Genomic DNA, 72,089 nt, shown 5'->3' with positions numbered 1-72,089 from the left:
CGGTGAAGTCGAGGTCGAAGGTACTACTGCCACAGCCGTTGGTGCTTCCGTGGTTGTTGTAGTTTCCGGTTCTGGTGTGGTCATTGGTGGCCTTGATGGAGGTGACAGTGTGTCCTTGCGTCGATGCGAATCCTTCTTTTCTTTTTTATTAAATTTGAAAGGGAATCTTGCTTGACCAGGTTTCGGATAAGCCTTGCGATATCGATTGTCGTCTTCGTCGCTGATCTCGTTCTCCATACTATCAATACTGTCGAAGATATCCGCTAGACTCTGGCCTACAAAAAGGCACACGAATGCCACACCGACTGCCCACCCACAGCAAGGGCTTTTCATATCGCACAGAATACGTCAAGCACCTCTGCAAAACAGCGCCCAAAGAGCACACGATGATGCCAAGCTCTTAGATCCGGTAGCAACAGCAATACCACTCCTTAAAGCGCGTGAGGGGTATATCTATTCAATCTGACAGGCTCGGGAAACAAGGAGTGGCGTTTCAAGACAAGACAACACCGTTAGCAACTAAAGACGTCGTTTCTCCCGCTCATCCTTTCTACTAAAAAGTAATGAAAATGTTTTTAACAGCAGCAGCTTCCACGCTTTCTCGAAGACCACTCCTCTGCATTCCATGAGGTTATTAGAGCCCAACAGAGTTGAATACTATTTGGAAAATACCGAAAAATATACTGCGCATGCTTGAATGAAGCTTGAAGACTACTTCTCAAGGTTGCGTACTCCGAAGACTCTGAAGTGAAATCGCAAAACACGAGCCATCTTCATTTCGTTCTATGCTCAACATATGACCATAACCGATGTTCATTGTAATAGTAATGTTCGGAACTTTTATGCCTGATATGAAACTTCAATTCTTGGAAAACTTACTGTTTTTCTGGCAACAATACTCGTGTAATTAATTAAGAGTTATACGGACCGTTTGGAACACAAGGCTTAGACTAAATTTAATATGAGGGAAGGAATGACATTTTATTTATTTGGATGGTTGTCTTGTGACAAACAACCACAGAAAAGCTTCTTACTTCAAATCCTATGTCGAATTTGCACTTACAAATTTTGTTCCTCGCAACGCATGCTCACTCTATCGTCTCCTTTGCATACATTAAAAAGTATAAATAATAAATTGCTTAGTCCGCATGAAATCCACCGTCTCATAAATAAGGACATTAAGGCCACGGGACCTGATAAAATTGCCAATCGCGTGCTGAGTGTTCTGACATTTTGTCATACTTTCTTTGTGCGTGAAACTGTGTTCGATATTTGTTATTGTGCGGGAAACTCTCCAGTGAGTGAACAACTGAGAACGTTATACCAGTATATAGATAAGGCGAGTTTAAAAAGGAACTCTCAGAATTACAGACCAGACGCTCGTTCAAAAATCTTGGGGGGAAATATTATTCACAGAAGTTTAGTGACCCATCTAGATTTCCATAATAAATTCTCCTTTTACCAGCATTGTTTTGTAAATATCTTCTTTTTAATTCCCAACTCAGACTTTTATCATAATGATGTCTCCGGAGAAGCTATTCAAGTTGATGGTGTTTTCTTAGATTTTTGGAACGCTCTTGAAATTCTCCCGCACAGATTTATTTTAATCAAAGTATCACATTCCTGAGAATATATTTCACTGATTATAGACTACTTCGCCAATCAAAAACAACGTGTTTTCGTTAATAAGAAGAAAGCAGAAACGGTAGATGATATTTCAGGTTTTCCCCAGGGTTCTCTTTTGGGACCTCTGTTGTTGTTATTATTTTTATTTTTTCCGGACCCCTGCATCACCCGAAATAACAAATGACCAAACAAAAAGAACTCGTCGATTTACACGGAACGTAATACACGAGAGTATATCATTAGCACTTTTAAAGCATTATATTTTATAACGATTTCTTAGAAATAGTCAAGTTACGTAGCCGCAACATCTAAACAACATAAAAAAGCTTTTTTGTAGGGAAACTTGGTTTCAAGAAAACACATGCGCAACAACAAAACTTAATTATATGCATGAACTCGACAATACATAAACAGAACTGTGATTAGGGCGCCATTAGAGAGGTGATCAGTAGTTAGCATTGAACCATTATATTGAATGAACAAAACTATAAATTAACTGTTTTGACGGATGTCTGTAAAAATATTGCTACAATCGAGGGCTCCAAAATATTTCAATGTAAAAAAACGCATGGATATTCTTAAAATTACATAATTGATACATAATACACATCGACTTGTTTGGCTTGAAAACCCGAGAACTGAAGATTTTATCTACAGAATAATTCTGGATTATTTAGTTGACACGTAACCAGAAAAGCTGTTGACAATATTTCCTTGTTGAATCAATGACCTTCAGGATAACTATATTTTGACAGTCTGTCTTTTGATTTAGGTTTCACTGGGTTTCTTCGATGAGTAATAGTGCCCTGTCTTAATTCTCCATGTTGGCGACACTCTTTTACCGGGGACGGCGCCGACGCGACGAACTTATGACTCCATGTCCAGCGAAAAAAAAAAAGAAACCTCCAAATACATACCAAATTTCCTCAAATGCCTTGAATACAATAGTTAATATGTATTTCTCCTTAGATTAGCCTGCTTTGACTTTCTCGCTCAACGTCACCCCAGCACATTAAGCTTTACGGAAATGAAGGGACGGAAGGTTGGACTCGACATGGCAACTGACGTAGTAGACGATTCAAGAGGCTCTACCCTGAGCGGAGGCCACGTCAGCATGGAGGCACTCTAGTTTCGTTGAGACGTGAAAGCCCCGCGGCCGCGGCAGTTTCCGAAAGACATGATAAAATAAGCCATCCTACAGCACGCTTTCCGAAAGAGACTTAAAAAAAACCATAATACGTATACACCTTCACATGCACATGGGGATGAATATATTTCGCATAACTGATATTCTGAGAATACCTTGAATATTTTTATGTGGAGTCGGTGGTAGGTTCTAATACATCACCTGTCTTGGCAATTCTCTTCAAAGTAGCTACAATTATATTGGTAACTATAAGAAACAACTAGGAACTATTAAGAACTACCACCTTTGCGTGCTACGTAGTCACCAGAAATGTATAAATCATAAAGCGGCCATTCTTATTTAGATACGCGATCGTTCCTTCTCAATAGGGTTATAAAGATTCGGCAGGGTTACGGAAGCATATGGCTTACACGACGTCAGCTCTGCAGGAGCGTCAGCCTTTCTAACGACGACGACGTCTTCGGCGTTCCTCTGCACAGGGTTCGGGCTCTTGATCAGTGCCTTCGCCGCCGATCTTCTGACACGTCAAACTCATGAAGCTGGTCTGCGACTCTTCTTGGATGTAGCTGCTTACTTCTCCATTGACCGCAATCAGCGGAACCCTGGTGACGTTCTTCTGCAGCTTCCACGTCTCCTGGGCAACCTGGAGCACGTAGTGATTTCCGTTCTTTGTGACGCATTCGTGTACCATGGTCCAGCTTACACCGCTTGCCTTCACGCATTTTTTGGCAGCACTGTTGGGGACTTTGTAGTTGGACATGCAGGCTACGACCTCGATGGCTTGCAGGGTCTCCTTGGCCACCTGTGCCACGCACGTCTGGATTTTGTTGCCTTCGCATTCGGCGTCCCCATGCTCGCAGATAACTCCGTTTGTGGTGGCCCCGTTGGTGGTAGTTCCGTTCTGGTTCAGCCTGGCCTTTCCGAATGGCAACAAGGTGACGTGAAGACGGTCTTGGAGCTTCTTGTACGTCGGAAGCAGCTGGCTTTTGATGAATTCTTGACTGTGAGGGCAGAGGCACTCGTAGATGACTGTGACAAACACTTTCTTCACGTTGACGCTGAGCGAATCGGAACTGCTGCTCTGGACCATAGCGGAGTTATGGATTTCGACGTTTTTGATAAAGTTAGATGAGAAAGCCGGGGTAGTTGGAACCACTGCCACAGTTGTCGGTGCTTCTGTCGTTGTTGTTGTAGTCGGCGGCTCCGTGGTTGTTGTAGTCGTCGTTGGCTCTGTGGTTGTTGTAGTCGTCGTAGGCTCTGCTTTAATCATCTTTGCAGGGGATTTGCTGCCTTGCTTGCGGTAGTAACCTCTCTTGGAATTGCCAGATTTGTAAGGGGGTTCTTTGTACCCATATTTCGTACCCCTATTCTTGGTGTTTCGTACTTTGCTTTCATCAGGACCACTAATATCGTTGTTCATAACGTTGAAATCGATGTAAATATCTGCAAGAGTCTGACCTACAAGCAGCCAAGTGAATGCCACCCCGACTACCCACTCAAAGCACGGAGTTTTCATAGCGCACAGAAATCACGTCAGGCGGGCACGGCAAACAACATCCGAATAACACGCGATGGAAACACTCATGAAGATTCGATAGCAACAGTAGCACCACTCCCTAAAGCACGTTTGTGGTAGGTCTACCTAATCCGATGGGCTTAAACAACAAGGAGCGGTGTTGCAAAGCAAGTGAACGCCGTTAACAACCAGAGGTGTCTCTCCCATCATTCTGGCTGCTGCGAGTAACTCGATCAAAAACAAATGTTTGAACAGCAGCAGTAACAGCGCAAGCCACAGCACCACTCCTATAAATTCCCTTCCATTTGCCTTTGAAACCTTACAGAGTTCAATGTCTTTTCTTAACTGTCGACGAGTGCGCTGTACATTGCTAAACGAAACTTGATTGAAAATACACTGCGTTTCAAGCCACAAAGAACTTCAGGACTTGGAAGAAACTCTTCGAAACGCGAGACATTTTCATATTGGTTTCAGTTCGGCGTTTTACCATAACTAACAAGTTTACTGTGATATTAGGAAATTAAGTTTTACGCCTAATCTAAACCTTTATTCCTTTTAAAACTCGCTGCTTTCGTGGCGACAACATTCGCGTAATCAATTAAGAATTCTTCCGACCGTTGGAAACACAAGGTTTAAGCTACACTGAATATAGACCAAAGGAAGTCAGTATCTTTTGCCTCTATAACCTCCAGGCCTCCACTAAGTAGCTTCTGACCGAGTACGTAATGTTTCTATTACGCATGGACCTATATCTTAAATCGCATGCTGGCCCCATAGCTTGTGTTTCCTTTGTCACTAATCGGGAAATATTGGTCTGCTGCTTTCTCCGGAGAGACAAGGGAGATTCTTGTTACAAACCTGCTTATACAAGTGTATCCCGCAAAGAATACTTCGCCGCAGTAAATTTGTATCTTTCTCGCAGTCATGCCTGTAAACAGTAATAGTCAGTTCCTGAACATTGCATCGCTCAACGGTTTGTCATGCAGACTTTGGTTATAGAAAGGTCAACGTACGCCGCAATTTTGTTCATCTTCTGCCACAACTAAATTTGATAAGGATGTGCATAATAAACCCGTTAAGTTTTGACTCTAAAGCATGTTCATGCGGTTATTTAAATTAAAAATAAAACATTCTGAAGCATTTGCAAGTTTGAGTGGTACTCTCTTTTGAAGAACAGAAGATGGAAAAAGACACCCATAATTTTATTAGAAAATAGACGCAGATATGAAACCGCGATGGCAACGCCTGATGTGTCGAGTACCACGGTATAAACGGAAATGCATTGAAAATCGTTCCCGCTTTTAAGGTTATTGGGTTTTTTCGTTGTTTGTTGTATTGATTATTGTAAACACAAACAGATCTTGGCCTTAGTAGTGAGCACATTATGAAAAAAAACTAAAGCGAAAAGAGACGCAATACCTTATAATTTAAAAAGTTAACCTAAAGCAGTTTATACCAAAGAAAGGTCATTAATGTGCCAACGAGCCTCTTTTAAGTGTTACAGGGGCGCAAAATAAATCTAAGTCACTCTTTTCACGGTTATAAAAAAGCTGTAAACGTTCTCGGACGCAGACGTCCTGGATCGGGGACGCGATACGCATTGAAAAGGCGCATAAATACGCATTGACTATACTTTGTACAAAAAGAAACATATCTTGAATTAGCCTCATTTCATGCAAAGGTAGAAGACCATCCAGGTTAAGAAGCTTTTGGTAGTTAGTTATACGTAAAATGTAGTTTGCGAGTATATGTTTAATATATTCGTATTACAAGCGAGCAGAAGCGTTACATACAAGGGTGTGATATCGTATGCATAAAAGATGCTTCATACCCCCGACCACACGTGCCAAAACAATTCACTTTACATTGCCACGCGCCCGCCCAGTACCTGAAGCACTGCACATAAGCGATGTGACGGAATAACATATCAGTAAAATGTATAATTTAACATACATTTCATGATATATTGAAAGAGCGTGATTCAAGAAAACGATAATCTAATTATATATTGTCGCTATATTTTAATGCTAAGCCTGCTCGAAAAAAAAGAAAAGAAAAACACGGTTGTCGCAAAAGCTTATTTTTAAGAAGAAAAGTTGTAATTAATTAATCAAGCGACACTATCAGTCACATAATGACACGTCTTTTCTACTAAAAATTTTTAATGTTATTTATTAGAACGCAAGGTATTTTTATCAAGCTGCAATTTTAGATTTTTCGTTATCTCGCTCACTTTACTCCCTCTAGCAGCACGAGACTTCGTCCTAAGACGTTCACAAAGTGTTAGGGAACAATCGATTGAAAAAGTGGAAAGTATTTTAATGTTAAAATAAACAAAATTAAAAATGAACTCCTCAAATTCATCGAGATTCAATGAAGATGGTCGAATCCGTAATAAATGAAAAATGATCTCAATTACAGGCCAGGAACGGCATATAAATGCCTTCTTACCAAACGGACAGCAGTGAAAATTATATTAATTCCCCTCGTTCTCTACTATCCATACTATCCGCTGTCGAATCATTACGAACTGGCTAAAAGCTGTCTCGTAAAGCGCGAAATTAAAAAAACCAATCATGAAAGTTTTTTTTTTTTCTGCAATAAGTATAATATTACTAACATTGATAATCCGGAAACATGGGATTTCTACAGCCTCATTGTTTCTTTTGGAGAAAACAATTGGCAGAGACCTTTAAAGTTCTATATTGTATGAAAATGCAGTTGTAGCTGCGATTGTTTTAATTATTTGGAAGTAATTGAACAGTCGTTCCGGGATTCCGGGAGTGAAGACCCTATATTTCCATCAATTTTGGGGAGACATAGTTGGTGTGTCACGTTACCTAGGAGGGAGAGGGGGAAAGGAGGTAAATGGGGAGGGGGAAGAGGGTTGCTAAAGGAGGGAGGTGGGGAGAGGAAGTGTGAGGGAAAGAGGAAGGAGGGAGGGAGAGGGAAGGAATGACATAGAAATGGGGAGAGAAAATCGGTGTGTCGGCGTCATGTATACACCAACTCATGTTTACAAACAAACCGGAGCGCCCCTAGCGGACGCCACCGGTGCCGCGCATGCGCGATGGGGGTGTGGGCAAAAAGCTCGCCGTCGCCCATAAACAAACCATTGAAATGCGATGTTGTCGGCGTCGGTGTGAGTCCCCCTGCCCTTTTTCGCGTTCGCATTGTTGATTCTACGTCTTCCTGGCAAGGTCTGACTACTTCAGCGGCGTCAGCGAAATTACCGAGGCTCGTTACACCGCAAAACTTCGCGTGAATAATGTGACATGCGACGATTCATTCCGCGTGGACGCCGCAGAATGTACGCTAAAGCCTGAGTCGCATGATGAGATTTCGCTCGCAATTTTCAGTCCGGACGTCGGTCGGGCTGCAAAAGCTTGAACCGTAGCTGAGATGGTCGACGCCGATACCGAAAATCGCAAGCAGAATCTAACCAAGTGAATCAGGCATAAGAAGTCGGTGATGGCCACTGGTAACAATTATCAATGCATCCTTGTATCCACTGTTTACATTGAGCCTGGTTACCAACCTTCAAATTTGAGTCTTTTGAGGCCTGCACTTACTTCTTATCGCAAGTACCGGGCCCACGTTTGGTCTATGGGCAGGTGTCGTCTAAAAGAGCAGACGACAAGCAGAAGCGTTTGAAAGAGCAGACGGCAGTTTAAACAGTCAAGCGGCCGTTTGAACTTGAAGACGCACTGAACGTAGTCCGCAGGTGGTCCGTACAACCTCGCGGTTTTCCGCCGTTCGTGTTAGAACAAAACAAACACATTTGATGACCAGAAGTATCCGTGAATTGAACCCAAAGTGCTTCCCGCCCAAGCAATCGTGGTCGACGGCGTCTGGTTTTCCCTTTTCACAGCACATATCCACCTTCTCGGACGAACCGAGCACATGAAAACTGGCCTTCAAACCTTTCTCGACTCTTTTAGTACAGCCCCAGTCGCGGCGTTTTGACGAGAAGGCAGGTTTTTGTCAGGTTCCTTTTAAAACAACGCAGGAATACACGTCTCGCATGGGGACTTCTGCCCACAGCCCCAGACCGGAAGTGCGACCGACGCGCCACCACCGCGCCGTGACGTAACAGAGATGAGTTCGTGTATTTGTAAACCAATCGCACACAGTGAGTGCGGCGTAATCTTCCGTTTATTTTTTGTTCGCGGGATTGGTTTAGGCGGTGATATATCGAACGCACAAAGGCGAAGAGCGCCATGACGATGCACTTTTGACGCTGATTGGTTGGCTTTATCCAATCGTAGGATTAGCTTAAGTCGGACTTCGTGTGAAACGTAATATACATAGTCCGAGTCCTTCGTCATCCACAACTTGATTCAGTTTAGTTCGCCTAGCGACGGAGCAGAAAGGGTGTGTCACGAACCCTAAAAAGCGTCGTTATTTTTTTTTTTTTTTTTGTTGCTGTTGTTGTTGTTGTTTTTTTTGTTGTTTGCGCTGATGATTTGTTTGCCTTTCAAGTTGAAATGTAGCAGCTGTGCTTAGGGACATTACGGAATCACTTACCCGTACCGGTCTTCTTTTCAAAGACACGGAGAAAAAGCGCTGGAAGCGGGCGGCTGACGTATGCTCTAGTAATTACCACTCTTGTTTCCGATGTCCATATCGAAGTTGTTTTGTTGCCAAACCCCTCTGAAAGCAGTATTCACGTAAAAAAGGGATACGCGACTTAACTCGAAACCTTATATCTAATTATGAGGCAATATCGTTGCATCATCAGTTGATGCAGCACCGCAGGACCTCATGGTGCGGGCGACTTACCTTTCTGCAGCGCTGGATCTGAAACAAATGTCACCATCACAATCGCTAACTGTTTTGAGATCTGTGCCTCAAAACATACCCTGAACGGCATTCTTCTTTATACGTCAAGCACGACGCAGGGAGTCATAATATCCTGGTTCCAGTTTTTCTGTGCGGAAACACAGAAACACCGAGCTCCTTTAACTCCGCTTAGTCGGAATCATTCAACATTTGAAGCTTTGTTAGTTCGCTTTTAGGTGAAGCAGAAAGAGTGAGCCTCGAATCGACCGGCCAGTACAGTGCCATTTCGCTGTATCTACAGTTTTTTTTCTTTTTGTTTTTTAACCCCAGATATAGATGTGATACTTAAGGTATTAGGAAATTAGGTGACTACACCTATTTTAATGCAAAAGGTTCAACGGGAACGTATTGGGAGCTATAGCAGTTGATGTACTACTCCCATTATTAACCACAACACTGTTATTCCCCACGTCGAACTTCCAAGGCTTATCCTCCCAAGCCAAACTGAAGGTAGCTGTCCTGTAAGAGTAGAGACACACCTTGTTCATCCCGGATTGTTTTAAAATATGCGCCAATCAGATTTCAGTATACGACAGATTGGGATTCTGAAGCATTTCCTCCGACTTGGTATAAAAGGATTATTTGGGTATTTGTGTGTGTTCCGGCCAACATAAAAATTTGGCTCCTCACCAAAAACATCAAGAGATAGCTTCCGACAAAAAGCTTTAGCCTTACAACACTGACTGTACGTGTAAATCATAACAATCGCACATATGTCGCAGTGGTAACACGCTTTTAAACTTCTTTTCCTGATATACTTAAGGACAGCCAAACTGTTGCTGATTCTGCACCGGGACTCACGCCGGTATGGGTGGCATTTAAAAGCTGTGAACTAGAAATCAACATAGATGTGATAATCAAACTATGCAAGACACGGTGTGTATGCGCAAATGTACACACTAAAATACGCTACACCGCATTTGTTGTAGTTTATACTCGATTTCCTAAGGTTTTGATCTGCGACAAATTCGTCCTCAAAATATTTTATTTTAGCAGCCGGCTAAACCCCCCCCCCTCTTTCTCTTTCTCGCTTTCCTTCGGTTTCTCTCACTTCCTTTTTCTTTATCTTTCTCGCTCTCTTTCTTTAAAAAAACTACGTGGCAGAGTTGCTTTTCTTCTTTTGCTGCCATACAGCTCTTACTTAATTTCAGCTTAACAAAAAAACACCCGCAAACAAAAACAGTTGTCTCGTCTTACATATTTTCCCACCAGATGACACTCTATCCCTGCACATATGATAGAGCACAGCTCTGCTGTAAAAGGGACGTAAAATCTATTGTTGCAATACGTCTTGTCCAAATCAAAATTGTTTTCCAAGAGAAGCTAACATTTTCGTCTCGTAGATTGAAAAATAACACATCAGAAACACCTGAACATAAACAGGCATAAAACAGATGTTGGAAGGGAGCCATGACACTTCACATGATCGGAACCACACAATGAACACGGCTTCAGGCTCACAGCTGTAAAAGGCCAAAAAGCAACGAAAAGCAGAAAACATGGAAGTAGGATTTCCGAGCTTTGTATTTTCCTAACGTCGACAGCATCTTGCAGTGCAGGCCTCTGGCTCCGCGTAAGTTATCCATGTCAATGCGATGGCACACCAAAGCAAATAAATCCTTCGGGGCCGTCACCTCGACTGCGTTGCTTGTTTCTCCATCAACCAGAGCAAGAGGAGCACGCATAATGTCTGCCGGCTCGATTTTCCAGGTATTCTCACTCATCTCAAGTAGGTACTCGTGCCCATGTTTAGCAACATACGACTCTATGTTATACCATTCCACGCCTATGGCCGTGACGCATTGTTCACCAGCAGTGTGCGGTACAGAGTCTTCAGACATGGAGGCGATGATATTGATGGCTTTTAGCGTGTCGCGGACGACTTTGATGACGCAGGTTTCAATTGTATTTCCTTGGCATTCTTTGACTCCGTGTTGACAGTAGACATTGGTGGCGGTGTGCCCGTCGTCGTCTGCATCATTGGAGATCTGAGCCTTGCCGAAAGGACACAAAGTAACATTAAGGTACTCCTTCCGCTGGTGGTACACAGGCCATAAATGTGAGTACATGAACCGCCTGCTGTAGGGGCAGTAGAATTCGTAGATGACTGTGATTTGAACCATGGCTTTACTCACGTGAACTGAACTGCTTCCTGCTTTCTTGTCACTGGCAAACAGAATCTTGGACGAAGTTTCATCATCCAAATCTTTAAGCGTACCAGCTAGTGTACGGTGGTGCCTATGAGTGTCTTGTCGAATCGAATCGCTTGTCGATGATGATTGTTCTCTAAATCCAGTGTCCTCCACTTTGTCATCAAATTGGCCAATTCCTCGTTTTTCTTCAAAAGGATCACTGAATTCATTAGAACTCTCGTCAGCATCGCCTGAACGCTTTTTCTGTCTGTGTCCTTTTCCAGTGGCCATTATTGCTCTTGTATTGCTATTGATAATGTCCGGATGAGAAAAACTTGCCCCAAAACGTGCACCTCTTTCGATTGTTCCAGCTAATGCTGTAATCGAAGATGCCAACACAACATTAAAAAGAACAAAGTACTCTGGGCACGAAATAATATCATAACTATATGGCAATCTACCGTATTGCCCAATATTGAAAGCGGAAGTCTTCTTGAACAACGCTATTGTATGAAGGCCTGAAAAAGCTACTGTGACAGTGAATATGCGACGTAACAAAGAAACTGACCAATGAGTGCCCAACAAAAAAGTTGAAAATGACTAACACTTATGTGTTTGATTCGTATGGGCAAGGTGTGCAAAATGTTTGCGAAAGTGCATTCTTACACAACACCCGGAAGTACAAGACATGTAATATTATGATTCACGCATGCTCTGGCTAAGCAAACATGCGTTAATAAAAATATCACAATAAAGTTAGATTTTCACCTGATGCTATGCGACAGGTGATGATCACTGTTTCAGGTCGACAAAGCACGATGTCTTTTGTTTGATTTTGGCATTTGCGTAAACTTTCATGTCATCCGACTTCAGCACAAATGTGTTCGGGCGATTAATAAAAAAATTATTGACTATTTTGGTGCAAAATATTTCGTCAAAAAGCATAACGGAAAATATGAAAATAAAATTAAGTGAAGTGCTGAAGTTTAATGTTTTATTTGCTCAGGAGAGCGCGGCACCGCAGAAAGGCAAAAGCCCGTACCAAGGAGGCCCGCGGTGCCGTGTCTAGGGATGATGATTATGTGATGATGTAATGTACAGATGAAAGTGATGGTGATTATGATATGGTGTGTTAGGCCTAGCAGCAATCTTCGCGGTGATGGTCTTCGCGGTGCTGCCATGGGCTGCTTACTTCTGGCAGGCCGGTCTCAAGCGCCTGGAGAGGGTTCTTCGCGTGCCATACTTGCATACGAGCCGGCCGAATTACCGGCGGCGCAGGGAGTCCAGCACCCCCGCAGGGGTTGGCGCCGGTGTTGGCCAGGCGGCGGTCTTTACGAAAGCGGGCCTTGGAGTCTCCCAGCTTGCGGTCCAGCTTGTAACTGGGCAGCGTGAGAACCCTCTGTCGATCGAAGACATGGTCTGTGGCACTGGTTCGGCTGGTTCTCTGACGATCGAAAAGACACGTCTTACGCCCAGGTGGCTTCTTCTTCCTCTTTGCTTTTTTAGCTTAGATTTTAGGTTCATTCCTTTTCTGTTCCGGAAGTATTTGCTAAGTATAACACACCGCTAAACAACACGCAAATAGAAACTGTTAATAGAACTCCAGATGCGTCCAGTACTGTACATTGAGCTTCTCGTATGTTTCTACCTTGAAACGGTAGAAATTAAATATTTAATCACACATGGTAGATCGTGTGCGCCAACTAAATTTTTTATAAAAATCGGTTCAAACTGGAAACATGGGCTCGATGGCGCGAGCCACCACCCAGCCTGAAAGGTTCAGCCGAATTATGTCATCGCCTCATCAACCTAGGCCATGTGTTTTAATCAAGCTTGAAAAAAATAAAATTTAAAATCATCTTTGATTTTGTTCCTCCATTCGTCTATTAGTCGGTTTTACTAATGTAGGATACCAGAAGAGTAATAATCTCCTGTTAGCCGATATTTTTCAGAGACTGGTTTGTGCGTGACGTCACCGTTATATTCTGGCGGTTACGGAAGTCGCATTCGTCAAGGTTCAAGTTCAACCAAAGTCCGACTTTTTCGAACTGGTAACGCAAAGTTCGACAAAAGATCGACTAATTTTTGACTTTCATGCGCCTTCGCCAAAACTCAAAACGAGCCAACGCCCCCTGGCAGAGGGAAAGCACAATATTTATTACGGATGTTGTTTTATAGTTTCCATTTAATAAACTAGTTAAAGCTCTAAAAGTGTATGTGTTCGCTTTTATATTCCGCAAATATTGCTAATAGATTTCATAAAATATTAAATGAACTAGTTTATCAATTATCTATTCCCCAAAATTAGACATTTTGTGTATGACTAGGGTAACATTGTTCACAAGCCGAACTTCAAAATTTGTCAAAAGATAGAAGCTTCGCTAGACCTTGACACAGAAATTTATTATTTTTCTTTAGGAAAAGTCATTTAGTAGGCACTGCTAAACATATCCGCCGTTTGTATTTATACGGGTCAGCGTCAAACACCGAACTTTAACGCCCAACTCGATGAGACACGTAAATTGATTCGCTATATACATTAATAGTTTGATAGCTTTAATGGCCGATCTATACCAGAAAAATTGAAAAGCACGAATTCAGATCATTTTAATCTACACTAAGGAAAAGAGCAATAAATATTTTAAAAGGAACATGGCCTAAACTTGTGTCGTGATGCATGTTGTTTTATTTCTCCTTCGTTTTGGGGTTATGTCTTAATCAGCTCGCATGCATCTTTCGCGTCTTTCAATAAAATCGTAAACTGCGCTGCACGCGTAAAAGAAAACTGAAATTTGGTTGTCTACTGTTCTTTTCTAAGCTATAGCTTATATTGACACTAGCAATCCCAACTGGGAAATTGTAAACGTATATATAATACCTGGGCAAATTATTTCTTAACTTTATTACTTCTCCACCTGAAGTACTCGATCAGCGAGCTCATTTACTTAAAAAATTAACAAGATTCTGCCTCCTATCCATCATTTGAGGATTTCTTCAACAAATTACATGCCCTAGAACACAAAACAGTCATCAGGTTCAAGGGGTTCCTCTTTGTTTTGTTTTGGTTTTTCATATAATTCACCTGCACAGCCTGTACCGGTGTAGGAAGTAGTAGCACGTGGTGCCAAAAGTGCAGGAAAATGTATTTCCGGTTGTGTTTTCAGATAGGCTGCACTCGTAAATTTAATACGGTGTTGTGCACCGAGCGCAGCTGGTGCAGGAAGTGCAGGTAAATCGAACGAGCCCAGTGTTTAGGCTTATGAATTTGAGCCAAGTACTGCATTACTCTACTCAGCAAAAGTAATATTGTAAACAAAGCTAGAAACACTATTTGAAGGATCACTCATGTCGCTTGTATCAGCACTGGTGTCAGGTAAAACAACGTTTGGTTCACTGCAAAGTACCATATTATTATCTTCCATGAGAGCAATACTCTGACCATCACTAGCAGCACTTATTAGAGTGCTACTGGCATAGCTCGTGTTAACAGCTGCGGAAGGTGAAACAACGCCCGATATACTTCCAGGTATCGTTTAACTATCTTCTATCAGAGCAATACTTTCACCATTGCTAGTAGTCGTACCTGTTCTGTTACTATCATCGCCTGTATTAACACTTCTGTCAGGGAAAGCAAAGTCCGAATCACTGACAAGTATCCTATTATCTTTCACGAGTATATTGCCCTGAAAATCATTACTACCACTATCTAGAGAACTATTGGAGTCGCTTGTATAAACACCAGTGAAAGCTAACATGGTCTCCGAAACGTCTTGAACGGTTGTCGTCGCTTTCGCGGCATTCCATAGTTCATGTGTTTTGTTGAATCTCGCATTCGTGTCGTCATATAGAGAAGATTGTTCCGTATCACTTGTGAGCTCGACAGTAGATGCAGTATCAGTAAGCGAAGACGCCGTGGTACTGGCTGTGTTGCTCGCTGCATGTGCAGTTGTCCGGCTTGCAGAGACGTCTGCAACGGCCTTGCTGTCGTCACTTTTACGCCCAGACGTCGTGGTCCCCTCACCATTGTCGACTTCGGACACGACCGATTCCGCCTTGATTCCAACCTCTGGAGGCACCCGCGCTCCTTGTGAGCCGTCGGTTAAGGTCACCATGACGGATGCAGTATTAGTAAGCGAAGATGCCGAGGTACTGGCTGCCTTGCTTGCTGCCTGTGCAGTAGTCCGGCTTGCAGAGACGTCTATAACGGCCTTGATCTCGTCGCTTTTACGCCCAGAGGTTGTGGTCTCCGCACCATTCTCCACTTCGGACACAACCGATGTCGCCTCGATCCCAACCTCTGGAGGCACCCGCGCTCCTTGTGAGCCATCGGTTAAGGTCACCATGACGGATGCAGTATTAGTAAGCGAAGACGCCGAGGTACTGGCTGTGTTGCTCGCTGCCTGTGCAGTAGTCCGGCTTGCAGAGGCGTCTGTAACGTCCTTGATGTTGCCACTTTTAGGCCCAGATGTCGTGGTCCCCGCACCCTTGTCGACTTCGGGCCCTGCCGATTCCGCCTCGATCCCAAACTTTGGAGGCGCCCGCGCTCCTTGTGAGTCGTCGGTTAAGGCCACCATGACTGCGATCAGGCCGACCAGGAGAGCCGCGCAAAGTATAAGCAAAAGAGTCATCTTCTTTGGCGCTGCATAAAGAAAGAGTGGCACAATCGTTGGCAAATTGACAGAGGCATCGAGGTTGAATGCGTTAATGCTCGTACGACCCACGGTCGCTCGATTGCTTCCACTTCACTGTATGCAAATGAGCCCACGCCTGCTCACACCAGGCGTGCACTCTTAGAAAAAAGGGTACGGATAGTCCTCCCTTACGGGAGGAACGGTCTTGTAACCTATGTTCCTTTAGAAAGGGAGAAACCTTCGTCCCTGAAGCAGGTGAGCAAAGTTCCTCCGTCGCTTGCATCTCAATATGTCGGCCCCGAATCGAGCAAATCGAGCCCAATAAGGCTTAACGAGGACGCTACGTCTCTTGTACGGGACGAGAGCAGCAGCAAATGAAAGCGTAACACGATCTTTCCGAAAACTGTGTTTATTTCCGAAGCCAGATTCCCCCCACAGGTACAGAAACCTGCGTTTCGAAAGCAGTTACTCAGTCTTCTCGTCGACAGCACTGCGATGTTAAACGGAGACAACCGATACCGAGTTACTTCGTGCACTTTGCGTCTTACCTTTGGTGTTCCTCGAGTCACAATTCCTTCGTCAACCGCACATCACGGAGAAGGGCAAACTCACTCCGCGAAACCAAAAGCCGTTCTCGAAAGAACAAACTCGAAGCCGCTGTTTCTCGCGTAGTATGAAAGAAGGTTAAATCGCTAGCCACCAGATGGCGGGGTCAAGCAGAGTAATTGCAAGTAGCTAGGCTAGGTGGCGCTAGATACCGCCCAATTCATGTTCTACAAAAAATAATTTGCTTCTCTCAGGCCACTACTGCGCTTGAGGATCCTCTGCTATACACACATGACACCCATTACACTTATTACAAGCATCAGGTGAACATACATTAAGCACATGCACTGCACACACAAATATCAATACAACAGAACACCACACTAACCCGAACACTACACCCGTGTTCTACGTTTCCGTCTTTTATACTGGTCGTTTTGAACGTGCGGAACTTTTCGGTGACTCCCTAAGCAATAAAAAACATTCCCAGCATGTTGATTTTTTCCCAGCAATGTCATACCTCTGAGAGTATTTTGAATGGCTCAGGCGATGAATCTCTTATTAAAAAGTAAACGCTCGATCACGCCGTAATTATTTGAAAGCAATAAATCAAACCGCTCCAATGCGGTTCGAAGCCATGAGTTTGTTTCCCCGCACGGCGCGTCGTAGCCTGTATTTCTATTGTAGTGTTTGTTCTTCTATTTCTGCTGTTCGCGCAAAGCTGCAATTGCCGTCTTGAATTAATCTCTGTAGAGCGGATATTCACTCAGCTGGAAGTGATGCTTCACGGGCTGAGAAATCGCTTTTCGATCAACTTGAATGCAGTCAAAGCCGCGACTTGTGGCAGGTGTTAAGTGTACGGAGCTACGCCGTGGAGAGCCCGAAAACTTCTAGCGCTCATCCTAGTGTGCCACTTGGAGGGCAGTTTCTCCAGGAACCGTAGTATATATTTAAACAGCAAAATAAATGGTAGCTTTTTTTTTTTCGATTTTACCTACTATTGTTTTTTAATGCTAAAATTCCACACTGTAAATATACGTACTTTCCGTCACAATTTCGTACTGTTGTCCTTGCCCCAGAGCGCAATCGCTCTCGGGGACAATACAACCAACAGTCACATTGGCCACTGTACGATAGGAGCTTATACTGCTCAGACCAGCGTTCCAACATGACTATCCGCACGTTGATCGATTGCACGTAATCCCTCAAGCGGTATTAAACTTTTTAATGTAAAGCAGAATGTCAAACTGCGACAACCCGCCCCCTCCGATCACGGCCCGACCAGCGGCATCAATGCCCGACCGTTTACGATCTCCTCTTGTTGTTACACCACTGATACGCGAACACACGGTCACATCGGCGATAATTCCAGTCTTCCGTTCACAACCCACAACACTGCCATCACGATGTTGCAGCTATGTTGCTGACACGCACAAACACAGAACCACGTTGAACGCCGGTTGCACTCGGCATCGGAAAACAGAACCGAACTCAGGGGGGAAGGCACCCAGGCAGCCGGCAGCAAAACCTGCCTTTCTTGGACACAGCGGACACAGTGCCTGCGGTTTCCATAACGTCGAAAACGTCGACACAGTTCCGCGTGCTTTCGCTACTGTAGTCTGTAGTGCTGCAGTGGCTGTAGCGGCTGTAGTTCCGTGCCGCGCGAGTCAAACAATCCGGAGACGGCCATCGCCCAGTGTACGTGGCACTGCTGGCACTGTTTCGGAACTTCGCTGTTTCTAGCGGCTTCGTTTGCTCGTTTGATAAAATTAGTGATAAAAACGTCAATGCAACCGAAATGTTCTGCACGTTTAGACTAGAAGACGGAATTACAGGCGGCCTTCGCTGCTGCTGAAGCTCAATCAACTCAACAGCTATTTATTAAACAACGTGCGCGACCTGCTCGAAAAACGAAACCGAAAGACGATGAGTCGGGAGGGCGAAAGCTTTCACCCGTCTGCCTGGAGAAGGAGAAAAAAGTTTCGTTCCTCCCATTTTCTCGTGTCCGCTTGGGGGCGCGTCGGTAGAGGGAGGAAGGCGCGCCGTTGCTACTTTTTTCCTCCATTTTTTCTTAGAGTGTGGGCATTGCGCGTGCGCAGAAATCAGATTCGCGTTGGGCAAAGCATCTGCGCTTGTTCATATCCGACGGTAACGCCACCACACCGCGTTTTGCTGTAGGTCCCTTAAGAAAACAATGGGTCTGACGAGTATGGAACATCTTATTATCAATCTCTTATAAATGAGATTTCATCATGAGCCGATCAGAACGCCGTAGACCGAATGACGAAGCAAAAAGCATGAACGCAATGCGGAAAGCAAGTCGCCTGCTTCTTGCGCAGGAGTTGCAGTGACGTCAGAACGACGACGAGCTCTGATTGGCTTTGATTGAAAGGATAGTGGATAGACCTCAATGTTAGAGGCCTTGAGGTGTACCCACTATTAGTTTTCAATGAGCCAATAAGAGCTCGGCGTTCTGACGTTATTGCAACCCCTGCGCAAGAAGCAGAACTTGCGTTCCGGATGGGCCACGCCCGGCGTTTCTTAAATTGTCGGTGACCATAGCAGCGTTAGCACGCCATCATCGACATAACGTTGGATTATCAATAAGCGCTTATTAAGAAGATGGGTCTTGATAAGCGCTGTAAATCCCAAAGAATACCAGATATAACTCGCGAAAACAAATCTCCGTAAGCTCGCTGTCAGCCCGCCGAAAGCGAGATTATTGGTGCGCATATGAAATCAGTTTGGTCCTAGTGATGTTGCTCATTTGGGTACACCGTATCGTATCATAAGCCGACCGGGATAAGTCTGATATCATGAACCTAAGCCCTCAAAAGCTCACAATCTGCGCGCATGCACTCATCGGAGTGGCATAACACTCGACATGTGCACACGTGTCTCTTCTATTGTATCCTTCGGCAAGCCATGATGTCACCATGTTCTGCCAATGCGTGTAGCATTCAGTTTCACATTGCTGTTTTTTTAACCTCATGCGCCCATGCCTGCGTGCACGTGAGTCCATAAAATGAAGCCGTATGCCAATACAACACTCGCATAATCGCGTACCGTATATTAAACGAGCGTTAAACCGAATGGTTCGCCTTGTTGCGTGAGTCCTCTTCGAACGATTTGGGCAAGGCACAAGGATGTACATATTATAAACTAAATTATATCTGACACAGCTTCTTTATAGTTGATTTCTCCAGGTCCTTAATTCAACACCCAGTAATACCCGTGCCACACGGGCAACTCGAATGCCATTTACAACGAAGACAATTCGTGTGATCAACGAATCGGCTCGCGATCTGTCGCGCGTGGAACGCCCCACTCTCGGAGTGTCGCGCGCTGATTGGCCGTTGTAAATGGCATTCGAGTTGCCCGTGTGGCACGGCTATAAGGTAGTCACGCAAGGCAAACAACTTTCCTACCGTTTTTAATAATAAATCTTTGGTCCAAACTGTTTGATGAAACACGAAGCTTAAGACTAGTTCTTTGAACCTTACGACAAAACAAGAGATAACCAAAAGTGGTGGATATTAAAAGACGCAGTAAGAGACCAAATTGGGTTTTGCAGTTCATCGCCCGCGGAAGAACCTCGTAACGTACCTCGAGCTCTGCATTTTACTAAATTGTTTTCAAGTCAAATATCTATAAGGACAAAAGAAAACCTACCCTTCATGACTAAGAACTAGGCTGAGCCAATTTCCGCCCGTTCCGTCGAGGAAAAAACACCACCTAGCGTGCGGGCGTACACACAATGGTTCAGCGACGGGTATACGGGCCTCATTAGCGGCCACGCGGAAGTTTCGGTGTAAAGGGAGATTGCGCGCTTCAAAGCAAACTTTCTACCGTAAACAGCAATCAATGTCGATTCAACTCGTGCGCGTGCAAAAAAAAAATATTAAAAATTAAAAAAACCTTGACGCTTTTTGCAGAATGGAAGTGGAGACGGTACCGCGTTCGTGGCTTTCTTACCGCGGCTGTATGACACGCTTTCTTTAACGTGAAACGTTCATAGGCTAGGTTTTTAGATGAAGTGAATCTTCAAAAAGCGCAACCGAGGTTTTTCCCGCTAAATTTATCGGGGAACGTGACGTCACATGGACTTCATGTCCCGTGACCTATACGTAACTTCAGTTTCCTCGCTAAATTTAGCAGGACAGTCGACGTCACGTGACATGTCCTACTGAAAAAAATTATATGAATTTATTTCTGATATGTATGTTGGACAAAATTTCATGTCAGAACTGATATGAAATATATCAGCTTCATATGTCGTATATCAGTTTCAGCTAGGCTAGGTGGCGCTAGATAAGTCATGTGCTACAAAAAAAAAATATTTTTATTTGCTCACGCTACCATTACACTTCGGGCCCTTCGGGCACCGTTATTATACACACATGTGGATACATTGCCCATACGCAGAAACAAAACAACGAACATGAATATCCGATAACTACTTCTGAGCTCTGCGTTTCCGCCTTTTGTACTGGTCGTTTTGAAGGTATAGATTTTCTCGGTGACCATCTAAATATTAAATAATACTCCCAGCATGTTGATATATTTTTCAGTAATGTCATACCTCTGAGAATAGTTTGATCGGCTCAGGGGATGAATCTCTTAGTAAAAAGTAAACGCTCATGCCGTAATGACTTGAAAGCCAGTAAATCAAGCCTCCACTGCGGTTCCAAGTCACGTGTTTGCTTTCCCGCGCGGCACGTTATGTACTGAAAAAAGTATATAAATTTATTTCTGATATCACATATGAACTTGTATGCTGCATATCAGTTGGCATATGTTGCACATCAGTTCTTATATGTCGCATAGCCGTTTTGGGGTATTTCATATCAGTTTCATATGTTGCATATCAGCTTTTGGATATTTTATATCAGTTTTATATGTCGAATATCAGTTTTTGACTATTCATATCAGTTCTTTAATAGATTCATATAACTTTTTTTCAGTAGGGTGGTCAAGTGACCTATTTGAAAATTCAGTTTCCCCGCTACATTTAGCGGTAAAGTTGACGGCACGTGACCTCGACACAAATGCAGTTTCTAAGTCTAACTCTAACACTAACTCACCACTAACTCCACTAAACACTTCGTGTAACGCTAATGGTTTTGTACCATTAGCGCTAGCCAAGAACGTTTCACGTAGGAAATCTATTGCACGGAAATTGCAAAACATATTTTTCTACATGGTTTTAAAGTTTAAACTCTGCAAACGTGCTTACATAGCGTGTCGTGCTGGTGAAAACAAGCGGTTCCCGAGTGGTTTTATAGAATGAAAGGCTTTTATCAAAAATATTAGTCTAATGGGAATGGTTCCATTGGGTCATTAACCTAAGGAAATAAACTTTTCGCCCTATCCCAGTTAAAATTTAACAAATGCGCTGATGTGTTCACGCTAACAATATCACCCTTCCCCCCCCCCCCCCCCCCCACCCCCCCCACCCCTGCGCTCTTGCACGTTTAACAACCGCACCTCACGTTACGCTTAGCAGATTACAGATGGACTCTACTTGCGACAAACGCGTTTAACGTTATTATCTCGAAAGCTTGTAAAAGTGCGTATCTTTCTGCAAACACGTCTGACGTGACTCGCGCGAGTTTCTAGTCGTGGTTGTGACAAACGTGCCTGACATGGGGTTCACACAGTAGACAAATATGGTGGCGCCAAGAAGGCGACTCTTGAAATGGTCTGTAGCTTGCGACGGGCCATAGAGCAAGCTCCCAGGCCACCCTGTTATCATTCCCCGTGTCTTCAATAGTTCAATACACCGCGCTCTTGGCCTAGTTTCAGCGGGACGGCATCGCATCACGACTGCACTTCAATATGCTGCACATTGGAACCGGCAAAATGTAGACCTACTCGTAGCTTCCCCTTAGCAGCAGTACAGGGAATTTCTTGAAGCCCTATGTAGAATGTGCAACAGAGGTCAGTGGTATTGCATGCGAATACATATAGCGGGTGATGGCTCAAAATGCTGGAGCCATCATTAACTAATCGATGACAGATGAGCCATTACGTTCGCAAAAAACTCCTAAGAGTAAACGACAAGTGTCGGTGGAGTACTATATTACACATGAAATGAGTAAGCTGGACAACGTTAAACCTACACAGAGACGAGTTTTACATTGACACGTAAAATGTTATCAAACACTCAGGAATTTTCGTGTGAAATTGGTAACACACTGGTCACATGTCACCTTTTCATGTGACAAACTAAGAACAGCAAGTAAAAAAGAAACATCACCTCACCTGAAAACATGAAGAAGCTTTTGTTGGTTTGTTGCTTCGTTTGTTTGTTTCTTCGAAATTTTTCTTTGATTACATTTGTTTGCTTGTTTGATTCCATTTGTTTGTTCGTTTGTTTGTTTGATTGCATTTGTTTGTTCGTTCGTTTGTTTGTTTGTTTGTTGGCCCCGCGGCTTTTGGTGCGCAACTGGGTGCTTCCACATCAGATCGTACGTGACTGTCCAGGTCATATTTATTATATTTCTGTAATAAACACATGTGGACGCCATGCTCTTTGGAGGAATATTCAGCTATATGCTAACTCCCTGGATAAATGTTTCCCAGAGATATGAAATTAAGAAGCCCGAGGAGTGGACATTTCCGAGATTTCACTATGGTAGGTTTTCAGCCGCCAATTTCACACCACAGCAGGTACGTAGTTTAAAATAAATTTCATTTGTCTTACAATTTACAACATGCACACCAAATATTAAAGAATGCAATTACATATTTGTATGCAAAACAAATTACTAAACACGTAAAAACAAACATGTTTTAGAGACATTTTCACAAATTTTTTACCAACAAACACCTTTACGCAAAACGTCGAAAATATATCAAAATGTGCATCTTGAAACGAAGATCCCGAATATATAAACTGTATTTGCTTTATTTTTTGTTTTGTTAATAATGCAGAACGTAAGGCCTTTCTTTAAAAGTTGCACAATTCCACATGAATAATTTAAAAAGAAAGCTCTATCTTCTATTTCTTTTAAATTCTCGTTAACTACTTGCAGTAACTTAAACTGGCTTGTGAAGTCAAAATATTGAATAGAATTCGGCCTTCAATTGAGAAAAGCAACAACAAAAGTTACTCAAGTTAAACTAGCTGGTCCTCGTTATTGGGGCCTTATCCCAGGACGTCGGCTTAAAGTATGTATTCTCTAGAGACGGCAAAGTCTCTACAACTGTGATTCTCTATTGCAGAGTGTAGAAAGTCGTCATAACTTAAAACCATAAGACTAGGAAGAATTTTAAAAGAAAAAACGGACAACGCAACAGCAAATCTTGGGAACAGCTGCGTTTATTCGACCACACCAAAACAAGAAAATATCAGGGAAACAAAACATGATGTCACGAAGATTTGGCCAGACGTGGGTTGAGAAACTAAATCCCTACAACACTAGACACGCTTCCAACAACGAACATCCGCCGCCAAGCACCCGCGAAGATAATCTCCGTCAAGACTAAAATACCCGACTAACTTCCTAATCTCAGTGTGTTAGATTATGATGTGTCCTAACTAGCTCGCTTGCGTGCGTCCACTTCTCAGAAAGTCATACTTTCCCAAGGTTTGTTTTATCTTTGTTTACTTGAGTCGCCTCCCAATGGTCCTTATTTTCTAAGGAGTGCCGGCGGACGCGACTTCTACTGGCAGGTGCGAACAGTAGGAATTGCAGATTGCCTTGAAACTCATGCGCAGTTCAGTCCCCTCGTAAACAAAGGAAGGGAAGTCCATGAGATGTTCTATCCAAATGCTAAAGTGAGAGCTTCTGAATGCCTCCCTGCAGGCTCCAAATGATTGGTTAACGTAGTAAAACCAAAAACAGCCACAAAAAAAAGTCCTTGTGGTTACCAGCTTCTATCTGTATTCCTTGTACGTTACGTCACACATCGATACTTTGAAAGGGTAAGCCTATGTTGTTTGTTTTCCACCTTACAATGTTGAACACCAAGATGGCGACCTCCCAGATACTACTTCCCTCGCTTTGTTTACGCGGTGACTGACCTTCCTTGTGTGCGCGTTTGAGTTTCAATGCAATCTGCCATTAACACTGTTCGCAAGTGCCGCCAAAAGCGACGTCCGCCGGCACTTAGGAAATAAGATGGGGGGAGGGGAAAGAACAAAGCTTGGGACAGTACGACTTTCTGAGAAGCGAACGCACGCAGACGAGCTAGTTAGGGAACATCATAATCTAACACCGTGAGATTAGGAAGTTGGTCGATTCTCTTAGCCTTAAAGGGGCACTGACACATCAAAATCATATTTTTTTTTATTGTCCGAAACGATTGAAAACGATGCCGGGACATTACCCTCAAAATTTGAGATTTGGGAATTCAGTATTCGTGAAGTAAAAAAACAATTTCCAAATGCCGAATTCGAAGTTCCCGCGCGATCGGCGCCGGTGCCTTGACGTCAAAAATCGCGGAGACCTGAGAGTCGACTTCCTTTCACCACTCCCTGCTGTTGCCATGGCGACCCAAAGCGAGGAGGAAAGGAGCGAGCGCCCGGCGTTGCGGCGGACCGGTTTTGAGCGGTGTCGCCTGTTTTCCGTTGGAGGATACAAATCCAGGAGACGGCACCACAACGAACTCCCGATTTTTGGTATTTCAAAAAGAAGGGCCGTAGTGCGTTCGCAATTGCGTTAAAAAAACATGTTTTAGGATTGCCGTAATTAAATGTTATAGAGATGTCGCCTACAAAGCTCCTAAATTTCCTGATTTTTGACGTCACCGATCAAAAGAAGCGAGGAGGCGAGACGCGGGAAAATCAAACGCCAAAAATAAAAAGGCGCGCGCGCGCGCGGGAAAATTTTTTTTCGCGATGCGGTTTTTTTTGCGTGTCTATGACTGCAACTTGCATCGTTTTAGACAATAAAAATAAATACGACCTTTGGGGTGTCAGTGCCCCTTTAAGAAGATCATCTTTGCAGGTGCTTCACGGAAGATACTCGTTGTCGGAAGCTTGCTTTTTTTTATTTTTTTTTTGTGTAGGGAATTAGTTCTTTTAAGTCACGTCTAGTCAAGTCTTCGCAACATTGTGTGTGCGTTTTTTATCTTTTGTTTTGGTGTGGTCGAATAAATTCAGCTGTTCTTAAAATCTTGAGTTGTGTTGTCCGTTTTTCTATTCTTCATAGTCCTATGGCTTTAAGGTTTGACGACTCTCTACGCTCTGCAATAGAGTAGAACCGTTGTAGAAACTTTGGCGGTTCTATAGAATATCTCTTTGGCGCCAACGTCGTGCGACAAAGCCCCTATAACGAAGACAAGCTAGCTCAATTTTAGTGAAGGTTTGTTGTCGCTTTTCTCAATTGAAGGTCATATGCGACTCAATATTTCGCCATCACAAGTTAGTTCAAGTTACTGCAAGGAATTAAGGTGAGTTCTAAAAAAAATATTGACTTTTTTGATATATAGACGTGCACCTTTGCTACTTTTAGAGAAATTACTTGAGTTTTTGCATTGCTAACAGAACGACAATACTGGCTAGGCAATTATTTTACTAGATAACAGAAAGTATAAAACAGAGAGAGGACGAAACACAGACGAGTACATTCCCTAAGTCTGCGCAGGGGAACATACGTTCGCACCCCATGGAATAAACTTTGTTGAGAGTTGAAAGAATGTACTCGTCTGTGTTTCGTCCTCTCTCTGTTTTATACTTTCTGTTATCTAGTGCATCGTACCAACACGCTCGTTAGGAATACAATTATTTTATATGTTCGTAATCTGCGTTTTAAGACGCCCATTTTGATATCTTTAGTGACGTTTTCCATAAAGTTGTTTGTTGGAAAATAATTTGTGAAAATGTTTCTAAAACGTATTTTTTCGACGTACGTGTTTCGATCTTTTTTTTTCATAAAAATATGTAATCGCAATTTTTAATGGTGTGCATGTTGTAAATTGTCTATAAAATAAATCGCACCTGCTTTGGTGTGACATTGGCAGCTGTGCAAATTAGCATAGTGATACCTCGGCAATGTCCGCGCGTCGAGCTTCTTAATCTTGTATCTGAGAAAAATTAAGCTACAATGTTAACATATAACTGAATAATCCTCCCAAGCAGATGGCTTTCGCATATATTATTTACAGAAATATCAAAAATATGACCCGGACATTCCTTGTACGATCTGATGTGGAAACACCCGGCTATCGAAATGGGGTTATCAGTTATACGGATGTTCGATATTAGTTCGAATAGATTTCATGAAAATAAGGGGTGAGACCCGGCGGATAATAGATGAGGGGGTGACCGTCACGGTAAGTTGACCACTAAACCAAAATCTCTTCCCTTAACTTTTTTAATTATTGGTCGTTGGGGTCACGTTACAATAGTCGTATTGACGGCGATTATACTGTTAAAACTCAGACCAATATAAAAATACTGCAAAAAGGTAATCTTTTTGAAAATATTAATTAATCAATTTTCGCGTTTTTGTTTCCCGCGATTGAAGATTGCCCTAAAAAAAAAAAAAAGCGTCCTAGACCCTGTTTAGTGACGCTTGGAATCGGGAGATCGCCGTTTCTATCATGTCGTCACTACCTCGGCAACGTGTCCGGCTGGTGGTTGCGACGATGACACAAGTGACGATGTGACCTAAACGATTATGTCACTCTTCCAAGCGGCATTGTGGGCAGAACTTAATGAGCTCTTTTCGCGTGCAATTTTTAAACAGAACAAAAAAAAAACCCGAAAATTGATCGATTTTTATCTTGAAAACCATTACCTTCTCGCATTATTATTTTCAACCGGGCTGGCCTTTATAGTAATTTCTGTCAATACTGCAATTCTAGCATAACCTCTAAAACCAATCATTAAGAAGTTAATTAACAAATCTTAGCTAAAATCAGTCAATTTAGTACGACGATTATCTCCTCCTCTAATGTCCACCGAGGTTGATGAACACAGGATGAAGACGGCAGTCGTCTAACTTTCATCCCCCTTGTTAAAAATATATGTTCGAATTCAAAATTTCAACACCCAGTACATTACAATGCCAGTGTGTTATATGAAAGACTGTAAACCAATCGAGTAAAAAGTAGTCACCTTATTTTACGGCTCTAGCCGTTTCTGGCGAGGCTTCACAGCTGAGCCCGTGTGTGTTTTCGTGTTACATGTGTCGTATCCGGTAAGTTTAGCGGGAAGATTTATCCGATAAAGTTTGCGTAGAATCACATTGTCGTGACAATGTGACTACATGATGTCACGTGAAGTCACTATTTTCGCGCTAAACTCAGAGGGTGAATTTCTCCGCTAAATTTAGCTGGAATTTAGTGTCACGCGTGGCGTCATGGTACCAGGTAACGTCCCAGTGGAATGAGATGTCATGTTGTCAGGTGACATCACAGCGCCAAAGAAACACCGTTCGTTAAATGTGACGGTACATAAGTCGGCAAAACTTAAACACTGCAATATGTGCAAGCGTGTGCGGCGTTTCGGCTTTTACAAACAGTTCATTTGATGGACAAGAAAAGAAATCGACAACTCGTATTTTTTTCTTGTAATAAATATTGCATTACATCCGTAGAAAAAAAAAACCATGGCACAAAAACGGCAACAGGCAGAATGGGACGCACAGAACAAAATATCGAAAAATAGTTCATGCCGTTAAAACACAAAAAATTGGCAAATGTTAGCCATTCTATATACAAGGTAGCATCCACACGAAGGGCGAGTTAGTAGAAAGCGGTGTAAGAAAGTCTATAATAGCTAAAATATGAAAAAAACGCAAAATGCGTCGGGTCAAAAAGAAAAACAGCCTGTTTATGTGCCAATTAACCGACATGTGGGCTTGAAACACCGTTCAGTACGACTTTGAAATATGTAAGGTAGCCACAGTTTTTTACGCTGTAAAACGAACCGGAAAAATCGGCGTCTGCCAATCGTGAACTGAAACTTTCACCGAATGTGCGTCTAGGTAGGGATTTTAGCTTCTGAAATTTTAAGGGGTAGTCCTTTCCCGGTAAAAAAATGGGACCAAGAAACTTGCCCAAGCTAACGGCGTACGTGTTTGCAGACAACCGAGTTAGCGATGAATGTCACTTGTGGCGCCATCTCCCGATTGGCAAGGCTAGCATGCAACAGAGTGCGTCGTCCGCTTGCTGCTCCTATAGGGAGATGGCGCCATAAGTTAGATTCCTCGCTAACTCGGTCGCCTGCGCACGCGTTCGCCGTTGACTTTGGTGAGTTCGTTGTCTTATTTGTTTGCAGGAAGCGAACTACGTCTCGAAATTTCACTAGGTAAAATCCATCATCTAAATGCACATACGCTGTAAGATACAGCTTTTCTATGTGCAAAAGCCGATTTTGCCGGTTCTCTTTGCAGCGTAATGAACACTGTGACCAGCCTGTAAATGGCTTGCAGCGATGTCGCATCCCCGGCTATTGTGGTGGTCTTGCTGTTCAGCGCGTAGCTCTGAAAACATACCTTAAAGGCACCGGATTTTTTTTACGGTAATAACAAGTAGACATTTCCACCAGCATGATGCGATGATGTCATATGCAAGCCATACATAATACAAGCAGAAGCACACGGATATACCAAGTTGCCCTCAGTCGTCACCGTGTTACTGGCGTTAAAAGAAGCAATTCGTAATTCACACACTGGGCACCTACAATACTGCAACACTATGGGCTATGCACAATGCGCACAGGGACGGATAAGTACATGCATACTGAAAGTACATAGCACTATGATTAGTTCACCGCTAAGATGACAAAGGGGGGGTGGGGGGGGGGGGGGGCGTTGGAGTCAACTAACCGATCTATCGCCTGCCTCTCATCGCCTTAGCCAGCTCTCCGCGCGTGACTATCTGCGCAGGAAGCGTGGTCACGTGATGCCAGACCAACGTCTGAGAGGTGGACCGAGAATGTAGCTTCTACCTCCCTGTCAGCTGAGATGGTAACGATGTTTAGGGTGTCATACATCCTCCGTCTAGCTCTAAAATCAGACTGAATATCTTTGCCTGCACGTAGCTATTTCAGAAATTAAGTTAAGGTGTATATTAACGGTGCATATCGTGAAATTTCAAAACGCAACTCTCTTCCTGAAAAAAAATAAAATAAACGTGGCCAACAAAGTTTTTTGGGATCAATGGCGGAAGTGGATTGATGACGGCACAGGAACTAAAAGGCACAACAAGCAGACCGCCCGGTCGTCTGCTCTCTGTGCCCAATTTTCAACCCAATTTTAGAGCTTCGGCATTTCTAACACCCTCTATAGAGTCTGCTGCTGCGTAACGACTGCGTGAGAAGCTGCATTCCCCAGATTCCCAGCAAGGAATGACGTTACCAAGCCGCTTAGTACGAACGCACCGTTCTCCTTTTTGTATATGTGTGTGTATTCTTTTTTTTTTACGTCACGAAATGGGAAAAGCATTTGTTAGCACTCCCTGTTTCCTCATTGGCTCTCAAAAAAAACAAAGGCCCGCCCAATGCCCTTTGCCACATCAGGCACTGACGTTGTGCACTGCACTTGGCAGATCCTCTCCCGTATTACGTTGCAGCGTGCTATAATCCTTAGTAATCCGCGGTATATAAAATTTTAAAACACCCATTACTATATTACAGAGGTTGGCATATATATATATCAAAAATACGCATTGAAAAGTAGGCATTCAAAATGACTATAGTTAGTGGCGACGTAACGAACGCCGGGCGTGGCATCTTATGTTAATATGGCTCTTGCTTCGCGATTGTTCTTCCGCATTCTTATCCCGTAATGCAGCAATCTGATTGGCTACGGAACAATCATGAGATGCTCGGGGATGCTCCGCCACGCCCTGCGTTTCTTAAACTCTTGATGACGATAGACGGCATGATGTCTTGTTGTTCTTCTTCTTTATGCATCGTGTTGGCTACGTAGTTCGCTTCTCGACTTGAACGATCGCTTCCGTGCCCAGGCTGTTCAGCGTCCGTAGCTGAAGGTCTATGACGACCGTGAGGATCTGCAAGAATCATCCACGATCCCGTCAGTTAAAAAATTAGGCTTGGACGTAAAATTCAAGGATTAAATTCGCGAATTTACGGTGATACGCGTTCGCACGTAGACGATTATACGAGCGTCACACACTTCTGAAAGACTTCAGAGCTCGAGAGCACAGGAGGAGTCATTGCTCCACGTCAGAAATAGAGGCACGTCAATCATACGGACAGGTGATCAAATTGGCGTCAAATGTAGATAGGTAGGTACAACCACTCTGAATATGCTAAGACTGATTGGGTTCCTCATCACACATCCATACGTTTTTCTTTTTGTTTCTGTGTGTGTGGTTACTTTGGATTGTAAGGTACTTTTAGAGCTTTCCATCTGCCAATGTATCAAACAGCAACAGTAACGACAAATGTATAAGGGTCCTTCATATAAACGCAATTTCAAACATGAAGTGAGTTTGGATGGCTTACTTTCTTCATGGCGTCGTGTTTGATATTTTCCGCTCGCAGGAAGTTTCGGTTCAGGGAGACCCTGGTGGGAGGCTCGGGCGTGTCAAAGAACACCACGTTCTTGATGGTGGAGTTCTGGCGACCGCTGGAGCCAACGTGGCTCACGGAGATCCGAAGAAGGTCCTGCGGAAGCAACGGCGTGTGTCAAAACTGCCTCTCAACGCAGTGCGGGACCGCAAGCGTGCTTTCTGTTCTCCTGTATTGAAATCGTATAGCTTGTTTCAGATACATCAAACCACCAATGATACCAACCCAGCTTAACCTTTTTATTTACGTCGTACGCAAAGACTTGTATAACGATACTTTCGCGTAAGATTAGCGAGCGTGTGTGCGTTTGCAATCCATTTTTCACTCGGCTGAAAAGAAACGCTCCTTTTCTTCATAATGGTTGGGAACTAAACAAGCTTTTGGTTGAACGACTATTCAGACTGTTAACCTACCCACAAGTATTTTTGATTTCTTTCAGTCATTCCGTGCGGATACCTAGCAGTAGCATACGTCAACAGTTCTTTCGGGAACTTACCTGAGCCTGAACGAAGCTGTACAGGTCATACTGATTTGCCTCTATCGTTCCTAAAAGAAAACGAAAACAAATAAATTTGAGCGTCCACAAACTCTGAAAACCGTTTAAACATTTTAGAAACGAGCAACTGTTACCTTGAGAGATCCCGTCGTCCACGAAGAGTTCGCCGGACGCAAACCCATCTTTCGGGTACACGTGCAGATCAAACGGTATCTGCGACCTGGAAGCACGACAGCGTTAACAATAAACAAAAGCAAAGAAAAAAATCGCCGTGTTTAAATGACGCCCTTCTCATTTTAATTTAACACGAAAGTGCCTTGCGATGCACATCTCCTACAATTTTTGCACCAAAAGTATTTCCCACGCGTATTGTAAAAGGAATATATATGAACATGTATTATATTTTATTTTTTAATAGAACCACCACCCGTGTATAAATTATACAAGTATTATATAAGTTTATATATTATCCTATGTTATTGTATGTTGATAGAATACAATCGTGTAATTTTTATTTTTTCTATGGAAGTAAGTTAGGGTTGCATGCATAACGCCAGTCATACGCTAGACCAATTACATACAGGCATCTTCCGAAACGGGTTTGTTGTTTATACAGGATGTCACAAAAGAAAATTTGCACGGTCTTTTTTATCGCAAAAATAAACTAGGCATCGCCGAACGCTTATTCTCCACCCAAAAGTAGTGCTAGAGGTCACAACCAGATGCCAAAGTTTCAGCCCGATCCGATAACTTAATCAAAAGTTATAAGTGATTTTCTGAAAATTTCAATGGGAAAATGGCGGCCGACGGAGTTTTCGAACACATGGGGCTCTATGGCACCAGAAACCGAAAACGGCCAAAAGTGGGCTCCATTTTCCCTTTGAAATTTTTAGAAAATCACCTATAACTTTTAAATAAGATATCGGATCGGCCTGAAACTTTGGCATCTGGTTGTGACCTATAGCGCTGCTTTTTGGCGGAGAATGAGCGTTGGGCAATGCCTAGTTTATTTTTGCGGTAAAAATGACCGTGTAAAGTTTCTGTTGTGACACCCTGTATAGACGCTTTACACACGCGCCAAATTACAGCCGCCATTGCTGACCTTCTCTTGTCTTACGAGATGCCGAGCAACTGAAACGGTAGTTGACGATACTCTACAAAGGCTGATGCTTTAGGAAAGGACACAGTTGAATCTAATATGGCAATAACCTGGCCTGCTATGGTAATGATGAAGTGAAATAAACGGATTAAGAGGAAACAAAAACTGAAGGTCAGTTATGGCGGCGTCCGTGCACAGCTGCTGCAAAGCGTCTATATGCTGAGCGCAAGTTCGTCTGCTTCTTGCAGAGGGGTTGCGATGATGTCAGAAAGCCAAGCTTTTATTGGCTGATTAAAAAAAAAATAGTGGGTAGACCTTGAGGCATCTAGCATTGAGGTCTACTCACTATCCTTCCAATCAAAGCCAATCAGAGCGTGGCGTCGTTCTGACGTCACTGCAACTCCTGCGCAAGAAGCAGACGACTTGCTCTCCGTAGAGGTTTAGACAGCGGGAATGTTTGTCTGCTTTGCAATGGCGTCTTTGCTTCGTTTCACCTTACCAGGAACCGCGGCGGATGCCACGAGCCGTTCCAACCAATCAGGCGCTGGAAACGTATCACGTGACTGCTCACCCTGCGCGCCGCTGCGCGCAGGGCGAGCAGCGGCGCGCAGAAGGTCACGCGACATTTATGCGGCATCGTGATTGGCTTCGGCGACTCGCAGCGTCTGCTGCGCCCTATCGGAAGGTGAAACGGAGTGTATAGCGTCCCAACTGCAGATGGGCAATTCTGCCAGTCACTGACGGCTGGAAAACATGACTGGCAGGATAAGAACGTCACTGACAGAATGAGAACGTCACTGACAAGATGAGACCGTCACTGACGCAATGAGAAAGTCGCTGACAAAATTAGAACGTTACTGACACGGTGAAAACGTCACTGACAGGATGAGAGCGTCACTGACAGGATGAGAAAGTCACTGACAGGATAAGAAAGTCACTGACAGAATGAGAAAGTCGCTGACAGGATTATAACGTCACTGACAGGATGAGAGAGTCTCTGACAGAATGAGAAAGTCGCTGACAGGATTAGAACGTCACTGACAGGATGAGAACGTCACTGATAGGGTGAGGACGTCATTGGTCAGATGAAAACGGCAGGGAACTCCTCCAGCTGCACCGCCTCCAGCGCCAGCCTTCTTCCCTCGACGTTCCTTCGGCACCTCGTGGAGCGTGCACGTGCAGCCGAAGCACGGTGGACGGCGACGAGCGCGTGCTGGAATTCGGCCATTTCAAAGGGACGCCTCACCGTTTGCATCTTGTAAAGGACTATAGTGCGGCACAACCGCTAGGCTTGGGTTTGTTTCTCAGGTGCATCGCACAGTATCCTCTCACTTCCTTTATTTATTTGTCGTTGTTGTTGTTGTTGTTTTTTTGTTGTTGTTGTTGTTTTTTGTTTTTTTTTGTGTGCAGGAACGATTAGGATTACCTCTCGTGCGTGAGCCTGAGCGTGGGTTGCACTGGCACCACGTGACCCGCACGCACGTGGATGAGCACCGTCGTGTTGTCCATGACGTCCCGACTCATGGGGTCCACCGAGCCTTCGACCCTCCTTCCCTGCAAGGGTAACAAGACGTTCGTCCGAGGGCTCTAAGTTAGAATACTCGGCCAGAAAGTCGGCGATCGCCGACCGCTGCGATTGGCCAGCGTCACGCTTGATTTTTGAGCTTGTACCAATGGCGGCGCGATGCTGGTCGGCGGTCTCGCGGATAGTCGAACTTTAAGCTCCAAGAAGCGGCCACAGAGTCTCCGACAAGACAAACCATACTCCGTTTCAAACTAAGCTCTTAAAACAAAAACAAAAAAAAAAGCTTTGCGTTTACTTTTTTGCTGAACACGGAAACTGGCAATCGTGGCGAACGGATCTCACGTCAGATGGGAAAGATATGGTTAGACTAAAACAATGCGACTTGGGCAGGGACGATGCGCCAGTGTTTATTGTGTCATATACATGTTCACTGTTTAATGTTCATCGCGTTCATGTTCATTGTGTCAGTTATGTTCACTAGCCGCCTCGGTGGCTCCGAGGCAAAGCGCCGGCCTACGGATCCCCAGAGGGGGTGAGGGGTTCGAATCTCGGCTGAGCTGCCCGCAATCTGACGGAGGCTTATTGCGGAGAAAACGCCGTGTAACCGCGAGCTTTCGGTTGCACGTGAAAAGGTCTAGGGGTGGTCGAAATGAATCTCCAGTCCTCCGCTCGGCGTACCAGATGCCCGTCGTTGGTTTGGCACGTCATACTCATTGTTTCCGTGCACGTCGCATATTCTTGGTCTAATCGTATTACGATTTCTTCATTCGCTGTAATCCTTCTTGTTGTTCCCAGTGATTGGCTATCTCCGTGCTTTCAAAGTGTGCAAGCCAGAGCGCAGCCAACGCTATATACACGAGTTAATGGGCCCGGTGGAACAATGCTTTAAACCCGGCCACGCTGCTTGTGCCTTGTACAAACGTCGCGTAAACACTGTCTGTGGACGTGTTATATGAATGAAGCAAAGATGATTCCAACTTTCTCGATGCGTGTTTCTGCCGTCATTTAGATTTTTTTTCTTATGACGTACGAGCAGTAGGACTGCAGCTTCAAAAATGCTCGTCGTCTTTCTGTGCGAATGCTATCCTCGGCGAAACCGGACGCGAGCCGTGAATGATCTGCAAATTCGCACGTTTAGCCTGCGCGTCGAGCCTTTTGTGTGTCCTCGATCATCTTAGTATATACTACGCTCTGATTTTATACGTGTGAAACGAAGTATGGAATACGCGAACGTGACTTTCCTCTCCACGTCGACACATCTTGATGTCGAAAAGTAAAATGCTGTTGTCGTTGTTTTTTTTCGTTCGTTTTCTTCAGAGTGCTGAAGATACATGAGGATACAACTGACAAACAGAAGCGAATGGCGCGAACAAGTGGCGGAAGAATAGAGGGGCGTCCTGACAGGAGCCAGAAAGGGGACCGGAATCTCGCTCGAGGTTCGCGCATCTCCCGGCAGGGACACTGTAGGTTTCGGGTTAGCGCGTAGGCGTGGCTTGGAAAACGTGTGCGCGAAAAAGTGTGGTTCGTCGAGGTCCTGGTCCTATTGCGCATCTCCCGGCGTTTGCCAGAAATGCGAGCGAATCATGGACACACTTCTTCCCACGGCGAGGGGAAGCCGTTCAGATACACCTCTCTTCTTTCGTCCTGGGCAACTTTAATGTCAAATATTTTACAACAAAAACGTGATTGTTACCACTGATTTAGTGGTAAATAAAAAAAACCTGCGAGCACATAATAGCTGCGAGCTTTATTTTATTTAGGGTCTAGGGAACGTTATTACAGTACGGCCGGATCAACAAAACCCGCAATTCTTTTCATCCGTTCGAAAAATTAAATATATATATATATATATATAGAAATTACAACCCTGTCTATTCAATCCTTTTTGTTATGGTGGGGTCCCCACCACCAGAACAAAAAATAAGTACAGAACACAAACATGTCAAATGCATGGTGTTTGCAATCGTATACTCACTTCGGGATACACAAACCAGGTGTCAAGCGGAAGGTAGTACGTGTGTTTCGTCGCGTTCTGAAAGCAAGAAAACAAACAAAAAAAAAACATAATTATAGAATATATATCTTATTATATTTATTAATCCAAACTCATCCGAGTACAAGCAGGAATGTACATAAAAAAAGGCATCGAGAAAAATATTAGGAACAGCAATACAACGAGGGACAAAAAAAAAGACAACAATATGTCAGCTAGAAGAGATTAAGTTCATTACTTAATAAATATTTTAACAAAGGCGCAACTCTCAAATTTGCAATAAATCTATCGACTTATTTCCTATAAACGGTAATTGTTGTCAACTCATTCCACGCAGTTATTGATCTGGGTAAAAAATCGAATATTTAAATGTATAATTTTAGGTAAATAAAATCACCAGTAAACGGGACAACAAATGCGAGACAACGAAGCACTACTATCAACTGAAGTTTAATACTACGGTGATTGAGTGGATCTAGTAACCACCTAAACGCGACGTGCCTTTTCATCGGTGTCGTGGTGGCAGACGCGTCCCGCGCTCATTGACAGTAACTGATACAACAGGCGGTAATAGGTCTTTGTCCGGGGTCTCTAACGCCCATAAGTTGTAATAGCCGTCCGCCATTATTTTTTCTTTTAAGCTTGCGTAGTGGTATTGGCGCTCAGACACACCCAGGCTTCCAATTTCGCCACGTAAGTTTGTTCAACATTAGTTTGCACCAATAATACAAGTTCGCCGATAGATGGCGCTGAACAACTACAGAAAAGGCTCATTTTTGTTAATGGTGCTACGAAGTGCCCCCCACAATCGATCCTCGTATTTCGCCAATTGCCACTCTCTCGGGCGAACAATGGCGACTGTTTTGATGAATTTGCTCCAATCTTTAAAGACTATATAACCTGCATGGTCGTCTCCCCCCCCCCCCCCCCGGACAACACCTAATAACGACGCGCACTTGGCTGAGGCAAGTTTTACGCATTGTTCATACGCCGCACAAAATAGTTCTCACAAGATTGCTCTGTCGGAGGAAGACGCGATGCTTTTGGCGTTTGAAACGTGTAGGTCTTGGTAAGAACACAACAGATGAAACTATTAATGCTCCAAAAAAAAAAAACTCGACTATTCCTTCTTTTTTTTTTTTTTTTTTACTGCGGCTTTTGATGAGAAAACGAGTGTAGGTCGCTTTTTGATTGGCATGTCTCTCCTTGCGTTCTGATGCGCCAAAGACGGGTTTTTGAGCACTTGCTCCGCGTATAGAGCAACTCCACATCGCTGCTTGCACGCGCCTCCGCGTGATGGGTTTATAATTACGTCTGCAATTATTCATACGGCGTGCAAGCTTTGCGTATGCGCGAAGCCTAAATCAATGTATAAATCGGCGCATGGCAACAAGGGCTTTCTTTTTTTTTTTTTCACATGACTAACGTGACTTTTAACGAGGCCAGTTGCTCCGGATTTTGTGATGCCGTATTCCGTGAAGCCGTTCCCTGTGACGTCCCATAGTGCAGCGCGCCCAGTGTTGCATTATGGAACGTCACAGACCTACACACCAATTCAGCTTCTCCGCGAAATTTAGCGGGGAAGTTGAATTGGTGTATAGGTCACAAGACATGAGGTCCCGTGACGTAAATTTCCCCGCTAAATTTAGGGGCAAAATTAACGTCCCGTGACCTACACACCAATTCACTTTCCCTGCTAAATTTAGCGGAGAAATTGACATCGCGTGATTTGATGTCACGTGACCTATAAACGCGATTTAGTTTCTCCTTTCAATTTAGCGGGAAAATTAAGGTCACGTGACCTAAACAACAATTCAGTTTCCCCACGAAATTTAGTGGGGAAATTGACATCAAGTGACCTGATGTCACGTGATGCTAGAACGTTCCACGTATGCAATGCAATTGCCCAGCAATTCGTCATAGAATATTTTCCCGTACGCAAAGCTTTTCGGCAAGCCATTCACAAAACTCACTAATGGCTGCGTGCGATCGGCTGCCCCGTCATCGCGCGCTCCCCTGCGCGTTCTCTGTTTATTGACATAGCCTCCTATATACTGCCCAAGCCTGGCAGATCGCCCCGAGAAGCGGCCGCCGAAATGGAAAAGGTGGAGCGCAAGAGAACGAATGAGAGGAGAGCCACGTGACTGGCGCCCCGCTGCGGCGAGACGCCGAAACACACTTCTCCCAAGCGAACAAGTGTGTTTCGGGTCCTCGCCGCTGAAAAAGCTGTGCGCTGACGACCAGGTTCCCCGAGATATGGCTCTTTGATGCTCCGTGCTTCCAGATCCCCGCGCTCCAAATCTGCGACCGGGCACTATGGCTCCGTCGTCGAACTGCCAGGCTTTGTAAGTGAGGGGGCAATGGTATTGACCTCTAATCGGCGTACCCCGTACCGATGCGACAAAGACGCATTTTTGGAACACGTGCTGGCCGTATACGCACCTCCTCCAGGACTGGTGAAAAGAGAAGCACGGAGCCCCACATGAACTGGTCGTCGATATCGTACGTCGCCCTGTCCAGAGGGAACCTGAAGAGACCAACAGAATGGAAAGTGGTTTAATAGTCGGGACCAGCGCTAGTCTGGTTTGAGTATTACGAGATTCTGAATTGCCACTAGGGAGAACCGTCGAATGCATTTCTCAATAAAGCGTCTTGACATTGTACGCCGTCTTGTACAAGCAACGGCGACCGACACGCGTGACGAAGCACATTTTCGCGGGAAGAACATGGCGTCTGCCAGTTCGCTCTGCCGATATAGGTCGTTCCAATAATCGCCTTCTATGTGCTGTCACTTTTTTCCTACTGGTCTGTTGAAGTCGTTCTCGAGGATGTGTAGTAGCTATCTTCCGCGGAGTACGCTGCGCTTATGTCTACAAAACAACGATTCGTCATTTCTACCTTGAGCGGTTAGAGTTTGAGAGGTTCCTAATCCACCATCTTTCGAAACACGTTACGTCACGCCAGTCCACGGATTTTGTGAAGGAATTTTAGTTCGGAGCGTTATGATTTAGAAATACTTCCTCGAAAAAACGCGCAGTCATCGTCAAAGGTCACAGTTGAACATTGCAGGGGGGCTATGTTCGACATATTCTTCGTTTCTTCAAAAAGAAACGGAAGTGACGATATCGCGTGTGATTGGTTAGAGGCTGAAATGACGAAACAGGAAACTTTCGTCATTTGAGCCTCGAACCAGTCAGACACGAAATCGTCACTTCCGTTTCTTTTTAGGAGAAACGAAACATTTGTTGACCATAGCCGCCCAGGTCGCCTTACACATATTTACGTGAGAGAGACAATTCTGAATGAACCGAAGAACGGATGCCGGTAAAGGTATAGTCGGGAACAAAATGAGTGAAAACGACCCCGGAAACGAGCGAGAGCTACCGGAGGGACTGGTAACTGGTAGCAAGTAACTGGAAAAAGATAGCTGTGGACAGCGCATTCTCCTCCCAATGCTATATCTTTTTGCTAGTCCAACGTATCGCGTCATGGAAACACCGCCGGTATCTTTTGGACCTGCTCGGTCGTTTCAGTTTACTTTGACTACGCCTTACCAAGGAATAATGAACAAGGCAATGTCCAAGTTTCGTTTCTTTTCTTGGTCTTTTGTTGTTGTTGTTGTTTTTTTTTTCTTTTTATTGCACCCGTACTGTTCTTGAAACGATCCCGTACAACGTATTCGCGACTCCAGAGGAGGTGACTCTACCTAACGAAAACAACGTGAAGACGTGAAATGGGGAGCTACCGCCCATCCAGACCTGTAGCGAAAACTGGCGCAGCCTGGCGGCCGAATCGTGGAATAGAGAAAAAGGTGTTATATACTAGTTCTCCCCCGAAAACAAATTTAGTATTTTTTTTTCCTTTTTTTTTTTATCGCTAAAATAAACTATTGCATTGTCGAACGCTCAGTTTCCCCCTAAATGTGGCGCTAGCGGTTCGACCCCAGATGCCAAAAGTTTCCAGGGCGAATGCTTATCTTATCCAAAACGCATAGATAATTTTCTCAAATTTTCAATGTTAAAATGGTGTCCGACAAGTCCCACGAATACATGTGGCTCGATGGTGCAAACTGCCGAGAACGGGTCCGATTTTCCCATGGAAAGTTTCAAAAATTACTAACAGTTTTTGAATAAGTTAACGGTCACTTCTGAAAAGTTGGCATCTGGTTCGTACCACTAGTGCTTCATTTAAACGAGACTGACCGCTTTTTTTTTTTTTTTTTTTTGGGGGGGGGGGTGGGGGGGGAGGGAGACACACTGTACGCGAGGTCGGGTAGCAAATATAGAGAGCCAGAAATTAGCCCAAGGGCGTTTCCTCACTCGAAGAACAGAGGCCTCACAACGGCTCCCCCGTCCATGTGGGCCCTGAAGAACAGCGTGTACAGGAGCGCGAGGAAGTGGTAGCGGGTATGGACCGCGTTCAGGGCGATGGCATTCATCCTGTCTGCCTGGACCTGCACAAGGAGATGACACGGTGAAGATAATCTTAAATGAAAGTTATCCGCGAGTCCCAAAAGTGTGGCGTCCAGCGGCGGCCGTCTCCGAGTAGGTTCCTCCAAAGAGTTCATGCGGAGCGAAATTGAAGGAGAGGAGGAGAGGAGAGTACGGCGTTTTTTGTGGAGAGGGCGCGGTGACGCTAGATCGCCGAGCTCTGGTTGGAAGGTTAGTGGGTAGACGCAAGGGCCAACAGGGACTCTATCTTAACCAAGAAAGATGGCAGAACCTTGAACAACCATTTCGTACGAGAAATTAGTACTTGAATAGACTTTATAGATAAGAAAATAAACCGCGAAGTAGAAGAAGACATTTAAGGGTTGGTGCAGTGAACGTTTGCGCAGGACTGCACATATTTAAAAACAACGTTACTAGGTAGGCGAGCTGGTTGTTACTCGACATAGTGAAACTCACTGATCTCAATGACAACTGCTGGATCGCGCTTCCCCGCTTGTTCGCTGCAGCGCGAGTGAAGCCACCGGACTTCACTCGCTTGGGATACGATTTGCGGTTTTGCTAGCCTTTTGCTGCGGTTTTCCAGCGTGCTGTAGACACGTTTTCTCCTCGTTCGTCGTCATTCGCCCAAGAAGTTTTTTGAGACTCTGTGTATTGTTGAGACTTGCCGTTGACAACACGTGGAAATTTTTACGAAAGCGCAGTGTCATAGGAAAAAGGCACAACTCGTCGAAAGCAAGGGTCTGGCGGCGTGTTCAAAGCTTCCTCGGCACGCCAAAGTGCCGTGTCTCTGTGCTTTCGCACGCATGGATACCGACCAAGAACCAACGCCGTGTGAATGTGCTTTGCGAGTGCAATGTGTGTGAAGCTGTATGTGCCTCTGGATTAGCGTCTTACTTTACTCTGGCGTCTGTATACTTTCGGCCCTCGCGGTTTAGGAACGAGCTTAATCCAGCGTCCACTAGCGACGGAAGAGGGGGGGGGGGGAGGTACGTCTTTTTTTCGTCCTTAGACGATTTACACAATACCGTGCACAACAGCTCCACAGCACTGATTAGTGCTGGCTTATTATCAACCTACTTAATTTCACTTGACGTTTGAGCGCGGCTCGCCAAATTGTAATTGGTCAACAGATTGCACACGACCATATCGGCCGCGCTTCAAACTGATTTCCATTCTCGCTGTCTTGTACTTTTGCTTTCGAAAACCCTCCTTGCTCCACAGCGTTGCCCTATTCGTGCTCCCACGTAATCCATTAGAGTATATTTGGAACATAGCCATGGTTAATAGTACATAAGAACACGTACAGATCTCCCCCCTTTTATTGATAGCAACTCACCGGAACAGCTGGACGATCCAGAACTCCGTGGCCGATATATATATATATATATATATATATATATATATATATATGATCTAAAGGCATCTACGCGCGACAGACGTTCAGAACTTTGTTGCGGCGTCAATTCTTGACCGGTATCGAAGCGTGCGAAGGTACAAGGATGCAGCACTCGGCGTTCCAAGGAAGCTTTGATCACGCCGCGAGACTGGCGACACTTGTTTTCGACGAGTTCTACCTTTACATACGGCTTCACGCACATTGCACTCGCAAAACACATCCGCACGGCGTCGATTCTTGGTCGGTATCCAAGCGCGCGAAGGCACACAGACACGGCACTTCGGCGTGCCAAGGAGGCTTCGAACACGCCGCCAGACCCTTGCTTTCGACGAGTTGTGCCTTTTTCCTGCGACACTGCACTTTCGTAAAATTTTCCACGTGTTCAGAACGGCAAGTCTCAGCAATACACAGAGTCTCAAAAAACTTCTTCGGCGAATGACGACGAACGAGTAGAAAACGTGTTTACAGCACGCTGGAAAACCTCAGCAATACGCTGGCAAAACCGCAAATCGTATCTCAGTGAGGTTGCGTCCGGTGGCTTCACTTGCGGGAGCGGGAAGCGCGATCCAGCAATTGTCATTGAGATCAGTGGTGAAACTCGACACAGAGGTAAAAGAAAAAAACGGAGGACAAATACAACGTCTGATTTGAGACGTTGTATTTGCCCTCCTATTTTGCCTTCGTCTCAGGTTTTAAAACGCCGACTGCATATACGATTCTCCAGCATCAAGATTGAGGTGGTTTGCTGGTGATAAGTGGGAAAGTGTCCGGAGGACGCGTCGTGAAGACGACGCTCAAATATGGCATTTACATTTAATGATTACCGCCTATGAAACAATCGTAGCTAAGACGTCGCTTTTAGCGAGTCCTAGTCGCCTTTAACAGAAAAAACGACCGAGCATACGAACGTTTGAGTCGTGCATCCTGAAATCGACGCTGAGCGGGAAAAAAGCGCCGAGTTCGGTCCAGCGCTGACACAGCAGTTCGGGTGCTCCGGGCATGCAGATTGGTCCACCCACCTGAGAAACAAGCGGGAAGCAATCAGTTACATTGCGTTCTCATTCGATTCTATGTCACGGACACCTTAAGAAATGGGGGGGGGGGGGGGGGGGGAGGGGGGGGGGGCAGTTGTGTTAATTCACGCTTCTTGCTTCGTGATAGTCTTTTGTTGTTGTTGTTGTTGTTGTTTTTAGGCTAATGCCGTCAGCTAATTGGCCGAGGAATGATAATAAGATGCTCGGGGTCTCGTCAAAACTTGCCTTTTTCAATATGTCATAGGTTATGGTAGAAAACACGTGTCTGTTGACTGACAAAAAGCAGCTCATGATATATCGAAAAGCAGTCTGAAAACTTTATTTTCAAAAACAAAATTTGGGGACGCTCAAAAATGAGTTTACAGGTGCGTGTGTCTACGCTGCCCGAATGTCGGTTAGCCTCATCTTGTAATTCCTGGCCACCTATAATCATGAGGTTTGAAGGCGTCATAAGCGCATTTAGTGAACTGTAGATATATCACTACGTTCATTCTTGCTCAGGCTGCACTATCGGTCCTCGGTATTTAGTAAATAAGAAGCATAATATAATATGCACCCTACAATGTGCTGCTTTCTAACTGTTACGTAAGCTGCCAAATACAACTGAGGCGTTCAGACCAACTCGACCAACAATTACGCCGTTTTAACGTTATTCCCCTCAATTTTATTCATAGTTTGTATTCTAATTTTGTTTTCTTTCGTTTCCCTGTCACGGAGAGGTGGTTCGTCGCTCTCATTTTGAGACTACCCAGCTTGATATCATGCGGGAAACAGGCGCAGATCTATCGCAGCTTCCTTTACCTCCAGTGTAGCGTATTTACTCGAGCAATAGCCTCACTATTTATAAACAAGGCCCTTGCGTCTACTTTCCCACAGAACACATGTGCAGCCAGTCATTGCGTTGCGCATAAATAACATAGCAAATAACCAGATCCAGAACACGATTCCATAAACAAACGCAATCTTCGCAGATAGTATCTTCTCACAAGGACGAGGATCTTTGTCTTGTAAACAGCTGGAATCATACTGTCGATTGAGGTGATTGACAATCTGCGTGCTTCGTGGAAAAGCGAACCTTCGAGTTCCCTTTATAAGCACTGCGGCTATTACTCGAGTAGATACGATAATTCATAAAGCGCGATATATAGTCGATCACAGGTTAAGAATTCAATAGATTAAAGCTCACCTTCAGCGTGACTTATCATCCTTTGATAACAATTCGTCGTAACTTACAGCCAACGCCATACGGAGGCGGAGCTTCTACAGAATTCCAAGTCTGTCATCGACTACAATATTCTCGCCGTAGTAGCAACAAAACTTGCAGAACTCACGTAAGGTATTCCGAACATGTTAAACTCCAGGACGCCTGTACAAAAGAAGAAAAAAAAAATCAAGGGTTGAGAAAGACAACGCCAAATTTCGAGAACAAAGAGGCAAAGAAAGAAAGGAGGGATTCTCACCAACGACGGCTCGTCGAAGACTCGACCATTCCTCGGCATCTGGCGAGTCGAGAATGTGTCCCGCGAAGCGCCCGCTTGACGGGTACGTCGAGTCGGACACGAGAACGGTTCGATCGAGGCTCACGTCGTCCATAGCCCTGCAAGAAACGGCGTGTTAGCCGTATCCTTTTCAGAGCGCGTCGGCCCAGTAATTGTTCACATAGCACAAACCAACTCGACTCCCTGACATCGTGCTACTGTGGTGGCGTTGCTGTCGGCACTGAGCAGACGCTTCGTCCTATGCTATGTGGAGAGCAAGTTCGTCTGCTTCTTGCACGGGGTTTCCGATGGTGTCAGAACTCTTACCTCTTAACTATTGACTGATTAAAAACAATGGTGGGTTGACCTCAAGGCATCTGGCATTGAGGTATACCCACTATCCTTTCAATCAAAGCCAGTCAAAGCTAGGCGTCATGCTGACGTCACAGAAACTCCTGCTCAAGAAGCAAACGACTTGCTCTCCGCATAGTGTGTTTCCGCGCATCCGCTGAGCCCACACCTGGTGCGGGCAAATGGGCGTTGGTTTGGAAACAGCGTATGGGAAACGCAAGTCTAGTCGGTAGACCCTGAGGCACCTAGCATTGAGGTCTACCCACTATCTTTTCAATCGAAGCCAATCAGAACTAACGGGAGCTCTTATTGGCTGAATGAAAAAACTAGTCGGTAGACCCTGAGGCACCTAGCATTGAGGTCTACCCACTATCTTTTCAATCGAAGCCAATCAGAACTAACGGGAGCTCTTATTGGCTGAATGAAAAAACTAGTCGGTAGACCCTGAGGCACCTAGCATTGAGGTCTACCCACTATCTTTTCAATCGAAGCCAATCAGAACTAACGGGAGCTCTTATTGGCTGAATGAAAAAACTAGTCGGTAGACCCTGAGGCACCTAGCATTGAGGTCTACCCACTATCTTTTCAATCGAAGCCAATCAGAACTAACGGGAGCTCTTATTGGCTGAATGAAAAAACTAGTCGGTAGACCCTGAGGCACCTAGCATTGAGGTCTACCCACTATCTTTTCAACCGAAGCCAATCAGAACTAACGGGAGCTCTTATTGGCTGAATGAAAAAACTAGTCGGTAGACCCTGAGGCACCTAGCATTGAGGTCTACCCACTATCTTTTCAACCGAAGCCAATCAGAACTAACGGGAGCTCTTATTGGCTGAATGAAAAAACTAGTCGGTAGACCCTGAGGCACCTAGCATTGAGGTATACCCACTATCTTTTCAACCGAAGTCAATCAGAACTAACGGGAGCTCTTATTGGCTGAATGAAAAAACTAGTCGGTAGACCCTGAGGCACCTAGCATTGAGGTCTACCCACTATCTTTTCAATCGAAGCCAATCAGAACTAACGGGAGCTCTTATTGGCTGAATGAAAAAACTAGTCGGTAGACCCTGAGGCACCTAGCATTGAGGTCTACCCACTATCTTTTCAATCGAAGCCAATCAGAACTAACGGGAGCTCTTATTGGCTGAATGAAAAAACTAGTCGGTAGACCCTGAGGCACCTAGCATTGAGGTCTACCCACTATCTTTTCAACCGAAGCCAATCAGAACTAACGGGAGCTCTTATTGGCTGAATGAAAAAACTAGTCGGTAGACCCTGAGGCACCTAGCATTGAGGTCTACCCACTATCTTTTCAACCGAAGCCAATCAGAACTAACGGGAGCTCTTATTGGCTGATTGAAAAAACTAGTCGGTAGACCCTGAGGCACCTAGCATTGAGGTCTACCCACTATCTTTTCAATCGAAGCCAATCAGAACTAACGGGAGCTCTTATTGGCTGAATGAAAAAACTAGTCGGTAGACCCTGAGGCACCTAGCATTGAGGTCTACCCACTATCTTTTCAATCGAAGCCAATCAGAACTAACGGGAGCTCTTATTGGCTGAATGAAAAAACTAGTCGGTAGACCCTGAGGCACCTAGCATTGAGGTCTACCCACTATCTTTTCAATCGAAGCCAATCAGAACTAACGGGAGCTCTTATTGGCTGAATGAAAAAACTAGTCGGTAGACCCTGAGGCACCTAGCATTGAGGTCTACCCACTATCTTTTCAACCGAAGCCAATCAGAACTAACGGGAGCTCTTATTGGCTGAATGAAAAAACTAGTCGGTAGACCCTGAGGCACCTAGCATTGAGGTCTACCCACTATCTTTTCAACCGAAGCCAATCAGAACTAACGGGAGCTCTTATTGGCTGAATGAAAAAACTAGTCGGTAGACCCTGAGGCACCTAGCATTGAGGTCTACCCACTATCTTTTCAACCGAAGCCAATCAGAACTAACGGGAGCTCTTATTGGCTGAATGAAAAAACTAGTCGGTAGACCCTGAGGCACCTAGCATTGAGGTATACCCACTATCTTTTCAACCGAAGTCAATCAGAACTAACGGGAGCTCTTATTGGCTGAATGAAAAAACTAGTCGGTAGACCCTGAGGCACCTAGCATTGAGGTCTACCCACTATCTTTTCAATCGAAGCCAATCAGAACTAACGGGAGCTCTTATTGGCTGAATGAAAAAACTAGTCGGTAGACCCTGAGGCACCTAGCATTGAGGTCTACCCACTATCTTTTCAATCGAAGCCAATCAGAACTAACGGGAGCTCTTATTGGCTGAATGAAAAAACTAGTCGGTAGACCCTGAGGCACCTAGCATTGAGGTCTACCCACTATCTTTTCAACCGAAGCCAATCAGAACTAACGGGAGCTCTTATTGGCTGAATGAAAAAACTAGTCGGTAGACCCTGAGGCACCTAGCATTGAGGTCTACCCACTATCTTTTCAACCGAAGCCAATCAGAACTAACGGGAGCTCTTATTGGCTGAATGAAAAAACTAGTCGGTAGACCCTGAGGCACCTAGCATTGAGGTCTACCCACTATCTTTTCAATCGAAGCCAATCAGAACTAACGGGAGCTCTTATTGGCTGAATGAAAAAACTAGTCGGTAGACCCTGAGGCACCTAGCATTGAGGTCTACCCACTATCTTTTCAATCGAAGCCAATCAGAACTAACGGGAGCTCTTATTGGCTGAATGAAAAAACTAGTCGGTAGACCCTGAGGCACCTAGCATTGAGGTCTACCCACTATCTTTTCAATCGAAGCCAATCAGAACTAACGGGAGCTCTTATTGGCTGAATGAAAAAACTAGTCGGTAGACCCTGAGGCACCTAGCATTGAGGTCTACCCACTATCTTTTCAACCGAAGCCAATCAGAACTAACGGGAGCTCTTATTGGCTGAATGAAAAAACTAGTCGGTAGACCCTGAGGCACCTAGCATTGAGGTATACCCACTATCTTTTCAACCGAAGTCAATCAGAACTAACGGGAGCTCTTATTGGCTGAATGAAAAAAACTAGTCGGTAGACCCTGAGGCACCTAGCATTGAGGTCTACCCACTATCTTTTCAATCGAAGCCAATCAGAACTAACGGGAGCTCTTATTGGCTGAATGAAAAAACTAGTCGGTAGACCCTGAGGCACCTAGCATTGAGGTCTACCCACTATCTTTTCAACCGAAGCCAATCAGAACTAACGGGAGCTCTTATTGGCTGAATGAAAAAACTAGTCGGTAGACCCTGAGGCACCTAGCATTGAGGTCTACCCACTATCTTTTCAATCGAAGCCAATCAGAACTAACGGGAGCTCTTATTGGCTGAATGAAAAAACTAGTCGGTAGACCCTGAGGCACCTAGCATTGAGGTCTACCCACTATCTTTTCAATCGAAGCCAATCAGAACTAACGGGAGCTCTTATTGGCTGAATGAAAAAACTAGTCGGTAGACCCTGAGGCACCTAGCATTGAGGTATACCCACTATCTTTTCAACCGAAGCCAATCAGAACTAACGGGAGCTCTTATTGGCTGAATGAAAAAACTAGTCGGTAGACCCTGAGGCACCTAGCATTGAGGTATACCCACTATCTTTTCAATCGAAGCCAATCAGAACTAACGGGAGCTCTTATTGGCTGAATGAAAAAACTAGTCGGTAGACCCTGAGGCACCTAGCATTGAGGTCTACCCACTATCTTTTCAATCGAAGCCAATCAGAACTAACGGGAGCTCTTATTGGCTGAATGAAAAAACTAGTCGGTAGACCCTGAGGCACCTAGCATTGAGGTATACCCACTATCTTTTCAACCGAAGTCAATCAGAACTAACGGGAGCTCTTATTGGCTGAATGAAAAAAACTAGTCGGTAGACCCTGAGGCACCTAGCATTGAGGTCTACCCACTATCTTTTCAACCGAAGCCAATCAGAACTAACGGGAGCTCTTATTGGCTGAATGAAAAAAAACTAGTCGGTAGACCCTGAGGCACCTAGCATTGAGGTCTACCCACTATCTTTTCAATCGAAGCCAATCAGAACTAACGGGAGCTCTTATTGGCTGAATGAAAAAACTAGTCGGTAGACCCTGAGGCACCTAGCATTGAGGTCTACCCACTATCTTTTCAACCGAAGCCAATCAGAACTAACGGGAGCTCTTATTGGCTGAATGAAAAAACTAGTCGGTAGACCCTGAGGCACCTAGCATTGAGGTCTACCCACTATCTTTTCAATCGAAGCCAATCAGAACTAACGGGAGCTCTTATTGGCTGAATGAAAAAACTGGTCGGTAGACCCTGAGGCACCTAGCATTGAGGTCTACCCACTATCTTTTCAACCGAAGCCAATCAGAACTCGGTGTCGTTTTGACGTCAGCGTAACCCCTGCGCACGTAGCAGACGACTTGCTTTCCTGATTGGCGTATAAGCCACGATGTCGAGTCCCAACTATCTTAACATCACTCCGCAGCCAATGAGATTGCAGCATTAACCGAGAGGAACACCGAAGGATCAATCGGGAAGCAAGAAGCGCGAACACAACAATCGACGCCAGCGCTCCTTAAGCTTTCAGTGACTCCAATAACTTGGAGCATATGTGACTATAGAGTTAAGATGAGATAAGAAGCTGCTTCCGTCATGTGCGTTCCGACATTCCTCCGACAACAGCAACTGCTCGCTGACACATCAAGAGCAGAATTTCATAAATGCGAGCCGGCTTCAGAGCTAATGTTCATAAACAAATACTTAATATTCATTTCATGACATTAAGGTGTTACAAAGGCGACTGACTGCCCAAGTAGCACACAAAACTTTGAGGTTGGCCTTAACGCCTGCACTGGTCCCTTGACCGATGGGCCACCGATTTCCATGGAAAGGGTTAAACAAATAGCGGGCATGGCCTTTGCTTGGTCTCACCTAAACACAACCCTAAATATTTCGTTGCAGCTTAAGTCCGGACATAGCCGACGCTACGAACTATTGGGACCGATCACGCAGCGTCAAAAGCGCAAGTCACTGAGTCTCTTCTGCTTATGATTGGCTCAGCGATGATTGGTCCCATCAGCTCCAAACGTGCCCTTATCGGCTATCGGCCAATGTCGCCATCTTCTTCGCTCCGGAACAAGAATATCTTCGGGACTCGATCGCTACGTTTTGCATTTCGGAATCTGGGTAGGTGACAATAGTGGAGCCATGGGTTCGCAGGGCACTACGCATTGCCGATGGCAGAGTTTTGGTTACCCGGCTATTGATGCCCTTGTTTATGTTCGCTAAAAATATGGGTGGTTAAAAGCAACTTATTAACACATCTTTTCCATAATATATTACAGCAGCCGTTGGCCAAACCTTTTTGTTTCAAACTTCGAGCAAAACGACTGTGTACTACTAACTTTTGAGTGTCAAAGTGGCGCTCAAGTCGTGTGCACCACGCCAAGCAGGCACGCTATTTCAGTCTAAAGTACCGCTACCGTGGCGTCATCAATCTACCAGTTTATCAACTTTTTGGAACGAGTCATTGAATAAGTATGTTGACTGTCCCACTCCTCCCAGTGCCCCATTCCTCCCCACTCTCCACAAAACAATTTCTCACGCACGAACGATTAATTGCCGACTTATGTTGTTTTAAACTACTGTGTTTCTTCTTTCTGAGCTTCTCGCGTTACCATCAGCCATCTCTTCCTTCTCGTTGACCCTACGTTCGATCGCATTGAACTGCAATAGCTCACGCCCTCAGTGAGGTAAACCTTACGTCGCAAGAATACCACCACAGCCCTTAACTTGCTAACAACTACAGCCTGCACACTAACCATTCGAACCCACCGTTAAGGCGATCCGCTGCGATAATTACTACAGAGGCGCGGCTAGGTGGTTGAAACTGGGAGTGAAATTATCAACGGATGAATGAAGTTACTCGCATAAAAAATAAAAAAGTAAAAACTTCTCTTTGGGAAATCTGCGGAGGCATTCGCAGACGTTGTCATGACCGTGCTCGTCTATGCTCATTTTCATCTCAAGAAGAAAAAAAAAAAAAAAAAGCTTTGTGCATTGCTTATGCTCCGCGCGAAGTACTTCCTACAAGATTTCGTTGTCGGAAAAAAAAGCTATGTTTTCATCGTTTGAAACGCGTACGTTTCTATAAGATAACATACATGTTCATCTTATCTTAAATCTAATCTAAAATGATGTAATAAAAATAATAATAATAAGAAGAAGAAAAAAAAATAAAAATAAAAAAATAAAAATGATATATGTCTTAATTCTTCCCATAAATGGGGAAAATTAGTAATGCTCAACCTCAAGAACCGTAGTAATGCTTGCTACGGTTCTTGAGGTGAAATATGTGCCGCGGAGCTTCTCAGACAATCTTCCATGTGCCGCCGAGCTCAGCAGACGATCTTCGGAGACGTTTCACTATGGCGGCGCGCCTTTCCAATGTACAATTTTAAAAATGCGATCATTTATGCTTAAAAAAATAAGAAAACATAAATTTTAATACCTCATGGCTCCCATTTTTTAGTCAGATATGATCGATGGATGCGCCGCAGACTCTCGTATTTCACGTTGCACCATCTTCAGGCAGCACATCAACTAGGCGGGCACGGTCGTAACAACGTCTTCAAATGCCATCGCAAATTACCCAAGACTATATTTTTTTAACGAGATAAGTTTGTTTCTTGGTATTTTCACTGCACGCTTACACCACCTGACCGCACCTCTGTAGTGAACCGCATAGCGCTACCTTCAGAAACCGATATTTCCGGACCGTTTAACGTAGCTTCGAAGCGTTAGTATGTGGTGCCGTGGAAGCGTTAGTTGACCATGTGGTGCCAGGGAAGAATGCTCACGTCATTACGAAAATGCAGTTTGTCGCACCAGCGCTACTGTTCAACGTATTTGGTACATTCGCGAGTGTTCGATGAATATTCTTCTATTAGCTGTAAAACAGCAGATTGCTGGGTATAGTTGGTGATTGACCGATATAATGAAAAACTGTGTAAACTAGACACTAGGGTTTAAAAAAGAAAACACAAACCAAGCGCTATTACCTGTCCTGTGAGTTTCGCCGACTCCATCCCGTCCATTCTGCGCTGCATTTCATTGTGAACGCCAGAGATAGCTAATGTCACTTAGTGTCACACTGCCATAGATCATACAAAAGACACTGTGTATGTTCACGCTGAAGGCATCATGACAAAATTATCTGCGCCTCAAGCATGTTCAAAGAATGTTTATGTCACACGTATGTGTGCTTCGAACATAGCTACAGACAGTTTTTGTACGAGCAATGTGACAGAACCACTATACAAGGACGAAACCATGTCTGAGACAGCCTCTGCAGACTGTCTTTCGTAGGATTCATAAGCAGTATGGCCGCCACTTAAGAACGATAGCCAAGGACGCTAGGCGCCTTAGCTACCGCGAGGCAAGCTTCCCCTTACGTCTTGGTCGTCCAGGTCTGCCTCCAGCCGTAGACGCTGTGGAGGTCGTAGTGTGGAAGCTCCTGGTGCTCGCCCATGCCAGCGCTCATGCACAGCGTTCCCTCGTGCAACTTGGTCCGGTTCTCCGATTCCCTGTAGGCATCTGCGCCACACAAGCAGAATCACGAATGACAACGGGCCTTTGAGAGCTGTCCGAACAGGACACACTTTCTGCTATGCACGGCAAAAGAAAAAGAAAGAACCGTAAAAGCTTTTTGCGGGAACACGCTAAAGATATAAAAAAATCGTTAAAGACACTTGAGACTGCTTGCGTACAAGAATGCGAAAGCGGTCTTACACGCAGCGCATTCTTACAACCCCCTATTGAAAAATCTCATTTGTGTGAAAACTTTATGTATCCAATAAACACAATGAATCATACAAGATATATAAGAACATATAGGAACATATAAGAACCATATAAGAAACTTATACGAAACTTCTCACAAGTTTTGTATATGGTCTTATATATTTTGTATGATTCATATGTGTTTATTGGATATGAAATTTTTTATACAAATGGATTTTTCACTAGGGCAGTGCTCCACGGCTTCCTTTTTTACATGGCGCTCCGGCTCCGGCGCTCCGGCAGTGGCCGGAGGGGGCGCTCCGCCACTGCGCAGGCGCAGCGCCCCCTCCGGCTCCACGGCTTCCGTGACGATGCATCTGCGTTGTTGTCCTTTTCTTTGTGTTTTATTTATGAGGCACGTCCGCTTTGACCATGAGCGGTCCCGCCGGCTTTCGTGACAAAGCATCTGATATGACGCGCCGCAGCCAATGGGAATTTATTGCTTGTTTCGCTGTTACAGACAATGCCGGCTTCGCTCCACGGGACAGTTAATGCTTTCGCACTAACAAGCAGACAGCATTAACCGGGTACAACTAAAAAATAGACATGCTTATTGTTAAAGGAAAAACTTTCTCTTGGGATGAGGAAATTGTTCCGCTATACTTCGTTTAAGCTTAAGTCCAGACGCAGCGGACGCTACGAGCTAATGGGACCAATCAAACAGCGTCAAAAAGGCAAGTCACTAGGCCTTTTATGTCTATGACTGGATTAGCGATGATAGGACACGTTCAAAACATGACGGACACCATGATGGTGCGCTTTTGACGCTCTCTGATTAGTGCCTTCAGCTCTTCACGTCGGCTGCATCTGGGCTCAAGGTGAAATGAAGTATAAACCAATTCAACTCACTGACGTCACGCCAATGCGGTGGCGCTGCTGTCGGTACTGCGCATGCGCAGACCCTTCGCTCCTCCCGATTTTGGTTTCTGCGCATGCGCAGTGCCCACACCTCATATGGGCCAGGCGGGCTTGTCTGTAAACACTACTTTGGTGTATAGTACTGCAGTGACACCACCGTGCGCAAAAGAAACGCGGCTGTCTTGATTCTGTAGCTGTTGTTGCAAACTGCAGAAATGTAAGGAACAACGTTGAGCAACTTGCTGGTCTCATTGAGTCTGTCTAGGCTTATATAGTATTCGGAATAGAGTCATTGCTAAACCCGTCTATTGCAGATAGTCAGGTCTTTCCAAAAGAGTACATTTCTTTTGTTTTTAATATTTATTAATGTCAGTAAGAATCTTTGTTTATGAGGTTGTTCGCTAATAATTGGGTTTTGTATAAAAGAGTTAAGAGTGAGAATAATGTCGCTGAGTTACAAAAGGACTTAGACCGTATTGATACTTTGTGTTCTAAAAGCAAAAAAAAAATGAATTTGAATACCTAAAAAAATGTACATGTCTTACAAAAAAAAATTGAAAATCAGTATCATATAAATAACAATCAACCTACACACAACTATCTAGACGTCATTTTATCCACTGATTATTTATGGGAGTGCTAACGTGGATGATGTGATGGATACAGCCAGTGGGGCGCTAACATATGTGAGGCAAAGATTTTAGAATATATCCCTGCCGTTTGGGACCCTACATAAAAAAGGTTGATAAACTGTAACAAATACAGACTAGAGCTGCTCGGTTTGTCTTGAAGCGCTATGGGCGGAAGGGCAATGTTACTAAATAAAAATAATTTAATAAATTGAGAATCGGTGTCCATTCGACGAACAAAAGTTCGATTAAAATTCTTACTTTTATCATTTAATTTTAGAAAAAGGAATCAATAGCGCAACTGATTGGGAAGAACGATATGTCTCTCATCGAAATGATCAAGTCTTTAAAGTCGGAGAATGCCAGCCAGAACAAACATTTACGCAATTCGTTTGTATTTTCTTTTTTTCTTAAAACTATTATACAGTGGATTTGGCTGTCTTCAGAGCAAGTATACTCTGCTAATGAAGGCTTGTTTGTTTTTTTTTCTTTTTGCAATACTGTAGCTCCCCTGCTGTAACACAATCGGGCAATTCGGGGTTATCTTTGAATAAAGAATAAAGAAAAAAAAAAGAAAACCGTTGCGGCGTGCGCACGCACTTTTTCGGTGAAGACATTAACCGAGCAAACACCACGGCTTCCCTCCTCACCACGTCGCTATCGTATCCTGCCTTTCTTTGTTTTCGGGAGGTCGGAAACTGGCAACAACAGCGGTGGCTCTGACGACAGCCAGCAGGGTGCGTGACGTTCCGCCCTACGTCATGAGCACGCTCCGAGGGTTTGTACAAGGACGCTAGCGGAGAATGACTCCCCCACCCCCGGGACAAAAAAAAAAAAATCGTTCCAGGGCGGACCAGAAACAATGTGAAGAGCCCCGCTTCCGTCCAGCAAATAGTGTCGATAGCAGAATAGCTGTCCTGTGCGGGCAGCCCTTTAATTAAGCAGCTTTAGTATAACGTTGGAATACGTAACGGGGAGATCGATGTCCGAATGTGTTCGCGCACCGCAGCTCCAAGCGCGTGAAGCGAAAGCTCGCGCTGCAGAGCCCAGGGGTCCTGGGTTCAATCCCAACCCCTGCCCGTTTTGATCTGGATGAGCATCTCACCGGCGTTCACAGTCCAGTATCACTACTGTGTAATGCACGTAAAAAAAAAAAAAAAGGCCAGAAGTAGTATTGCACTGGCTAATTTAGTCATCTACAGTTGAGACACCAGACGCCCACCGAGGATAACTTCCGGCTGTCTAATGATCATACACGCAACACAATTATTTATACGGAGCGCCAGTGCCATCGGAAGCTCTCGCTATGACGTCGAAGCACGCTCTTCACTGCGCATCAGGAGCCGTACCGTGGCCGCGGTAGCCAGCGCTGACGCCGCGCAAAAACATCCTATCGGCGTAGAATTATCGCAATGTCGTTACGGTTGTCGCCATGCCGGAATGAGAACGTACAGCGAATTAACCTTGGTGCCTCCGACTATCGTCGCGGTGGTTTTTTGTCCAGCAGCGTGGCATAAAGATGGCGGTTGACTAAAACGTTGTTGATGTTGTTGTTTGTACATTAGGGAGTTGTAGAGAACCGTTTTTGCACCTTCGATCCGGTACGATTGACACTCCAGTATGAACTGCGCATCTGCGAGTTTTCTGCGATAGCGCATGCGCAGTGCGTACCGGAGGGCCTATCGTAGCATATCTGATGTGCAAAAACGGTTCCCTAAAACTCCCTATTACCTGCCAGTTCCAGTATACGGTAACGGTAACGGGAGTAGCATACTGCGATGTTAAGACGCTTTAACGAATCCCAAGTGTACCGTACGAGCGACATGATTAAGATCAAATTTCCAGTAAAAGTTCATTGCACTGCCTTTTTGAAACGTCACTTTAAGCTTACACTGAAGGCATTAGAACACTCTTTGTTTTGTTTTCATTTGTTTTGCTTTTCTAAAAGTTGTTTCTTTTACGGGACTCAAAAATATGTTCACTGTTCTTCCACAATTTTCAGACAGCTAACTATTTCTTGTCAAAGTACATCAGGCGACAAGTGTCTCGATAGAGGATTCATTGTCCGCCGGAAACGCCAATGTCTGCATTAGCAGATGCCGTGATTTCTTTTCTGGGGCAGTGTATAAAGCATTTACGGTGATTAAAGGAGTGTGGTAATTCGTTGTGAATATTTCTTGGGCCATGAGAACACAGCTCTGAATTTGAAGGTAAAACAAAATAATAAAGATTTGTGCCAGCGAGCCTGAAGATGTGTCGAGTCAAAGCGAAGCAGTTCTTACATGGTAGGTATGGTGGATCTTCCCATTTGCTTTCGGGACATACTTGGGCCTGGCACGACGCGTCTCCTGGTTGGCAGTTTAGGTCAGCGCTGAATTCTGCCGGCTCGTTGACGTCCTGAAAGGCAAGATGGTCATACATCGAAGGCCAGAAATGTTTTTTTGTTATTCTATACCAATGACTAAAATGGTTTGAGGATGATGCAACAAAAAAAAAGAGTGTTGAGACGGTTATATTTAAAAACGTCCGGTGTCCTTTAAAAAATGTCCAACGGGTAATTTAGAACTTGAATTACCTGATCTTAAATATGTAGTTAAATATTCGAACGCACCTGTATGAATGGTCAATATCCGTATGACTTGGAGACCGGCATAGCCGGAACAGCTTTCTGTGGTGTTCCATAATCAACATGTCCCATAACGAGCACTTTTATAATGTACTCGAAAACTCCTATACAGGTTGGACAGCCAAGAAGCGTGTGGCAGGTGTCTTAAATAAGAAAGTTTCCTCCTTCATTAAGCTAAAAGGCTGCACTAGAATTCGAAAACGTACCAGAAATATTGCGCTGAATTCGGTGACATTCCCCTGGTACTCTTCAATCAGGTTTTTCCACCAGTTCCGCGTGCGGTTTTTGAAAAAGTCCGGAAACGCTGACAAGCCAGAGGGTAACCCCTGGAAGCAAGACACGATTTTTATGTTCACGCGTGGATGCATCACGAGCCCTATGACCATGACTCTGTTCTAATTCTTAAGGAAGCGACTGTGGTCCCTTGTTCCTTACCTTTGCTAGAAGGACAGCATTGGTATTAGATACAGGTGGATTGTTCCCCTGTCGCACAAAAACGTCCTGAGCAAGCCCAGTTTTGTACGGAGCGTAGACTGTCCTGTTATCGGCGGCGATGGCAGGATTCTAGACCATTCAAAAGAGGTCAGTGTCATCATTTTACACCACTTCAATAGGAGTTGGAAACAATAGCGAGTTGTAGAATAGCATACCCAAAAAACTTTTCGTGCGCAAAAACAAAAAAAAAATAGCGTCGTCAACATGCCCAAACTTCCAAATGCGGTTTGGGCTTGGTGCACGTGCTGGGGCGACGACGCTTTTCTTCGGCGCGCGCAAAGCTTTGTGGGTACGCTTTTTTTTAAACTTCTTAATTAGGAAGAACACTCAATAGATTAGATACTGGACAATTCATACAGGTGTCAGAAGACACAGCCCGTCTGCTAATGTTCACGACAGCGGCCAGTGATGTTACCAAACTCGTTCCGTCTTCAAAAGTTTCAAGAATCACTGCAGACACATTGTCGTAAACAATGGCGGCTTAGGCTATAAGAATGCAGAATTTTTTTTTTTAACTTGTTGGAAGAATATACCTGCACGCTTGCTAACTTCTGAAAATGAGAAAGCCCCCCCAGTAAAACAATGTAGGCCGCACGGTACATCGGAGAAACTGTGGCGGCGCAGAACGTATTGCGCCAGCACAAGTTGGTTATTTGACTTGTAGAACATTTCTTGTGCTTCCCTTTAAGTCCGACCGTAGCCGACGCTACGATCTACTGGGGACCATTAAGCAGCGCCAAAAGTGCTTCGTCACGGCACTTGTCGCTTTTGTTCGTTTTGCTGGGGTTTTCGCTTAACAAGTGTGTGAATACAAATTACTCTTACCAGGTGAAAGAGGAAAAAAGGAATCTATACTTACAAGGATGAGCCCGACCTGAACGCCAGAGTTTGCAAGTTGTTGCACGTAAGTTGCGAGGCCGTTGAAGTTGGAGCTTAGAGTGAACGCCCTTGAGTCTTGAGAAACATCCAACCATAACGCGTCCTTTAAAAAAAAATGCATCTTAAGAAAAGGCGCGTGCCGTCATCTTGGACCAACAACTCATTTACTCGGTTAACGAGCAGGACATCGTAAAGTGCAAACGGGGCATACCTTTGGAACGCCGCCTTGATCCAAAACGGTCACGGCCAGCTTCAGACTCGCCAAGGTCGGAATCCGTTGCAACCAGTGTTGGTAGCCCAAGGCCCAAAACGGTGGTAAGAAGGGGTTTCCGATAACCTGAGGACGAATAACATCCTTGAGGCATATGCAGAAGAAAACATGTCCCTCTATAATATAATTGGCAGTGGTTGACACTAGAGCCACCAAATAATGTATGCTTCGAAATAACGACACTTCAGCCATCTTGGTACTTAAAGTCATGGTTGCCGGTCATCCGAAGCTTTATTGGAAATGGCAGGAAACTGTTTTACGCCATCTAGAAATTTTTAAACAGTTCGCGACAAAACAAAATTATATCGCCTGAGCTTCCTGTGCTCAGGAGGGGAGATTTCTTAATCGTAATGATCAGAAATTGCATCTGCTCTGCACTAAGGACAGAAATGGTGGCGACCAAAAGAAAATCGGCAAATAGAGCGCCGATACTCTAGGAGTAGCCTATTTGGGGGCTTTAAACTCGTTTTAACCTCAACAATTGGCAGAAAATAAAAAAAAAAGCTTCTGCTGCGTGCAATTATGCTCAACATAAAAACACATTTTTCCGGAGTTTTTATGGAGAAAACCACTGCTCGTCTTACCCCTTTGTAAACAACAGGCAGATAAATTCATCCAATGCATGTCAAACTTAGTCATATAAAAAAAGTCTCCTCTACAAGTTTATGCGAACAAAATGTGTTTTCACATGTAATCACAGACAACTCGAAAATATACATCTTATAGCAGGTACTATACTCGCAGTATTTTTTAATTAAAATAACGTCTATACCAATTAAGCATTTTTGTTTCTTTCCTTTTTCTCAACTATGCACGACCCACAAAAAGTGCATATCAAGCTCATACCTGAAAAACCCCGAGACAGGCTTTTTCAAGTATAAACGTTCAACAGCTAGCCTGCGCCACAACTCTTATTTCGCATGAAGCTTCATCTAGACAAAATGACGGGATGGCCCTGATCACCCTAGTCGAACCACATGTTAGCTTCTGAAAGTTCATTGCATGTAATACTCCGTTTATGAACATGAAACGCGCAAGCAATCGTTTCTTCTTCTGGCCCTCCAATGTGCAGCTGAAAGTCTAATTAGGTTCTAGGTACTTTGCCGTATAAATTGCAAACAGGTGATGCTTAGGTTACAAGGAACTTTGGGAACTTTGCTGCATAAGATGCATGCAAGTGACGTTTGCGTTACAAGGAGCTTTGCTGTAAAAAGTGCTTGCAAGGGATGCTTGGGTTGCAATGAACTTTGCGAAAACGAAGTCAGCTGTTATGCTTAAAGCATATCCTACACGTCGTCTTTACAACCATTTCTTCCGGACTATAGTTAGCGGACTCTACATGTTTAAAATATAAAGTTTTACGCAGCCTACAGGTGTGGACAATGCAAGAATGTTTTACAGGATCGTTCACTATGACTAGATATTATTTATTTAATAACAAGGTATATTAATTATTATTTATATATGATACAATTTTTAAGCTAGTAAATCGGGCATTTGTTAAGGTGTGCTGTGTATTTTTTTTCTTTTTTCTTACGTCCGGACTATGCACCAAATGTAAACTATTTAGGAAAAAAAATATTTTTCGACTGAAATTTGTTTTGGCGGGCTACACACCGGGTGCGTTCTACAGTCCGGAAAATACGGTACGTGCGGAAAAAAAAAAAGGAGAAGCACATTCACCTTATGGTATAGCTGTATCACGTGGTTTGGCGTAGATCCAACGAAGAAGTACAGATCCAGGATGCCACCTATGGCCGCCAGGGCGATGCTGCCGCTGCCCGTCACCGTGTAGTCTGCGAAACAAAGAATCCTTGAGTTGTGGTCCCACTGCTTATACGTCATACAAGGAACAGAGTCTGCAAGCACTGCCTGAGGCGCGCTTCTTCCTCGTCGGTTGGTCACATAAGTCATTCAAAAACAGCCTGCATACATGTCCAAAGCACACGCAGGCGTAAAAAGCAAAGATGCTTGGAACATGCTCGAGATGTGCCTTCAGATAAATCTGTCATCATGTCTCAAGACCGTGAATTTTGAATCATGTATAAGTGCTATAACTGCGGCTTTAGTTTTCTTTCTTTGTTTCAAGTGTTTGTTTCTTTAACGACACAAGTGTACAATCATCATTACCCATTGCATTGCTGTTCACCAGCAGTACACCCCATGTCGTGCCGTCTCCCTTTGGGTTCATGAAGAAAGGATGGACGCCTCCAAAGTTGTTCCACGTCTGGAACAAAAACACGAAAAGAACTGTAGTATTTGGTGTGCGACGACTACGCGTACGACCATGGTCGCCGAGAGTCGTACCACTGTGACGCCGCGCCAGGAATCTAGGAAGTTATGGTACAACTACGGTCGTTAACGTGCTAAGAGTTCGGGGAGAGCTCCTCCCCACCTTTAGCAGAGCGAACCGTGGAGAGGAAGTCATCTCTCCCGTAGACTCAAAGTGTAAAAGCGTTCCTGTGTACCACTGGAGCGTCTTACCGGGGAAAACAATTGGAACGAGAGCAAAGTCAGGATTATTTCCTTCAGCCTGTTTGTTGTTTGTGGTACATCAAACGCCGCAAACGTCGACAGCAACGTTCATTTTTTTTTTTTCTGGCGCAAAGGGGGTTCTATTTGTTGGGCCCTCACTCTACATTGACCTGCCAGCAGTGTGGGATGTAGCGCTTTACAAGTAACGACTTTCTTGACAGCGCGTTACTTTCTTCTTCTTTCTTTTCAGGAACGCACTACCGTATATGTTATATTTCTAAATGACCAGCAAGTACAGTATTCTCGTTACTATTTGATGGCATCGTCAATAAAATATTGCTGCTAGTTACTCGTCACTTTTGGCTATTACTTGGTTTTCGCTTTAGCCTAAAAACAAATTATATTTTTTTGTAAACTGCGTCGAAAAAGGGAATAATATTTGCTCCTCCGCGGAATCATTTTGAAATTCCTCCCAAAGCCCCAATCAGAATTAAACAAAATATATTCTACAAATTTGCAAAAATAAATTAGCTAAATACTTTAAAATCACTTCGCCAAAAGTTTAATTGTTGAAGCTTATCGCTGCCAAAAAATACTAAATCTAAAGTAACACAAATCTATAGCGTTCCTCATTTCTTGGAAGTAACGGTGAAGCTATTTCGTTACCTATCTTCGGTAACTGACACAACACTGTCCTGCCACAGACTCACCTTTGTCGAATAATTGGAGCCGTGTCTCGAGAACATGGTACCGCTGCCGGCGCCCAGCATGATTCCGTCGTGGCCGTTCTCACCGAAACCGTAAATCTGTTGACCGCTGTATGGCAACACGATCTGCAGGAACTGCTCCGTCATGATAGGGTACCAGGAGTCCAACCTGAGGAACCGAAAAGTATAATCATTTACAATGGGGGAATAAACTATGTTCAATTCAAACCTGAGAGATATGTATTCGCTGGGTGCCATATTTGAGCACGCTGCTTACATCTGATGCGCGGGACAAGCCATAGTCGAGCAGCCTGATCATAGGGCATGAGCCAAAAGTTACATGTTCCATAGACGCCGCATTTTAGCCCCTTGTTCATAATGAATTTGCTAAAAGTCACGTTCTCTGACTCGGCATATTTTAGCACGTTGTTCAAAGCGCACACGAAGAAAGTCCAGTTTTCTCTGGACGCCTCTTTCACCTCCTCTTTACTCGTCTCAAGACCTGCCTGCTACATCAGACCCGGTCGGGATCCCTCCTCGTTCCCGTCCTCCTCAAGAGGATGCACCCTCGGATCCCACTGAGTGCACCAATGGCCAAACACCCCCTACTCTCGCGCATCTTCTATAGAACCCTTTACTCAACAGTTCGTTCTCCTGCACGATCTTTCGTCTGCCCCCTCCACTCTTGCCGAGTGGCTGAACCACCCCTCTTCACCCGACCTCGGTCGGGTCCTCGCGGCATCTCATTTACTCCGAAACCCTCACCAGGCGCCCCCGCTTCGCTCCAAGTTACTCAGGTCCGTTCTTTATGGCCCCCTCCTGTCGTCTCGCTCTCTCTGTTGACACAAGGGAGAGCTCGACGACACATCCGTGACCAAACAGCATAGCGCTCAAAGCGCTAACTCCTTTGGAAGTTGAATAAAGACGCTTCAAAGCAAAGCAAATTCCTTTTGCATATTGAACTTAATAATTTGTAGTTTAAGAGGTATGGTTTCAATTAAAAACTCCCTGAGCGTCATTGAAAATCATAAAATACGCGCACCTTACAAAACTACAAAGCACGCGCAGCATTCTACGGTATTCCAAACGAACACTCAATATACACGTGTTTCTTTTTTTATTTTTTTTTTGTCCTATTAAAGTGCATGTCCGCGACAGCGGTCCTGAACCCCGTGGCCAACACGCGCAACCCTCGTGTCCCCTCCCCACCGTGCCCCTCCCGTAGGAGAGATGGTATAGTGTAACTCGAGACGGCGAAATAAATCGCTGTGCACGCAGTTTGAATGACATTGCGAGATTAAGTTTTGATGCTTGAATTCACCTCCGTCGTGCGAAGAATGTGTGGTTGCGCACATTATTGCGCACTTCGGTCACGGAAGTGCTTTGGATATTAATATATTCCTACAAGACCACGATCTGTTGAAACACCCCTCACCTAACCCGACATATTATTAACGCCTTTCGAAAGGGGTATTCACGCGGATGAGCTCCCTCAAGGAAGGATGTGCGTGACGTCAGCGATTGGCCGAACCAGCGGGATACCCTCCCCGATACCAGCATTCACATGGAGTCACGGGGGGCGGAGATGTATGAATGGATTGATGCTAACGGCTGTACCCTTTATATCGGGCGGTAGCTTGAGCCACCTAGACAAAACTAGCCAAGAGTGTTGTCAGTGTTAACAGACGCATTTCGCGGTCGCACTCTGACGAGAGTAGAAAAATGGATGGGTAGATGAAACAGCGGTACGCTAGCGGCGCTGTTGGACACGGGGGACGATGCATTGCTTGCTGCTAAAAAAAATATGCTGGGTGAAAGGGTGGACGCAACACAAAGAACGTGGAATCCAAAACCAGTAGTACGAGGATATGCTTGATCAACGACAACATTCAGGATGTAAAAGAAATTTTCAAGGAGCCGACGGCATCCACAAGCCACAACAAGGTAGGCAATCCGGATGCCGCCGCCGGTATCCAGCAGAGCAGGATCTCTACACCTGACAGACACGCGAACGAAAAACCGCCAGCTGCGAAGATATATTACTCGCCAAGGTGGAGAGGGAACACTTCGTGCAGCCCAAGCAAAAAAGCTCCCCCATCCCCCGGGAACCATGTCTCACTCTGAAAAATGTCTGTGCGTCCACTTTCACGCACAACACCTTGGAGAGCCAATCACCACAACTTACGGAGGCAGCTCAGCGAATGACGATGCCGAAACATATGTTTAGACTGAAATACGCAGTCTAAGTTGTAACATTAAGCAATGCAAATCGTCACGCTTGCATTCCTTAATGTCGCAACTCAGACTGCGTTTTTTGGTCTAAACATATGTTTCGGCATCGTCACTCGCTGCGCTGCCTCCGTAAGTTGTGGTGATTGGCTCTCCAAGGTGTTGTGCGTGAAAGTGGACGCAAAGACGTTTTTTAGAGTGTACGTCAGCGCGCCTCCGCACAAAAAGCGTGATGTTGTTATCCCGTGACGCGCATCTCGGGGAGCCAAGAAACGGATTTCTCTCTCGTGTTCATTCCAGACTTGTGCCTATCTCAAATACTCTATTCAAGATACTGTATTTCAAATATGTTTTAAGTATCTCGGTATCTTGCAAATAGTTTTGATCGAGAGTATTTGATACTGTATTTTAATTCCATTTTTGAGCATCTCATACTCATTATCTCGAAACACATTTTTGATATTCGACCTTTTTTCGAACTTGCGGTCTGAAGTGGCCTGGGCGTGGCACGAGCAAACTTTAACATTTTTTCGAGCTATTAAATCTTGTTGCTAGGTTCGATAAGCTACGCCGACTTACATTAATTGAGCTTGTGAAAACATCGCTTTTGTGACGAATGTGACTCATATCTCACACCAAAGTTCGTACAATCACTGTTTTAACCTTGCCTTCCCGAAGACACCTTTTGTTTCCTAGAGTTTCCCTCAAAAAATATCCTCAAACAAAAGGGGTGGTTTTACGGAAGTAAGGATTGTCACACTGAGGCGCAGAGCAAAACGGAAAACAACCCACAACAACAATGCAGACTTCAGTGTCCAGGAAACAACAAATAGGAAAAAATGCGCAGTGGACAGAAAAAGAAGACACTTTTTTTTGCTTGTTCTACATTTCATACCTCTACTGCACAACGTGGAGGTTTTTTGTTTATTTTCTTTTTGTCGTCAGTTCGGCACTTATTGCCCTTGCGAACACTGTCTGTAAGCGAACACTGATAAGCAGAGAATAGGACAGAAAACGAACTGTGAGCAGGATAACCCCTCAAAATGACAACAAAGCGTCCCCCAAAGTTGACTGCCTTTCTGAATGAAACCTACTTGAAGAAGGTGCGACCTGTGCTGTGGCTTTTATGTGGGCTCTCTTTGTTATCAATTCACTTATTTCCGTATCCCAAGTTCGTTTGTGTGAACTCCCTATATAGAAAATTTGAATTGTAGTTAAACGATGCGTCTAAGGTGCGCTGCAGGTCGTGATATTCAGCGATGTCCCTATTCGCAACTTTCAACGATGGTGGCACCGCGGTGTCAGGATCGCACTCCCCAGCTCCTGGATGATCGGCTTCACAAAAAGGTGACTGCCTACACCTTCCAGGCAGGAAAATAATAAAGTAAGGCTCTAATGCTCCTCGTATAAAGCAAAACTATAATTAATTACTGCTGTTCTACGACGATCCTATAGACGAAAGCAATTTTGATAGGCATCAGCGAGCCCCTTATAGGTCGGGAAAATTGCAAATAGCTAAAGCGACCTCTTTTTTTTTTTTTTGTCCCAGAAATGTTTTGTAACATGTATCAGTGATATCCTGCTTTTTATAGTTTTACTGCATAAAATAGCACTACGATTTTTTTCTGCCGTCTTGTGTTGTTGCGTGTTAATAAACCATTCTGGTAAACCAGAATTGCGAAACTGTATAATTGCGCTTGTCACTGACGTCGATACCAATTACCCAATGCGGAAGTATCTTGAAAAGTAGTTGAATTACATCGCAAAGTATTTGTACTCTACTCAAGTTAATTTACAATGAAAGCAACTAGAGTAGTGTTTTGAACACTTAGTGGAGCAGGTATTTAGTAACGTAACTCAAATACTTTCATCGAGTATTTTGTCCAACACTGGTTTATACCCCTTAGCTAGGAGTGTTGTCAAGACGTTTGAAATAGCTGCACTGATAATTTTATAATATTAAGCAACGTACTATATTTATGGCACGCCAAACTGTTATTTGATTCACACTTGCTCGAGTCGACACAGGCGGTACCGCCGTCTTAAACCTCTCCGATAAGTGTACTATATGTCACTTACAGCTTAAGATACACAGGGCGTGTCAAGTCCCGAGCATATAATTATCGCCCCTCAATCAATCACATGGCGGCATTGGCGAATAAGAACGCCGAAAGACCAATCACAAAGCAAGGGGCGTGAGAAGCCACGCCCTCCGCTTCTTAAGCTCTCAGTGATCGTAGAACCTGCACATATTAACCAGAACGCGAGATCCAGCGTTCAACTCTTCGAAAACGCGATACCACTTTATAATAGAGAGTTCAGAAGTCTACTTACATTGGGATTTCGTTGTCCGTGCGAAGAATGCGAATTCTAGCGTATCCCTTCTTGGTCTGATTGGCTTCGATGGTGTAGGCGAGTTGGTCCTTGTTGATCGGCGGCATAGTCCTGGGGATCGCCCAAAGGCTCGAGACCGGCACTTCGTAGCGGGGACGGTCCTCGTCGTGAATCTGCGTTCACAATATATATATTTTTTTTTATTATTATTTTTGTGTTTGCTGTTGTTGTCATTAAAGGGACACTGACAGGGTATTTATGCTTTCACAATATATATTATTTTTGTCGTTGCTGTTGTTGTCATTAAAGGTACACTGAGAGGATAATTATGCTCGCCAAGATTCTTATTTGTACAGGACACACGAGTGCCCAACTACCCCTAACACAATTTACGGCTCGAAATTTGTTCTCTTTCCGCCCGAAAACCGTCGATTGAGAATTGTCCGGTTTGGGTCGCGCTCACTCTCTTCTCCGGGGTCATGGGCCGTTTTCTATGGTTTATACCAGAACCACCAAAGATCGTCTAAGTCGTGGGTCATCGAAGGCACACACTCAATACTAGAAATAGGCAGAAAATATGCTACCCATTTTTGTGGCTTCTAAAACGCTGCAAATACGTTCATCGAAAAAAAAGAAAAAGAAGTTGCACAGCCACGTGATTTTTGGCCAAAGTTCTTCTCCTCTATATTTCTTTTTCCTCCCCAGTCCAGTTTCGGTTTCAGTGTCGAACAATTGCGTTTTTTTGTTTTTTTTACGTTATTAAGAATACACGTGACGCTGTAGAAAAATATTGATTGGGTAGTGTTCCGACACCTTTATAAATCGCCTGGAAACAAAAATGTAAAAAAAAATGTTGAGGGGTGTTAGTTTTCCTTTAACGAATCGCTGTTAGCATATAGACTTGTAAATTCATATTTTTAAAATTCCAGTTGGAATCGAATGATGCCTTTCCTAACTTTGACAACAGTCACGGAAGTGTGGAGCCAACATGGAGTCTACATTGACTTCTCACTGACGTGCAACTCTTTGTTATCACCGATTGCACAGCAGAAGCGAGTCCCCCTTCATAGCTGTAACTCAGACGCTGAAAGCAAACGCGAAAGTCAAACTTGGGAGTTGCTCGTGCCAAACCAACGGAGGACATCGGGCGCGCTTCAGCAAACGACTTTGGATTCATTTTGACCACCAGGGGATCTCTGGCGCGCAGCCGAAATCTCAGTTATACAGTGCCTTCTCCGCAATAAACCCGCAAGTCACCTGCAACTTACAACTCTGCGAAGGCTTCGGCAGAGGAGTTGGGGCACCGCGATGACGACTGCGACACTCGCGTTCGCTCGTACTTGTTGCCGGCACATTTAGAACCAACCGCCAGAGTCGCGACATCCGACATGGCGCGTCGGCTTCTGTGACGTCATCTGTTGCCACTTCGGGGCCACTTTTGATGTATGAACGCAGGATAGGACGCTAAACCAGCGGAGAGCAAGTCGTCTGTTTCTAGCGCAGGAGTTGCAGTGACGTCAGAACGACGCCGAGTTCTGATTGGTTTTGATTGAAAGGACAGTGGGTAGACCTCAATGCTGAATGCCTTGAGGTCTACTCACTATATTTTTTTAATCAGGCAATAAGGTTTTGGCGATCTGATATCGTCGTAACCCTTCTGCAAGAAGCGGACGAACATGAGCTCACTCCGCATACCATCTAGGACAAAAGGCCTATGCTTGACGTCACCGTTGGTGAATCCCCGGCCCGCCCCAAGCAGCAAACTAGCTAAAGCTCGACGGGAGACGATAACAAGGCAGCAGGCCTGTCCGTCTTGGCGTTGCTGCTGGCGCAAGCTAACCGACGTTGCATGCATCCACTACCATTGACGTTTGGGGAGGGAAAATGTGTAGGCCTTTTCCTCTAGGTGGTACTGGCTAAACGCTCCAGACAATGACGCGTTTCTTGCACCGTGGTTCAGGTTCATGTTGTCCACTCACCCTCAATCTGAGGATATCCTCGGTGATATAGACGGCCTGCACCTTGACGTTGTTGATGACCTGGTTCATGAAGGGACTCTTCCTCGCGATGTCGTACGAGAGGCTGAAGTTCACCTCGCGGTCACCGTACGTCGTGTGCCTGTACCTGTACCCGAAGGCGTCTTCTCGCAGGAAGCACGTCCTCGTGCCCGTCGCCGAGTCTTCGACTGCACGGCAGCCGTAGTCGGCGCAGTCTTCGCACGAAAAAGAAGAGACAAGGTCGGTGAAATTCAAAAACAAAAGAAAAAGCACGACGCAAACAATGCGGAGCGCATGTTCGTCTGCTTCTTGCGCAGGGGTTACGGTGACGTCAGAACGCCGTGTCTTGATTAGCTCTGACTAGAGGGATATTGCGTAGACCTCTAGGCAGCTAGCCATTGAGGTCTACCGACTATCCTTCAGTCAGAGCCTATCATAACACGACGTTCTAATCAAATTTGGGGGTTTTACGTGCCAAACCTACGACGGGCATCTGGCACGCCCCAGCGGAGGACTGAGGACTAATTTGGACCACCTGGGGATCTTTTGACGTGCAACCGAAAGCTCGGTTACACGGCGTCTTCTCCGCAATAAGCCTCCGTCAGATTGCGGGCACCTCGGCCGGGCACACGGCGTTCTGACGTGACCATAACCCCTGCGCATGAAGCAGACGAACTTGCGCTTCGCATACCACTCTCTTGTGTGGAGCATAAAGCCCCAGATACACGGTTCATACATCATATAAAATACACAGTGTCCGCTGCAGACATTACCAAATTATCTGCAGATACATCTTAAGCATGATTCGAAGAATGCTTGCTTTATACCTATGTGTGCCTCGAACATTTCTGCAGACTGTTTTTTAAATGGTCATTCAACAAGAGAGAGTGTGGTCTCATGGAACTACTCGAAAGTTTGATTCTTTACAGAATTAGGACAATCTTCGAAGGTGAAGGGGAACGACACGGGAAGTGGTACGTTCTCCTCCTCGAGTTCCCTCACATTATTATTGTTCTCTTTTTTTTTTCTTTACTTTAGTTTTGGTTATTTTCACGAAATGGTAGGACAAAGGGTGTCCAAAAACTTTGAAAGCACGTGATATATGTACTAGAATTCTAAATTGACTTTGAGTGTGCGCGTGCGTCTGATGTTTTTGAGTGTGCTTAATCTATTTCTTTTATAAACGTCTGTATTCTGTGTGCCCTTCTCGACGGACTAGCCAATCAGTAAACCAACTCCGGTTTAAATCTTCATGATTCAACCAAATAATAGTTTATCTATCTATATAGATATATATAATCACCGGTCTATTTATAAGCAAACCAAACACGATTGCCGACATAACAAAACGGCGTTTTTTGGCGACTAATTTAGGCTGTGTCATTTGTTCGGAAAACAGAATACAAGCATGTGCTTCTGTCGGGCAGTTGGCGACACTTAAGCGTAAGGAGTTAAGGTTGGTAACAATGGTGTGCTTAGCATTTCTATGCGCTAGGTTTGTTGAACATTCACGTGTGGGACCAGCAAGGTCATATCCCAGGCGGCACAGATGTCCTATGCACGTCAACAGGACAACCATGGAACACCGAGACATCCCCAAGACGTCTTTGGAAGCATGCATTTTGTCTGGGATATTATCTCCGTTGACAACTTTCCTTGGCATCGATCCTGCACGTCTCGAAAGAAACAGATCCCCACCTGCGCCTTGGAGCGGACACGGGATATCCGTAGTCTTCTCCTCTTCTGGAGACACCCCCCCTCCTCCATCGCCTCCACCGCCGCTCGTTGTGTCCTCGGACGGCATGAAGGCGTAGTAAAATTTGCGATGCGTCGCTATGGTCACTGAGAGGGCTACCAGGATGATGATCATGCAGGCGAAGAAGAACACGGCGCAGCCGATGATGAGGTATTTCTTCGAAATGTTTTCTGCGAGCAACGAGAACAGACGGGACTCAGAGGCAATTTCGATCATTTGCAAAAGATATCCAATTAGGTTGTGTTAAGCTGTTTTGCACATCATACAAAAACTTTTGACACTGTTTTACTAAGTTACGTAGAGGTACAGTGCACCCCAACCTGAGGCTGACACGACGAGATGGTCTGGTTTTGGCACTCCCTCATGCTATTTCTGCACCTACAGGTCGAACTACGTGGTGACGTTGTGACGTCCCGATCACAACCCAGCACGGGAAAGGTATTCCAATTTCCGATATGACCAATTTTGCTTTGAGTAGCCGGATATAGATCAATACTTGGGTAACCGAGTTCCGGTGCCACGTTTGAGTTGCACTGTATACAATCCCAAGTTATTGCGACGCCTGTACTTCGTATGCCGCGTACCACTGTACTCCTTGAATTGGTTGCCTCGTTCCTCCATACTTTCTCCTATCTCGACGTAATGCAACCAAACGTTCAAATTCTCCTTAGTGGATAAGTCTTTAGTTGTCAGTTTTTGTCCCCAACTTGTCCTCATCTATACCTCTTTGAAGACTTCATTTTTAAACCCATCGGCGATAGAATATATACGGTTTCGTCTTTAAAATGGTAGAGCCCAAGTCTCAGTTAGCGCAATCACGGGCTTGAGGTGTGCGTTGATGTTTCACTTAAATATTTCTTTACGGCTTGATGCAAAAAATAAGCCATCTGAGTTATGGAAACTGCTGATGTGTCCTTTGAAAACCACGATTATATATTTTCATTTTAATAATGCAATGGAGGTGTTTTTGTTAGCACAGTCTGACACCATGCATCATAAATATTTCGACAAGGTATATTTACTTCTCGCCACTCAAAATGAAGTGATATTCGGTGACTACCAAGTATTGTGGTCCTCGAAATCATTGCACTTATTAGCTTACCATTTTACGCATCGAACAAGAAATATCCTCATATCCCAGCGTGTAGCCATAAGTCAAGTCCCCCGTCCTTTCCTAATATTATCGTAGCAGGCAATTATCATTTATATTTGAATCCTTCAATCGCCATCAGCGTGCCAAACTAGACTCGGGCGAATCATCACACATTCGACAATAACATGTGGTCAGATATCGTGAAGTCGTGGCAGGTCAGTTACCGTAATCACGGCGCACGATGCAAACCACTGGCATCAAGAAGAGACATATTAAACACATTCCAGGTTGATTCCAAGCGTCAGTAATAAAAATATCAATTTGGGTATCTCGCTGACAGCAACACTGCAGTTTCCTCAGGATCGAGTCAACGTGTGACCCGGCGGGGATCGCGGAAGTAAAACCCCACCAGTATTACTTTATCATTATGTAACTCGGTCACCAAAGCGGGCCCGTCGATCGCCGGCATATTTCGCAACTCAGAAGAGTGCATGTGACAGAGCGTAGGTTAACTTTACTAAACGAGAGGCATCGGTGGCCGAGTGGCTTAGCACACACCGGCTCGGAGCACGTGTAGCGAAAGCTTGCACTGCAGAACCCAGCGATGCTGTGTTCAATCCCCATCCCTGCCAGTTTCGATTTGAATGCCCATCGTACCGGCGTGCGGTCGTGTATCACTACTGCATGAGGCAGGTTAAAGGCCCTATGCTAGGGGTTGTACTGCACTGGCGAAATTTCTCACCTACAGCTGAGACACCAGATGTGCAGGTTGATTAACTTAAGTCTGTACAAACATAAAAACAACACTATTATTGTATTTGTTTACTAAACGATGAGAGTGTCAAAAATAGATTATAGCTGTGATCTTCAGGATGAGTCTTCTGCCTCTTGTGATGTCTTGATTACGCGTGCACAGTCCCAGATCACATGAAGCATAGAGAATCACTGATGGAAGACAACTCCCACTAGACTCAAGAGAACTGGAAAAAACATGCTCATGCCAATCGAAAGATCAGTTAGGCTATTAAACAGCTGTAGAGAGGCATGTAGTATAGTATTTAAAGCTTGTGACTGAACTCTGAATAGACGAGACAGGAACATATAACTGAAACTAATATCACATTTATGTTTGGTACACCATACTCGTATTCTCATAGTTCGG

General features: G+C 44.6%; 3 protein-coding genes and 1 pseudogene across 3 annotated transcripts in view; all 4 read right to left on the bottom strand.

The window, feature by feature from the left end:
• LOC8052657 (gamma-interferon-inducible lysosomal thiol reductase-like) overlaps positions 1-339 on the bottom strand; it is a 1,011-nt gene extending 672 nt beyond the window's left edge. Inside the window, exon 1 of the mRNA XM_029984439.2 lies at positions 1-339. This exon is cut by the window's left edge and continues 672 nt beyond it. Coding sequence (XP_029840299.2) covers positions 1-333 — 333 coding nt within the window. The 5' untranslated portion in view covers positions 334-339.
• A 2,876-nt stretch (positions 340-3,215) lies between these two features.
• On the bottom strand, positions 3,216-4,304 carry LOC115323959 (gamma-interferon-inducible lysosomal thiol reductase-like). The gene has a single exon (XM_040214486.1). It carries the CDS (start codon positions 4,287-4,289, stop codon positions 3,216-3,218), a length of 1,074 nt encoding a protein of 357 aa, XP_040070420.1. The 5' UTR covers positions 4,290-4,304.
• A 6,358-nt stretch (positions 4,305-10,662) lies between these two features.
• On the bottom strand, positions 10,663-11,706 carry LOC115323965 (annotated as a pseudogene).
• An 18,612-nt stretch (positions 11,707-30,318) lies between these two features.
• LOC120836124 (probable maltase-glucoamylase 2) lies at positions 30,319-68,144 on the bottom strand. The gene is made up of 22 exons (XM_040214552.3): positions 68,061-68,144; positions 66,082-66,254; positions 61,522-61,687; positions 60,467-60,563; positions 60,020-60,132; positions 58,277-58,402; positions 58,046-58,168; positions 57,127-57,255; positions 56,898-57,017; positions 56,348-56,462; positions 52,191-52,332; positions 44,386-44,522; positions 44,257-44,291; positions 42,800-42,910; positions 40,364-40,497; positions 38,487-38,571; positions 36,027-36,083; positions 33,953-34,080; positions 31,562-31,647; positions 31,428-31,477; positions 30,866-31,027; positions 30,319-30,408 (listed from the first exon to the last, which is right to left on the bottom strand). The coding sequence occupies exons 1-22, from the start codon at positions 68,127-68,129 to the stop codon at positions 30,319-30,321; spliced, it is 2,448 nt and encodes an 815-aa protein (XP_040070486.3). The 5' UTR covers positions 68,130-68,144.
• Between the last annotated feature and the right edge of the window lie 3,945 nt (positions 68,145-72,089).

The sequence above is a fragment of the Ixodes scapularis genome, unplaced genomic scaffold (assembly GCF_016920785.2).
Source record: "Ixodes scapularis isolate PalLabHiFi unplaced genomic scaffold, ASM1692078v2 PGA_scaffold12__126_contigs__length_90152505, whole genome shotgun sequence".
In the NCBI taxonomy this organism is placed as follows: domain Eukaryota; kingdom Metazoa; phylum Arthropoda; class Arachnida; order Ixodida; family Ixodidae; genus Ixodes; species Ixodes scapularis.
The sequence above is the reverse complement of the archived record's forward strand: the minus strand, read 5'-3'. Positions and strand labels throughout refer to the sequence as shown.

Coding starts and splice junctions, on each gene's coding strand:
- LOC115323959 (XM_040214486.1), bottom strand. CDS start 4,289: ATGAAAACTCCGTGCTTTGAGTGGGTAGTCGGGGTGGCATTCACTTGG.
- LOC120836124 (XM_040214552.3), bottom strand. CDS start 68,129: ATGAACCAGGTCATCAACAACGTCAAGGTGCAGGCCGTCTATATCACC. Junction 52,333..56,347: donor AGATCCACCATACCTACCAT/GTAAGAACTGCT, acceptor TGTGTGGCGCAG/ATGCCTACAGGGAATCGGAG. Junction 38,572..40,363: donor GTGAGGCCTCTGTTCTTCGA/GTGAGGAAACGC, acceptor TGGTCTCTTCAG/GTTCCCTCTGGACAGGGCGA.